Below are 72,089 nucleotides of genomic sequence, written 5' to 3'. Positions count from 1 at the left end.
GACGTATCGCTTCTCGCTTGGCAGTACGGCGCTCCTCCTGGTAAGCCGCTTCTTCTTCGCGCGTTCGGGCATTCTTCAGTCTGCCCAATGCAGCAGCACGTACGTACGGAGTAGAGGAGGCGAGAGGTGTGCCGCCGCGCCGGCTTGAGCTTTTACTCGCCTGTGACGTCACAACTCCAGCCTGCGCGTGGGGTGCGAGTAGTTTACGGGGCTCGGTGCTCTCGCAGATGGTTGCTTGGCAACGCGACGCGGCGAACAGCTGGGCTGAGTTTCCTGGTAAGGCTCCAGGGCGGAACGAAAGTTTAAACAGCTCCGCTGTTAAAAGCTGCACAGGGGCTAATATCACAGCCGGCGACTTTAGTTCCCACCACGCGCAGTGGGGCAGTGCTGCAATATACTGTCGCTGTAACCAGCTGCAAAATTTTATGGAAAACGAAAGTCTGGTCGTATTAAACGATGGTTCACCCACCTTTCTCCGCGGCGCATCCTATAGTAGCTGCAGTGTCCAGAAGTGTTTCACATAATGTGAGCTGGTGCACCAACGTTAAAACGCACTGAAGCAATCACATTATTACGTACATGCGTCTAAAATGGCTCGTACCTTATGCTCCATTAAATTGCCTACTTTCAAAACGTTCTTCGAGCAGAGTTGCGGAAAGCTCAGTTCGCTGTGCGAACCCGAAGATCTTATCGCTTGTTCAGCGTAGGACACGACTAAATTCCTCAGGACGCCTTTGTCAAAATCGCCAATTGACTATTCGCCGAAGCATGGAGAGGAAGCAAATAGGAACGAAATACTGTATGAGCACAACGACATGTCAAAAGCTGCCTACGAAAATTGGGACGGAAACGCTGGAGGGCATTTTGTTCGACTTCAGATCCGCGCAAGCCGCTTTTTAGGGTTCGGCAAGCCGTGCGCAGTCTTTGTTTTCCTGCGGTACAAAGCCATCCTTTTTAAGCTCTGGCCCTTCACCAATGCCGGCAAGCTTTGGAAGTTGGTGAATATCTTGTGGTTGTTACAGCTTCTTCTAGCTCTCGGCCCCTCGAATTAGATATGTACCTACATCTTAAGAAAAATTTTTATTTTCGACGTTTTTTACCCTGTGAGAGCTTGAAGCTGCTTTAGCTGTTTAAAAACGATCATTTACACCTGGCCCAGACTGTATCTCTGACGCAACGCTCTTTCAACTTGGCGCGGAAGATTCTAGTCTCACTTTATAATATTGCGTAAATCTCAGGCGCCGTTCCTGAACAGTTGAAAAGCAAGCCTTGTCGTCACCATTTTCTTCCGATAACTCATACTATCGGCCTTGGCGAGCCGCGTGAGAAATGTGATGGCGCAGATGGACTCTTAGGCATCGAAGGCGCGTATCATAATATTTTCCACGAAGCTATACTTAACGCCCTCGACGACTTGGACATCGGTGGCCATATTTATACGCGGCTTGCAAGTTATCCCAGTGGCCGTATGGTCTTTATGACTAGGAACGATAGTGATACTAGCCATCATCACGTGGTGCCTCTCAATGTGCGGGGCTCAGCCCTATGTTTTTTAACGTTGCTCTCATCAGCTCTCATCAGCGCACCATGGGTGTGCCCATGGTGCGCTGAATCTCATTCAGCAGATACCTGCCGCGCAACTGTGTTGAAGTGCCCTAACTGCCATGGTACTCATGAGGCCTCATCCAATGATTGCCCGCGGGTGAGGAACGAGCGAGCAGTGCTCAAACGTATGGTTCGGGACCATTCAACACACAGAGAGGCTGCCGCTACTCTCAGGCGACGACGACATCGCCATCGAAGAGCATCACGAAGAGTAACATCTACTGAAAGATATACACCATCGTCTTCCGGCGAAGCGGCTACCGTATCAACGCCGACTTCCACAAAGACAGACACTGCGAAAACGAAGAAAGGGGCAAGACTCGCACCTCCTGAAGAGTGGCCAACTCTTCCACGAGCACAACCTGCACCGGAGTCACATCAAATTGCGCCGTCCTCAATGACCTCACGAACCGAGGATGCGACGACGACTGGGGATTGCCAAGTCATAGTGATGCTGAAGTCACTTATGGACGCCATGCGCATTCTACTCAGCCGCATGAAAACCCCGTCGGCACAGAGCGCACTGCAGGTGCTGGACACCTTGAGTCCGGTGCTTGCGACTCTAGGGTAAAACCACGGCCCGAAAATTGCCGTCGTTTCAAGAGGAGGTCAAGAATGCATCTGTCTTTCAGTGGAACGCCAGAGGGCTTAAGTCACGCATGTCCGATTTCAGACAGTTTGTATTTACGCACCAATTCCCCATTATCGTGATTTGCGAGCCCAACCTGTCAGCTCCCATCACACTGTCCGGGTATGAGTGCTTTATGTCCTCTGCCCACGGAGAGTGCAGCAAGGTCGTTGTGTTTATACGCCGTGACTTGACTTATGTACATCACACAGTGCCTCCTGACGAAGCAAATCAATACGTTTGCTTAACAGTGAAGAAGAAAAAGCTGACGTTCAAAATTCTTGGAGCCTATTTATCTCCAACAAGTCGTCTAGATTGTGAGCGCTTACGGGGAATTTTGACATCGACTCCACAGCCGTGGGTGCTCACCGGGGACTTTAACGCCCACCATTACCTATGGGGAAGCTCCAAAGTGAACTCTAGAGGCAGAACGTTGGTGTCCTTTGCCTATGAACTGGAATTTTGCCTGTCAAACGATGGTAGCCCTACTTATCTGCGTGGATCAGCATATAGTAGTTGCTTGGACCTTACCTTCGTTTCACGTTCGCTTTCGAGAAGAGTGCACTGGTTTTCGGATTTAGAAACGCGGGGTAGCGACCACATCCCAACCTATTTGAAGATCGAAGGTTTGACTAGCTCCAAGTCCTCCAGAACCGTCCAGTGCACCGATTGGCCTAAATACAAAATAATAATGGAAGACTGTTGTCGTGACGGCACCTCCTGTAACCTACAGGGCGCGATAAAGGATGCCATACAAACAGCCACGCATTTCCTTTCGAAGAGTTCTTCCCGCACCGATTTCGACATCGAACTAGCTAAACTTAGAGCACTTCGCCGTCGTGCGGAGCGAAGATATAGACGCACGAAGTCCAATTATGATTTGAGATTGGCTAGACGAACACAAAAGAAAATACAGCGTCACATGAACAAGCTGGCTTCGCGACAATGGGTATCCTTTTGCGAGTCCCTGGATCCGCGAAAACCTTTGTCGCTTATATGGAGGACTGTTCGTGGCCTTCGCACAACCTTTGGTCAGCGCCACCCGTTTAAATCTCTGGAACTCCATCTACAATGTAGAGATATTGATGTCGCTGAATCTTTCTGCAGAAAGATTGCTGGCGAAGCAAATTCCGATGGAACGGGTACGGGAACGCTCGACCACCCACCGTTCTCACGTGATCCCCGCATGGAATGCCCTTTTTCTATGGAAGAACTAGAAGCTGCGCTGGCTTTGTGCAGGCGTTCTTCAGCGCCAGTACCTGACGGCATTACATACCGTGCCCTGTGTAACCTAGGAGACCAAGCTCGGAAGGCACTCTTTCTCCTGTACAACGACTCCTGGCAGACGGGTACGGTTCCGCAAGAATGAAAGTCAACTCGCCTCATTCCACTTCTGAAAGCTGGCAAGTCGCCTTTGGACATTTCCTCATACCGTCCGATAGCACTTGCCAGCTGTGTCGGAAAAACAATGGAAAGAATGATTTTAACACGTCTAGAATGGTACTTAGAGTACTATGAAATCTACCCAGATGCTATGGCCGGATTCAGACGTGGCCGTTCGTCAACAGACAACGTTGTTGACTTGATAACATTTGTGCAACACCAAAAGGCCTGTAAGCGACTATCTGCTGCTCTGTTTCTAGACGTTAAAGGGGCTTATGATAATGTCACCCATGAAGCCATCCTTAGCACGTTAGAAGCCGTCGGACTTGGTGGTAAGATGTATATGTGGGTGTGCAACTACTTACAGAGGAGACCATTCTATGTAGACACAGGAAATGGCCCGACATCCGAGCATTACGGTAGCCGAGGAGTCCCTCAAGGCGGAGTGCTTAGCCCGACTCTTTTCAATATCACCCTCTGTGGATTAGTTGACAACTTGCCAAGCACCGTACGACTTTCCATCTATGCGGACGACATCTGCATTTGGACATCAAGCGTGACACGACCTCAGCTTCGCGCTCGGCTTCAGAAGGCTGCCTCAATGACATCTTGCTACCTTCGTGAACAGGGACTTGAAATTTCATGCGGAAAGTGTGCAATGGTGGCATTCACGAGGAAGCCAATGTCTGGCTACGGCGTATCTATTAACGGACAACTTATACCATACAGCAGAAGTCACAGATTCTTGGGAGTCATAATTGACAGAGTCCTGTCTTGGACTCCGCACGTCAATTACGTGAAGAAGCGGCTGACTGCTATCTGCCACCTGTTCAGGTTCCTTGCTGGAAAAAGTTGGGGAGTATCTGTACACGCTATGTTACAGCTGTACATGGCGTTGTTCGTTGGATTCCTGCGATACAGCCTGCCAGCAATATCCAACACCTGCAAGTCTATCCTGCGTACGATACAGAGCATTCAAGCCCAAGCCCTTAAGATATGTCTTGGCTTACCACGCAGTGCATCAACGGCTGAAACCATTGCCCTTGCGCAGGATTACCCAATCAAGACGCACATTACCGTTGAGACAATGCGTATGCATCTCAGGCATTATGCTAGGACCGCTTCCGACCACTTGGCGAGCCTCACTGCTGCAAGGCCCTGCTCGACATTTAGCGGCATTGTCAGTGCACATCGTACGTCGTTTACTTCAGGGTACGCACCTGCGGCCAAGCCAACGTTTCCTCCGTGGTGTTTGAGCCGTCCACAAGTGCATTTAATGATTCCAGGACTACAGAAGAAGACAGATCTACCGGCCCCTGCTCTAAAACAGCTGAGCTTACTTCTTCTGCATGAAAAGTACAGAAACCACGTCCACATCTATACCGATGGATCAACTACGTCGTGCAGTTCCGGTGGTGCCGTGGTGGTACCAACACGAGGAATGACACTGCGCTTCAAGACATCGCATGTCACGACCTCAACGGCAGCAGAACTAACGGCCCTGCGTCGAGCACTGGAATTCATTGAATCTGAAAGAGCTAGACAATGGGCTGTGTTCTGTGATTCCAAACCGGCATTACAATGCACGCAGTCAGTTCTTCGACACGGATGCCATGACCAACTGACATACGAAATCGCGAAACTTTACCATGATGTCCAACAAAAAGGTCACGAGGTCATTTTTCAATGGGTACCTGGCCATTGTGGAATCAGTGGCAATGATTCCGCCGATAACGCTGCTCGTACAGCACATCATGAAGAGCAGAGCGTTCCGATTCCGCTTTCGAGGACAGATGCCGCTAGGCAGCTTTGACACTTGGCACGCAGTCTCACACTGACCGAGTGGAACTCGCCAAACTTACGACTTACACGACTGCATCGACTAAACCCCTCCCTGCAACTCCGGCCTCCACTCGGACTTCCTCGACGTGAAGCTACGCTTCTCTGTCGCCTTTGGTTAGGAGTTGCGTTCACAAAGGCATACTCTACATTGATTGGAGTGACTGACAGTGGAGCATGCGAGGTCTGTGGCACGGAAGAAAACATCGACCACCTGCTGTGCCACTGTCCACGATACACCCCTGAAAGACAAGAACTTGCCAAAGCTTTTCAAAAACTGGACAATCGGCCGCTTTCTGTGCAGGTGCTGCTGGAACACCGCCCCCATCGCCCGTCGGCCCAAAAAGCGGTGAAGGCACTTTTGTGCTTCTTAAGGACGACGGGCTTGTGCGACCATTTGTGACTCTAATTGCAATTTCTGTAAGGCCACACACGTCAGCGAACTCACTGCAATTTCCTTCTTTTCTTCCCTCCACTCTCTCCCTGTTATCTTTGTTTTCCCCCTTTCCCGTTCCCCCGGTGTAGGGTAGCCAACCGGACGTGATTCTGGTTAACCTCCCTACCTTCTTCTTATCTCTATCCCCCCCCCCCCCTCATCAGCTTCGCTATTGGCTTCCATATACTGCACAAATGACCGCGTACGCGGGCAACTACAGTGTTGTATTTTTTTTTGTTCGAACACATAAGAAAAGCTTAGAAAGGTGAGTGGAATTACGTCACTACGGATGAATTATCTGCCCAGGCGGATATCGTTTGCAAGAAAAACCAAAGCAATATTTTTACTAATTAAACTAATTAGAATTAATGAACTTCCTAGTTCCCAATTTTTCGGCATATGTTGAAATTGGAAAGTTGAATGGAATTGTCATAAAAGTCAAGTTGCATGTTTCTACATTTACATATAGCCGTACAGACCGAAATAACCGGCGCCAAGTTACTCGTTCAATTTACCTGATTACGCACGAGACACCGCTAAATGCGGCTCTGTGTCAAAACTCTGCGTGGCCTAAAAACTCGGAAAAAGTGGGTGCGGCGGCATCACAACGACAATGTCGTTTAGACACGTTTGGATTGCGTTACAGATGCTGCCGCAAATCGCCAGTGCCGTATCAACCAGCAACGACAGTCCACTTCAGCCCGATTCTCCATGGCTTCAAGCAGGTGATGGTGACATTCCCGGGATGAGCCAATGGAACCTTCCAGGCGGGAGCACGCCATCGACAGGCATCGAGCATATAAGGCACAGTCCGTAGCTGACCGCCTTCAGTAGGAGCGTCGGCATCACAACGACGATGTCGTTTAGACACGTTTGGATTGCCTTACAGGTTCGTTACTACTCCTAAGTTTCGCAGTTACGACCGAACTGTTTGTGCCTTGTTGTGCTGCCGCTCCCAGTGAAGTGCCGTGATGTTTTGCATGCACTATGGTCGCACCTAGAACTCCTTTTGGCCGGGGGCGTAGAAAGCAACCCGTGCCCTCCTATTGAAGAAATGCTTGAAAATATCTTGAAAAAACAAACGCTACTAGAAGCATGGCTGACGCATATTGAAGGGAAGCTTGATTTATTTGCCGAGCAAGGTGTGAAGTTGGCAAATATCGAGGCTATTGTCGAAAATCTCGAAAGCACTGTTCATCGTCAACAACAAAAAATACGAGATATTGAAGACAGAGCCCGGCGTAAGAATCTGATTGTGTTTGGTGTAAAGGAAAGTGTTAACGAGACGCGAGAAGACTTAGAAGATAAGGTCATCAGGAACATATTTTCCACACTGCTTGGTGTGAAACCGACGTCTGTCGAAAGAATTCACAGACTTGGTAAAAGAAGGGATGACCGTGATCGACCCGTTATTTTACGCTTGTACGACTACAATGGAAAAAAACAGCTATCTTCAAAAACTGCAAGAAAGTGAAAGGCACAAAGATAAGTATTGCTGACGACTACTCGTACGAAACGCTTCCAGAAAGAAAGTTACTCTGGCAATCGGCTAAAACTGATAGAAATGAAGGATCTAAGGTAAGGCATGTTCATGACAGGCTTTTCATTAACGACATCCCCTGTACATGGGACGCCCAGTCTAACTGTAGGGTGAGGATGCGCAGTAACGCCGAAGCCGGCCCCGGTGGCCAAGACTGACAATGAAAGGAGCATGAGCTCAGGCTGATAAACGTGAATGCCCGCAGTATTGTGAATAAGTTTGACGAATTTGAATGCGTGTCGCTATTACATGATCCACATATATTAGCAATAACTGAAACGTGGCAGCATAAGGGTATCGCGGACGATGACGTTTTTCCCGGCGCATATAACGTGCTGCGTACAGATAGGGCGTCGAGAGGTGGAGGCGTTGCACTGTTAGTTAAAAAATCACTTAGATATGAAGTTCTGCCGTCAATTTATGCCCATGAAAACGTATGGTGTAAGTTGTTTTTTCACCATTTTGCGTTGGTGCTCGCTGAAATTTATAGACCCCCGGGAAGCCTTATTGAGTTCTTTGAGAAGATTGCTCAGCATTTAACAACAATAACTACAGATAGAAGTAAATTTATTTTGGTGGGTGATTTCAACTTACCGGGAGTAAATTGGGATGCAAGAATCCCTGGGACACTTAAGAGGCCACATGCGGAACATGGCTTGGTTCAAGTGGTCGAGAAACCTACACAAATTCAAGGAAATTCCAGCGCCCTTTTAGACCTGATTCTTATCAGAGAGTACCTTTGAATATAATATTGAAGTGGGGGAAGGAATCTCGGACCATAAAATGGTCGTAGCCACTCTAGAAAATACAAAATGTTGAAATAAAAACCGGATGGCTCATGTCTATAATTTTAACCGAGGCGATGATACGGCCGTCCTAGATTATTTAGAATTGGCTTTAGACCGTATGCCGGAAGAAAATGATCTAGATGAATTATGGAGGTGTTTTACAGAGGTGGTGACCAGTTCATTATCTATGTTTGTGCCAAAAAGAGCTAAGCGTTTACAAAAAGCAATCCATGGGTTTCTCGTGAGTTAATACATTTAAAACGTCAGCTACGTCGTGCGCGGCAACGAAAACAGAAAAATCCCGAGAGAATATCGGCCCTTAGCGCTCAAGTTCGACAGAAATTAAGAGCGTCTAAAACGTGTTTTCTCGCTACAACACTGACTAATTACCTTAAAACATCACCTCAAAAATTTTGGCGATACGTTGCGCGATCAAAGCCTTCAATCAATGGAATAGTTGTAAATGATACCGTGTGCAACAATCCCCAAATTATTGCCCAAGAATTCAACACTTTTTTCGGTTCTGTATTCAGCCGAAGAGATCAGAGTGCTGCAATAGATTTAGAATGCGAGGACCATAGTAATGATAGTATTTTTATCTCTAAAGGAGGTATATAGTCGACATGTTGCTAAAATTGGACGTTAAAAAAGTTTCCTGGTCCTGACAAAATACCGAATGAGTATTTAAAGCGATACTGTGAATGGATTGCATGTTTCTTGGTTAAAATCTTTTCTTTGTCAATAATAAATGGTGCATTACCAAGTCAATGGTTATTAGCGATGATTGTGCCTGTTTATAAGGCTCGAGACAGGGTAGACATTGGGGACTACCGTCCGATATCCATAACTTGTACGGCTTGCAAAATAGATAATAAGTAAACAGTTAGTAGAATATATTGAAAACAATAACACAACAAACAACATGGTTTTCGAAGGCGTCTGTCAACTGTAACGCAATTATTTGAAACAATACACAGTTTTGCAGAAGCCCTTAATTGTCGCGAACAAGTTGATATTACTGCTCTGGATTTATCAAATGCATTTGATAGGGTTAGCCATAGCAAGCTAATTGAAAAGCTTTATGGGTATATGTAGATTAAAAAAATATTAAGTGGATTCAGGCTTACACAACAGACAACAGTTTGTTTAAATAAATGGCGAGTGCTCCTCTTTCCTTCCTTTATCATCAGGTGTACCTCCGGGGTCGGTTTTGGGTCCCATTTTGTAACTGTTGTATATCATGATATCGCAACTGATGTACTACATCCTATGATTGAAGTGCGGTTGCTTTGCCGATGACTGCCTCTTGTTTTGCCGCGTTGAGAGTGCTTCTGATCAAGAACGACTAAATGATGCTTTATGTCGTACTTATAACTGGTGTGAAAAACGGCATATGCAAATCAATTTTGATAAATCTGTTTGTATGACAGTTATGAATAAGAAAGCTCCATTGATGTTTTCGTACGCTGTAAATAATATTGTTATTAAGCGTTCCACGAAGCTGAAATATCTTGGCGTAACAATCAATAGTAATCTCAACTGAAATGAACACGTCGAAAACATATGTGGATCAGCCCAGCGCAATCTTGGTTTGTTATGGCGTAAATTAAGAGATGATGCACCAGACATTAAACTTAAGGTATATACTACCATCGTTAGACCAAATTTAGAGTATGCTTGTATAATTTAGGACCCTCATCAACAATACATAATAGATAAATTAGAGCGCATTCAGCGAATGGCGGTTAGGTTTATTTTTTCTGATTACGACAAAACGCACTCGGTAACCTCCATGCTCGTCAGGGCTGGTCTCACTTCATTGGCTGTGCGCAGGAAAATCGCACGCCTTAAGTTTTTATATCAACTCTATACCAATAAGCTGAACCCCAACTCCAGTTTGCATTTGAAGCCTCCTGGAAGAGTTTCACTGCGAACTAATCACAATTACGCTATAATGCCTTATGTGCCGAGAGTTGATGTCTTTAAACACTCTTTCATTGTCAAGACAATTGTTCAGTGGAATAACTTTAATTCTAGTGTGTTTCCAAGCAATAACATGGTTGACTCTTTTGAAGAAAACTTGACTGCGTTCTTTGCGTGAACTTTGTGCTCTGTATTCCCACCCTGTAACAGCCCGGCAGGGCTCACAGTATTGGAAATAAATAAATAAAATTTGGTGTTAAATGAAACTGCCTGCGCAAATGCCTTTTCTCACGACTTTATTTCGATTGGCACTGTGCGTGAGTTCCGGTTGGATGCACAGTCACTTCAGAGGCAGGGGCACGATAAACTACTTTATCGCGCCGTACAGCTAAGCTTCATTTTACGCCGCCTGCGTCACAGGACGGTTGCAATGCGAGCCGCGCTTCGCTATACTGCGTGCCCAATCAGGTAAATTGAACGAACCACTTGACGCCACCTATTAAGGTTTGCAAGCCTGTTCTGAAATCTAGAATCACGGAGGCAGACTATTATGACGATTTCTTTCAACTTTCCACTATGAACATGCGCCGTAAGGTGTGTAACTAAGAAGTCAATAAATGTAACTAGTTGAAGTAGCGAATGAATTGCTTTGGTTATTCTTGCAAATGATGTCCGCTTAGACAGATAATTAATGTGTAGTGACGTGCTGAAGTGCTTGATGTAAAACGCACACACGCACACACACGCACACACGCGCACACGCGCACGTACACACACACACACACACACACACACACACACACACACACACACACACACACACACACACGCACACGCACACGCACACGCGCACGCACACACGCACGCACACACGCACACACACACACGCACACACACACACACACACACACACACACACACACACACACACACACACACACACACAGACACTATATGAGATGTTAGTAGTGTCTTTGATGGTCAATATTTGCCTAAATAACTTGAAAAGTAGATTTACCAGTGAACTTGATGGAAGTGTTGCCATTAGTTGTGAGCTTTAAGGGTCTTGAAATACTCTAAAAACAGTTGCACTTTTTGGGGTGTATATTTACCATACAACAATAATCGTCATCTGCCTTGTCCGCCTTTCCTTTCTTTAACGTGGCGAGCCCTGTACTTTCCAGTAACGAACGGCATGCGCGTTATCAGCATGACATAGCATTGCCGACAGGAAAGTAGCGAGCGCAGTGTTTTCAAGAAAGGAAATGCGAGCAAGACAGATGACGATTATTGTTGTGTGGCAAATATACACTCCAAAGGGTGTACACTTTTCTTAGAGTATTAAAATTTTGCATGTATTTTTTTTGTCAATAATGCGTTGTAACTTGACAAAAAAGTTCGACTTGGATGGAAGGTGATGTAATGAAAAGCACACCGAGAATCATTACGAGAAATCATTGACAAGCACAGATCATCGACTTGGCGCTCTTTGGCCACATCTGGCCCTTGTGCCAATAAACTCTACAAATCAATCAATCATTACGAGAAACAACTGTTATAACAGGGCCGAAAGGAGCCTCTTAAAGAGAAGCGCGCCTCAGGCACACGAAAAAAAGCAATAAAAAAACGAAGGAGACTATAGCAGTGAACGTGTGAGAGAGACACGGCGTCGGGAGCTGACATTTTTATTTGGCTGACAGCTTGGTGAAGCACCTTGCCTCTCCACAAAGCGCCGCAGTTCGGCTTGTCCTTTCACACTGGCGGCGAAGGCGTGCATCTACACTGCCGTGGCGAATCCAACGCGGTTCTGGTTCCTGTCGAACACGGTGTAGTACTTGCGCATGAACACGGCACCCAGGACCCATAGTCGCGATCCCGAGCCATTCGACTCGGAGATGCGCGTGAGGCACCGAACAGTGCCGCCCTCGATCGGGATCTGGCAATGAGCAGAGCATGACAAGCATGATGCGTTGACAAGGCAAGCGGCTTTCGTGAGCATTGCGGTGTCGTATGTGAGTAGCACCGCTTCTTTCACTCGGAAGTGAGAACATTGTTATTTCAGTAACTGAAAAGTACGATTCGGGCTTACCTTTATGATGTATTCCTCTCCTTGCAGCGCAAAGGCTTTCTGGTTCAAACTGAAGATGATTGCTGGAAGATTAGGTACTCGGTTACAGTCGACTTCGTACTGTAAAGAGATAAGGAGTAGCCGGCGCCTTAAATTGCGCGCCAACATCTCCTTATATCATATCAATAAAAAAAGCGCATAGAAAGTTGAAGTGCTGAAATTGTGATATCCAGGGTTAAGAAGCATACGTTTCTTCATGTATGGTTGCAGATGACCTTTCATGGAATATAAACTTTAATAAACTAGCAACACAAACCTCTTGAGCTATAGGCTACCTCTTCGATGTAGCTCACTTCATACCTCTCCGGCTAAGTCAAAACGTATTTTTGTTATTGAAGACTATTACAGAAAATTAGTGCGGAGCACTGATAACACAAATAACGAACCCAATTTGAAAGAAACGAAACTATTGTGCACTTATGAAGATTACCAAGGACCAGCTTATAATCTATGCATGTATCCACTGCTTAGGAAATATGTGATGCTACAAGATAATAACGTTCATTATCGTAAGTACCACTTCAGCATATACGCAGAAAAAACAATCTTGATCAACGATAATCGCACTGAAGTTGCTGCGTCATATGTAACAACCGATGACAAATGCCATGGACAAGAAGAAACTATGGCTACAAGCAACCACATAGCAGGTAATTCATGTTTTAAGCAATACATAAATAAATGAGAACACAAACTCGATTTGAACAACAAGCGAGGGCCTTTAAAAATATCACGCTAAAGAAATCATACTAACTCACAAAATTCAATGCAACACTATATTCCGCAGTGTCATTGTGGCTATGCTGTCGAAGATGTACAGCACTTCCTTCTTGAGTGCTCGCGACACGATAATACGAGGCGACGACTGCAGGCTGATTTATTGTTTTCAGACAGTTAAATGTTCACTCTGAAAAAAAATGCTTAGCCCATGGACAACAATGTGGCTACGGAAAGGAGTACTTGCTTCTTTTAAAATCTTTTTAGAACATACAAAAATATTTCGATCATACTAAGTGTTCGTGGTAGAGCTCACTGTTTTTTTAAATACCACAGGTCGTATGCATCCATGTTACGCTTAATTTTGAGTTTGTTTAATTTGGAATGTGTTTTGTTATGTGTAGATAGGCCAGCCTCAGCTTATGAGCGTTTTCACTGTTTTGTGTACATTTACTTGTTTACAATACTGTGTTCATCTCTTAGTGTCGTTTTATTGTTTTCTGTGCATTCCCTTACTCGTATGCGAACTTAGGAAATGTTCGTGCTATTTGACTGTCTTCAGTGTCTTTTAGCGTTGTTTGTGATTTTAGTTTTGTTTTCCCTGCGTAAGGGTTCAGCCGGAGTGAATGAAGGTGCCAACATCTTCTTTAATTTTATATTAAAAGGAAAACTGCACCACCGGAAAATCTTTTGAGGCCATAGAAACGAGAAGTACTTCTCTCAGTTTTACGCATACTTAATGTGTTTGTGCAATCGTGTCTCTGATAACTTTGTGCGCTGAAATTAGAGTCCACGCAGGAGGAAGAGTACACACTGTGGTTTTTAGTGCGCAGATGGGTGTTCTCGTTTTTAAAATGCTTCTTGCGTCGTTGTGCATCTGCTTGTGAATAAGGGACATCACGTTTTGTATAACTATTATTCTGTATAACTTTTATATTACATGACTAGCATTTTATAAAGCCTAAATTTTGTCGAGTATTGCGTTTTGCCAACTTTAACTGCTGCATAACTATAACTGTGAAATGCGTTGAAATGCCAAATGTCCCGTTGTAGTGCAAAGTCATCTCTAACTTTAATCGAGAACTAGCTTCTGCTAGAAGGCGCAGATGTTGCAATGACATGTGACAGGCATAGGAGACCCTCTCACGCGTTGTCTAGCTTTTACTATGGTACCCCTTTTCAGCTCTATTACAAAAGAAAAGAATAAAGATAAACCAAAGATCCAGAGAGCATTGCGATTTAAAAGCCACTACGTGGGGATCAGTATGAAAAGGTAGAGATGAATAATAGGAGCATGGAGGGTTGGCAGACAAGGTGATGGCATACATCTGTATAGGTATTAAACAAATTTAAGGCATAAATTGCTCTTCATGGCCAGGTGACACCTTTCGCCACCCTTGTGCAAAGGCTTTAAATGTCTATCAGAAATTCTGGGTATGAAAATAAATAGAAGCATTAACATTCTCTAGGCCACACTTACAAAGTAGATGGGGGTTCGCAATGAGATCTCATGCTGTACGTACGTATCCGGAACCAAAGCGCGTAGCTCCAATAGCCCTGTGCAGATCTTGTACTTCTCCTCGGGGCCCGCTGAGAAAGGATGTTCCAGAATCGACTGCGGCGTTGCAGCCAGCGATACAGAGCCTAGTGCCTGCAACTTCGATGCTGTCAATGGCAACGAGAGTGCCAGTCAGTGTAATGAAATGTAAATAAATAAATATGGAGGGGTATTACATAACGCGATAATAAGTAGTGCTCAGTCCACAGCGCCGCTCTTTCAGATTCCACGGTTTGACGTGTTGACGGGTTGACGAGTAGCTTCGCCTTGCAGCAACATTCGCATGCAGACGCACTCGACCCTGTTAGTTCTTTCGGGATGATATTACCATTCTTAATTTTTTTACAACTATCATGAGGACTCTGCATTGCATACAGTGGCATGCAGCACTGATAGGCAACGGCAAGAAATTATCTTTTTAACCTTTGCCGACGTTATTGTTGTTGCTGTTTCGACGGCATCCACAGCCCGCATGTTCTACGGGCTGTGGGACATTTCGTCGGTCGTCGCAGGCTTTTGTCAAATTACACGTTAAATGTGAAGCATCCTTTTGCATAGCTCTGTTCTTCAGCGTGGCTTTATTTTCTTGAACAGAAAAAAGTCTCTGAGTAGTGGACATTGTACATTAAAAAAGCAACATCAAAAAAGAAGAGTTTATGGGTATTCAGGATGCTCGGATACTCAAGCAGTTCGCGGAGAGAAAAAAATTCTATGAAAGTCGAAGAAAAACCTTCAGCGACAACAAATGTGTTGCAAGGATAGGTTTGAAATTGGTGGCGTCACGGCATCTCCTCTGTTCTCGTAGTAAGGTTATGCCAAAAAGAAAAAAAAAGGGAGACGTTTACCAAGATAGTGCGCTTAGGTGTAGAGGTTCCGGCTCCCGCACAGAAGTCTTGTTCAGAAAACTTTCTAAACTAGGTTTGCGAACAAGATTTCCATATGGAAGCAGGGACGTCGAAACTCTTAAAGTGTCCCTCACCAGGCCACACAGCAAACTTCGGTTATACACTAGAAGTTGTTACGTGTCCTCTAGGGAGCGTTCTGCCGGAAAAAATTTTGAAATCGGCTCATTAATAGCCGAGATTGAAATATTTCAGTGCCGCGAGCCCATGATTTCAGGAGGCGAGCTCCACTGCGAAGCGAGGTACTTTCTATACTTGTCACGTCTAGCCTCCGCAAACGAAATTCCTTCCCTGCGTTCTCCCATGCCGGAGCTCGAGGATCGCGTGACGCATACGTCACGGGCCCCGCCTTCATATTTTTTCTCCTCGCTTTTTTGCGGCGCGGTGCACTTCCGCTGACGGCGTCGCGCGCGAGCAATTGTGAATGCCTCGTTTCCGCGCAGAGGACGATTTTGCGCTCTGTGCACGAAGACATCTGACTAGCGGTATAAGTCAGTGCTATACGAATACTGAGGCAAATACAAGCAGATCACGGAGCATGATCGCGCGCTGGAACACGGTAGAAAATGACATAGTTTAGATGTCTGCGTCTGACTGCACGACGTGTGAACGAGAAGACGAAACGGAAGTACATCTCTCTTGCTGCAGTGCGAAGTAAAACAAAAACATGCAGACATTCGGTTTGTGTGTTTTAGTATTTCTCTAAGCTTCAAGTCGTCTGTTCAAGCAACATATTACACAAATAACAGATGTTGCCTTGAATAGTTCTCGAAGTGACTTGTCACCACGAGCGACGTCACAGCACAAACACGTGTACGTAGGCGCACTGGCACGTGCACGTCGCCCTTCGGCTTGGAGCGCAGCGCCGCGAGGAGAAGGGAAAACGGCGTTCTGTTTGAAATTTCAGATCTTTCCGCGGCGCGTAGCGACGTAATACTTTGCAGACACAGGTCGTTATCTCTCATTGTATGCTCTGCGCTTGTCAGCTCAAAATGGCCAGACCTGGTGAGGCGCCCTTTAAACACACCTTTTTGGTAGGCGTCCTTTTTTTTTCGACATGCAGATAGGTTGGAAGGGACATATGCAAATCTGGGCGTGAACCTCCACTCTGGTAACCGGTGCTAGTGGTATTTTAGCTATTTTATTGAACATTGATTACATAATCTCGTCGTGAACAGAGAGACACAAAACAGAGGTGGGTGTTCACTTCAACATTGCGACTGTGCGACGCGGCAGTACGACTCCGCATAGGCTGAGAGAGGATATTTCATGTAACCACGCGTTATTTTATCTCACACATTCTGTAACTTCGATATCCTAGATATATCTAGCATTTCTTGAATAAAGTTCTGAAACCATTCAATTTCGACCACAGCTTTTTATGCCATTATTGTTTCCTGACACCTGATTATTTGAAGAAAAGTATAACTGAACCATTAGAGAAACTTAAGCATTTAAACAAAATATAGCATTAATCACTCACAGCATATACCACTAAATGAAAAGGCCACATGTTACACTAAGAACCTGCTTTCCCCGAAAATTGAACCTCCGCACCCTTTGGCGGGGATTTGTTTGGTGGGAGAAATTCATTTTCACACAGCCACCAACAAGTACAGTTCTTTCTTTCACCAAAATTCATGCTGGCCGTAAGAGAGCTGGATAACATATCGTGTATTGAACCTATAGTTCTTTCAAACCGGCAACCATTGTAAGAAAAACCGTGCAGCCGCATCGCTACCAGCAAACTTGCAGCAGCGCATGCACTTCTTCCCAGCCCCGCCTCCGCGCTCCGAGTTTCTAAAGTTGAATCCACAAGTGTCATTTTTAGAGATATCTGGCGAGAGTGCTCACCTGTCCATGGTGATCTGCCAGTAAGTCTGCTGGTTAACGTTCACGTAATGGAAGTCACCCGTGTAACGTTCCGCGTTGATGCCTCCAAAGTAGATCTCCCCGCCATTCTCCTCGCTGGGCTCCTTGCTCATGTAGATTGAGAAGACAGCCTGTCGAACGATGCCTTGCCTCACCATGGCGTCGAATAGTGGCAGCTGGTCGTTCTGCGAGATTCTGGGGTATGCTAGACCAAAGATGCCGTCATACTTTGCGGTCTTGAACAGCTTGCCGTCGGCGTGATCCATTTCGGCGAACTTGTACTGCGTCACGGTGGCCGGACCGACGCCCACGTTGTCGATGCTCGTCACGCCCCGCACTACACCGCCACTGTAGCGGATCCGGATGTACCGTCCGTTTTTGGTGTAGGTGCTGGACTTGCTGCTGTCATACTTTGAGCTGTGGCCTGCGACGGACCAGATGTTCTATAGCGAGCAGTATTGTGAGGATATTTTTCTCCAGCCCCACATAAACGAAATCTCAAAATTCAAAGTCTATAGATGTCTCTGTCACCTGCTTAAACGAATGTAACATCAGATCTGCTGATATAAGCGATGACCTACCAGTACCTTCCTGTGCTCACGCAATGATTGTATAAAATCAACCGCTCCACGAAGCTCGATGTTACTCAAGAATCCACAGTGAACGTTCTACAGTGTTGGCAGAAGCTGTGGATTCGCAAACTAGAGCCACAATTTTGTAGCAATGCCTTTTCCGATGCTATTCACTTTCATGCTTTCGCGCTTCGTCAGTAGTCAGAGCGACGCTCCACCCGCGTTGTCAATGACATTAGTTGGCAGTGACCAGGGGATGATAAAAGTGGCATATAATGTACATTAGGAAAAAATTATTATTATTATTATTATTATTATTATTATTATTATTATTATTATTATTAGATATGGAAACATACAATCACCCAAAGGAAACAGGGAAGGAGCAAGCTGACAACTGCCACTGAGAAGGGCACAATGCCTGCCTACTCTTTCGGGTGGAGGGAATTAAAAGAGAAGAAGCTGAGAAGATAAAAACAAGGAAAAAAAGAAGGAAAGTGAGCACAATGCACACAGTATAATATTTCTCCAGTTGTTGCTTAGCTGCTATATTCTGCAATTCTCGCTGCAACCCGCATTACAAAGAAAGAGAAAAAAATGCGAAAACTACAAACGGATAAATAATGCGATGTATCATTGTCTATAGCGACTCTATTGCATCCCGCGCTACTAAGGCACTTGTAACTTTTCTGCGAGACACTGGTCTTGATGGCATCCTTTAATACTGCATGTTGTAGGTTTCGTGCGTGCAATGTGTCTGTCGTAACTTGTCATCTGTACGTATCACTTCATTTATCACAATCACTTTGAGTAGTGGTATTTTCATTCATTCATTCATTTATTCATTTCTCATTGTTCCTTGAATCGTACAAAAAACTGTTGGGCCCGTAGCTAAAGGCTAGTGTGGGCCCATAGTGAATATGCATATATCAGCAGCTTCAAAATTTAGTACATGTCTACTTCCTAGTAATAAAATTTAAAACAATTAGGCGATCCCAAACACATGCAACTAACAAAAATACAGTAGATGATACAAAAAAGGAATCAAGTAATATTAGACTGGTACGGCTTTTTGACAGCGATTCCAAAACAAATGGAACTAACAAATACATACAGTAGATTATTAAAAATTGAATAAAGTAATTTTATATTGGTACAACTTTATGACAGCGATTACAAAATTATTTGCCATTTTTGCTTCATGAGAAATTGAATTCCAAATTTTGTCACCATAAAACTCTACAGTCGTTGACCGTACGTGTTACAAGAGACAGGCAAGTTAAAATTTATATTTGTTGCATTCCTTGTGTTATGATTAGGTATAATGAACAAGTCTGGCAGCAATGAGTGATTTCAGTGTATATAATGTTGTTTACCAGAATCGCAACTTTCATTTCGGATGCCTGGGGAAATGGTAGTATGCCAAGACGGCTGAATAGCATGGTGTTATTGTCACTTCACTTTCACTGGTCATTGTCATGTGGGCTTGTGCATGTTATAAAACGCAAGGCCCTTTTTTGTAGCCGAATAAGCGGATCTATGTAGGTTTTATATGTGCCAGCCAGTATATGGTGTGGCAATGGAAGATAGAAAAGTAGATAATCTTAAGCACGTTAAGATTAAAGTATGCTCTACATTTAATTAGTACATAGCAAGCGGATGCTAATTTCGAGCATATACTAGTTATATAACCTAACTTCGACTCTTTTGTGGTCAACGCACATTGCATACATATGCACCAATGCTTCAATATCATTAGGCTAGATAAGACGCAAGTTGCATAGTTCTACTAAAGACATTCGTAATCTAGCTTATCTAACTTTTGTTCGACCTCAGCTTGAATACGCCGCATGCGTCTGGTCTCCTCATCAGAAATACTTGATCGAAATACACGAATCTATCCAGAATAGGGCGGCGCGTTTTCTTTCACGTTGTTATGACTATAACAAAAGCAAAACACAAATTAAAACAAATTAAACTCGACCTCTCACTACAGCCCTTGCATGATCGTCGTGATATAGCCCTGCTATCATTATTTCATAAATATGTCCATAATACAGCACCATCAGTCCTGCCTCTTGAACCTCCTCATTACATTACAGGTCACGCCGGCTCTACAATCAGTTCAATTTCATGCGTATCTACGGAAAGACTAATTCATTTAACCACTCCGCTCTTCCAAGAGCCATTCGCCTTTGGAACAACCTTCCTAACGCCACAGCTTATGAGAGTGACCAGGAAAAATTCCGGCATCTTCTAGCAACGCATTTTTCAAACTCTACATAACCTAACGTGTTATTTTTTCTTGAGCTTCCTGTTATGATTGTGCTACTACCCTTTAAATACTGTTTTATCATAGCCAAATATTGTCCGCTTGCTCTGTAATTCTATTGTTTATATTTTACTTTGTAAAAATTTCTTGTTCACTGACCTCCCGCGTTCTAAAGCATTCGGTTTGTCTTTTGCACAATTTTTAACACTACATTACTGCATGTTAGCGCATTTCTTACACTGTATATTTTGTATATGTATTCACATATGTATTCTAATTGTTGCATAACCTTTGAGTGTACTCTCCCCCCTTACACAATGCCTCTAGCTAGGGGCCTGTAAGGTATCTTTAAATAAATAAATAAATATGTGTGGTCTCCAGTTTAAGTTGCGATCTAACAACACTCCTAAGAATTTTATGGTGTCTAATTGCTCAATAGTACCACCTTCGACATAAATCTGCATACCTGTTGTGTCACGTTGAGAATATCGGGAGTGGAATACCAAGTATTTCGGTTTATCTCTGTTTAATGTTAATTTATTTCGCGTAAACCAATTTGATATGTTTCATAATTCGAGATTTACACTCTTCTGTAATTCCTCAAGGTATTCACCTGAAAAGATCAGTGCGGCATCATCAGCGTAAATAACGTAAATAAATAAATGCAATGCCGTTTACGGCTATGTACGGGCGACCTGAGACAGCAGGCTGTTCCTGGCAACGATCCAATACTGCTCCTATCTGCAGGCCACATTGTTTGAAATAGACTGGTGTCTGTGTCCGAGCGTGGATGACATGTAACGAATGTTATTCGAGCATGACACATGCGTGGAGTATGTCATCGTGAACGCCTGCGCCAAGGTCGATCCAAAAAGATCGCGAAGCTTCGGGCGAAAAGCGGTTCAGCAAAAATTGTCACCGACATCAGCATGGGTGGTTATGGGAGCATCGATTGAAGCGCGACTATGTAAGGAGGAAAAAAAAATTGGGAAATAAAAAAAGCGTTTTTTGAAAACAATACACCGATTTATTCAAGGAAAATAAAATTCCTAATCAATTTTAAATGCACGTGACGATAAAAGACAGCTCTATTTTAGTTTATCATTATCAATAAATGCCTATATTCAGTGCCCACTATAAGAGTTGACGTCGCCATCACTTGCAATGCAATGCAGTTATTGAAGTGTGCAGAACGGCGCGCTCGTAAAGTTCACCTGTTACAATACGCCGCACTCACACGTTGTGCTGTTTTGCTTGTCGACGTTTGTCTGAATTTGGTCATGCTGGTAACTTCATTGTTTCTGACCCTGTTCAGTCAAAAGTAGTGAGTTACGACCGCCCGATAATCGTTTACTTTCGTTGTTTTCGTGTGACTGACTGCGCTGCCCGATGGGCTCGGCACTCTAAACCAACACTCTACACCCAAAGCTTTCGTCGGCCTCCAAAGAAAGGATGTTCTGTGCAGGGGTGCAATTTTGAAACCCTTACGGCTGACCTTTTACTGCATCGCTTTCTGCGCCGAAAGTTGGAAACGCCCACAAAGTCGAATGGCGGGGCATTTGAATATACAGCTGTAATGGCAGGCCAACCAAAACAAATTTCGTGCCTATGAGAAGAAAATGACGTTCTCTATTTAACGGATATGGCGTCACATCATTTTTTTCTTCCAGAGGAAGTGTTCCCTCCTCACACAGATGGCGCTAAGCCCCATGAACCGCCGATTAACCCCTATGTTTTGAACGCACGACCTTCTATGGAAGCTTCGCTACCAGGTTTATTTACCTTGCCTGCGCCCTGACGACCAGCTGCAGTGACACCTGACAACGGACTTGTCCATATAAACCACCGACGCACAAATCTACGCACCACTACTGCGCGGGCGATCTGAGACCGCAGGCTGTTCCTAACAACTATCTAATACTGATCCTATCTGCAGGAAATGTTTTGCTTTTTCTGTACTTTCCGCTCATCACGGTCTACCGATCGCCTGTGCAATGTGGGTCCAATGGTTGCTTCACTTGCAAAAGAACTAGAAATCTTGAATAGTACTTTTGAATCGAAAATTAAAGAGCTGTTCATGGCTATCACAAATTCGAAGAAAGAACAGGCGAAAGAAAATAGAGCAGAATTCAAGGCACTAAAGCAAGAACTTGACAGCCTCAAAAAAGATCATGTCAGTCATCAGCGATTCTTTCGATGACCTCATATCAGCTTGTCACAGAAAACATCCTTTGTCACAGAAAACAAAGAATTAAAGAAGGAAAATCAGATACTTTATTGCCAAGTACAAGAATTAGACCGGTATTCCCATCTGAACAGCCTTGAGATAAGAGGCATTCCTCAAACTCAAGGCGAAGACTGCTTTAAAATAGTTCAAAAGGTCGGTGACAGAATTGGTAGTTCTGTGAAACTGGACGACATAGATGTTGTTCACCGTGTTCCTACGCGAGATGCTGGAAAGAAAAACCCGGTCGTCCGCTTTTACTCTCGTGCTAAGCGAACAGACTATGTCCTAAGAGCGCGAAAGGCATGTTTGACGAAATGGAGGCTTGCCTTCTTGGCAGCACTGACACTGCAATATATGTCAACGAACATTTGACGCTATCAAACAAGAAACTGTTTGCTATGGCACTGGATAAAAAAAGGACAGGAAGGTTGGCTTTACCTGTGGACAGAAAACTTCGTAATGAAAGCTAGGAAAAATGCGGATGGCAGGGTCTTTCGAATTGTTTGCGAAGGTGACTTGCATATCTTTCATGACAATTGAACAACTGCATCATCGATTATTTCTCCCCGCAAGAGTTAACTCATTCTTCACGTGAACTCCCTTCTGCTACTCATGTTAATGCCCGAAGCATAAGAAAGCATTTTAATAATTTTAATGTATGACTACGTGGCATCAAGACGGCAAGTTGGGCCATTTGGTTAGGATTCATTGTAAGGTTTGTAACAGTGCAACACAAGACAAAGGCAAAAAAAAGGTAGAACGACGACACGGCATTGACTCTCAACTGATATTTTGTTAAAGATCCGTCACATATATGTAGGTACCAATTCAAAAACCATGACATGCACGATACAGAGGGATACATCAAGGCAACTGTCACCAACTGACGCATAACCAAAGGTGACAAAGGTAGCGCAGTTCCTTGCCATGAAGACCCATAGACGGTTCACTGATACATGCCTTGTCCCTATAGTCTTTATATTGTAAGCCTCAGCGATTTCTCTTGTCAATTGGCATGCGTGTTTTTAAATGACATCAGTTTTTTTTTAAATAGGGGCGACAACCGGACGACTTGCAATGCTCCGGGAGATGAAGTGGCGCAACCCCTTGAAGAGATTGCTCTTGCTCCCTAAGTGGAACATTCACGCAGCGCTTACGGAGCATGAGCTATCTCTTCAAGGGGTTGCGCCACTTATCGCCCGGAGCATTGAAAGTCGTGCTGTTGTCGCCCTTATTAAAAAAAAAAAAACTCGACGTTCCAGTCGTCGTCGCTCTCCGACGTCTCCGAGTAGCTGGACGCGGCCGCGCCGCCAGGTTTGGAGTCACGCATGGTCTCCGTGCTTCGACAACTTGTCGCGTTGATGCAGCACTGCATCGCGTTGCTGCAGTACTGTATCGGCAGGTCCCTTCTTCAATGGTAGCGCCGGGAGCTTCAGCAACGTGTAGGGAACCGCTCCGCGCCCGTGTACCATGCCAGACCCGATGACGGTGACAGAGGAGGAGCCGACGGAAACGCTCCTCAGCGATCGGCAGAGCTACAGCTAGCACTGTGGAGATGGTAGCGCAGCCGGCTAGGCAGGCGTCACTACTGGCCGTGGAACGAGTGCCGCCCACCTTCCCCACGATCATGGTCCCTCCCGGAACGTAGCAGGGCCCCCCAATGTGGGAACGGCACGGTCCCTCAGTCCACACCAGTAGGCTCCAAGTCGTGGCCAGCCGCGCCCAAGCGCGCCCAGCCAAGCCTCGAACCACCGCTCGCGCTCACGAGTCACTTTATCTTCCACTTCTTCGACTGCTGGCTGCAATGCCGGAGTTATATATATATATATATATATATATATATATATATATATATATATATATATATATATATATATATATATATATATATATATATATATATATATATATATATATATATATATATATATATATGTGTGTGTGTGTGTGTGTGTGTTGTAGGGACGCCGGCGGCATGGCTGCGCCGCTGTGCCGCCATCATCAGCATCTGGGCCTGTGCCATGCGCCCGTGACACGCGCAGCCAGCCTCGGGCCAGAGCACGAGGAACGGCGACCAGGAAGGTGTGAGTTGCTTAGGGGCTTCGGGCAGTAAAGGTTGTCTTTTGCATGACTCTTGCACCTTGTGTCGTCTCTGAGAGCCTCAGCTGGCCACTGGCTCTGAAGCCATGGCCCTGAGCCCACATTGTACGCCCGTAACGTGGGGCTAGCTGGTGGTTCTTAGAAGATAGGCATCAGGGCTTCTCGTTTGTTCGCTGCGGTTGTGGTGCCATTCGTGGCTGGGTTACCGCTTTTTGTGCAGCGTTATTTGTGTGCACATATCTTTTGCGTTTTGTATGTCTGGTTTGCCTTTTCTTTTTCCACGGAGACGCAGTCTTCGGCACGCAAGGCAACCGCGGTAGCCGACGAACAGCAACCAGGAGTCTCGACTGTGGCTGCAGCTGGAGCCGGTGAAGCCGGTGAAGCCGGTGAGCGACAAGAATGCGATGGCCTCGTCGCCATTGAACCAGACCGCCACGTCTTGCCAGTCTTTAACGGCTCGGCTCGCGTACACGGCCGTCGCCACACGCACGGGTCACGAGCGCGCGCAGCCCGTGACACTGACGAAGCTGACGTTGGAGGTGACATCGCTGAGCGGCCACGACGCCGAGAAATCGGTCACTGATTTTCTGGATGAATTGACCCTTTACATTACGGTTTCGGTGTCTCGGAGCTTCCTGCCGGTAGACTACGACTACCGCATCCGACGCGATCTGGACGCCCGAACGCAACACCTAGATGAGGGTCTGCGAGAATATGTTGGAGTCATGTGGCCGTGTTCCCGAGCATATATATATATATATATATATATATATATATATATATATATATATATATATATATATATATATATATATATATATATATATATATATATATATATGTATCCTCGACATTATGAGAGGGATGAGTCAGTGCTTTTTTTGTTTGCCTAGGAGAATATGAGCCATTGCTGATGATAATAGTTTTTGTTGACGCAAAACAAAAAGGCAGGAAGCCCAGGCATAAACAGCTTCGCTGTGAAAAGGTAACAGTTAGGTAGAAAAAGTATTTATTTCCATAGGTCAATATGAGAGATGAGATTGATGTATTGTTGCCAGTAAACCACATACATGTATAGTTTAATTCAGTGCTTAACTTTTAATATATATGAAAGTATACCGCAATATTCTTATCGTACTTTCTTGTTGAGCCAAATGTTGCGGTGTTTGAAATGTAGAAAGGTGTGTACATATGGGGGGGAGAGGGTGTTTATATCGTAGAGTATACGCATGCTGCTTGGTTGATATTGATATTCATGTAAATTTACCTTCCATTAGCAAAATAGCGTTAGAAGGATTTTGTAATTTTCCGATTATGTAGTTGTCTGAAGCGCACATTTTGTCTGTTACCTATGCCAAGCGCTAATAGGGGGCATGAATATTCGGCTATTAATGCCCTTTCTCTAGTTCCTCTCTACCGCAAAAGAAATCTATAAAAAACTGAAAATTTACTTTCAAATAAATGCTTGGTTTGTGATGCGTTCACATGGGATTACTCACGGCAGAGCATGCTTTCATCGCAGTTTATTGACGGCACCCAGAAGTTACTGGAGCCTGTGTCCATGATCAACTTGAAAGACTGGGGCGGGGTTCCAATGGTCAGGACGCCAAAGTATTGCATCTGTTTGAGAATATAGGTGATGAAACGTGAGGAATGGTAACAGCTCTGTTGCGCGTTGTTAGAATGGGGTTAGCGACGGCATTATTTATATTAATAATATCGCAGCATGTCACTGCTACCTCATGGCAGGAGATTAGTTTAACCGTTTGGTTCATCAGCTGTAAATTGAGAATTGATAATCTTAAGCCGGCAGAAATTCGACCCTAACACGCTCGGATGGTACTATACAGCTGCGTTACCAATGAAGTGGTCAAGGAGCCCCTTTCGGTTCTTAAAGTGCGAGGGCAAGGAAACGCTGGCTTCCTGGAGCCTCTCCACGTCTGCAATGTAATAATATGCTCCTTGTTGCTGCTCATAATGGATAGTCGTTGAGGATTTTGTTAACATCATATTCCCAGAAAGGCGGGGCACGGCAGTTACTCATGCCGTGACCCTGTAATTAACATGTTTAAAGAAAGCATAATATCGGACGCTTCGTTCGTCTCACGTTCTGGTAGTTCTCCAGGATTATAGAAATAGGGTCGCCAGGCGCACGTCCTTGAATTGCGGTTACATTGGGGTCCGTCCAATATAGCTGCATACTGAAACCACAAAGAGTAAACCGAATAATATGTTTAGAAAAGGAGTAGGATGACGGCGCGCATCACTTTTCATCTGAAAAAAAATATGCAGATCCAACGCACATATTGGAATGTATGTGAAGCGAAACGAAGTTTAGTGAAGATGTTAAATGCGATATAACTAAATGCGGTGCGTGAACTTGTGTTTACTTTGATCCTGCGCAACTCGAAATATAATGCAATGCTTATGTTAATTATGCACCGCACAGGTCACAACTTTAATTTCATGCGATTTCTGTGTTTATGCGGTACACTATTCACAAGCTATGTCAAATCGCAAAACACCAAAGCAGGCTAAGGCACAGTGTGAAACCTCAACACAGCTACGCTAATAGAACCAAGGCGGTGTAATATGCTTGTAGAGAAAAATAATGATGAGAGGTGTATGCACAAAGAATTACGATACATATCTAAATACATTTAAGGATTGTAAGCTCTTTGTGCCACAGTAGCACATACCCATTCTGGAGGATCGGCCAAGATTGGGCACATATCCAATGGCCCAAGATTGGGGTAGCCGAAATATAAGAAATTTAAGAAAATCCATTAAGCTGTTGAATATATGAAGCCGTTCTATTTGGATGCAAGGCCCACAGTCAGGCGTCATAGCGACGCATTTTGCCTCGTATTCCCCGGTAGAGAACTGCCTTGCGGTGTACTGTATATTGTTGTCTAGAAATTTTATTGTTTTGGCATAGCTATTTGGAGGATAGATCCTTCTTCGTGCTTACCGAGGATGGAATGACATCCCACTATCTAACGGACAAAGGTGTGCCGCTAGGCTGAGTGTTAAGCCCAACGTTATTCAACGTAGCACTGTTAAATCTTGTTAGATCATTGCCCAGGATGATCCAGATATCCATCTATGCAGATGAGTTCTGCATCTGGGCGTTCGGCGTGACACGGTCGCAGGTACGAGCGAGGCTGCAGAAGGGAGTCACACAAACGTCTTCCTGCCTGCATATGAACGGCCTAGAACTATCCTGATAAAAGTGCCCGATTAGTCGCATTTACACACAAAACAATAATTCCATACGTTATACGCATAAATATATTGTAATGACGAAGATCGCACGAACGTTACTGCGGCCGCATGGCTCCTGAAGTGAGGAAGATTAAGACAAAAGGGTCGGTGTAGCTGTTTTGGCTCGCTCTGTCGTTTGGCCGGGACTGCTCGGCTGCTCTCTGCGCTGGACCCGCTAACCTGCTAAGCGTCAATAAACCTCGTAGCATTTGGTGGAAGTGCGGGGTACCCTAACGCTTCGCCCTAGAACTCCGGAGCCGCACTCTGCCCACCGCTACCACCACGACCATGCCAGACGACGCCGGTGAGCGATCCACTTCAACTGGACCAGTCACCTGCGCTGTCACCAGTCACCGTTTAGTCACCAGTAACCGTTACTTGAGGATACCCAGCTGTTTTCAGTGGCACCGCCGATACTGACGTCGACGAATGACTTTTGTAGTATCGCGAACGGGTGAGCAACGACAACAAATGGGACGATCCAACGAAGCTCACCAACGTTATTTTTTATCTTACGGATGTCGCCAACCTCTGGTTCCGAACTCACGAGGCCACTATTGCGACATGAAATGACTTTAAAATTGCTTTCGTGGAGGTGCTTGGCCGTCCGGCCGTGCGAAGGCTTCGAGCCGACCAACGCCTCCACCAACGAGCGCTACAGCCGGGCGAGAATTTCACTAGTTATATCGAGGACGTCATCGATCTGTGCAACTGAGTGAGCCGAACGATGACTGAGGAAGAAAAGATTAAACAAATCCTCAAGGGCATTGAAGACAACGCTTTTCAAATGTTCCTACCACCGTTGCAGCAGTAGTCACCTACTGCCAAAACTTCGACGAATTACGCCGGCAACGAGCGCTTGGCCGCCAGACTGTTTCTCACGTGGACTCCCTTTCCAGTTTGGCGACTGCTCTTGGACAGACTAATGACAGGTCTCTGCTACCTCAAATAAAAGCCTTCATTCGTGAAGAGGTGGCCCGTCAGCTCTCGCTGCTCCCTCTCACCCAGGAGCCTGTTTAGCCTTTGTCCTTGGCCATGCAGCAGGCCAACCGCGAGCAGGTTGCAGAGGCTTTTCCGCCAGCCTACCAGCACGCTCCGGTTGCCGCACCGCTGACGTACGCTGAAGTCGTGTCGCGTCCTAGACCAACGACCCTTCCCTACCCGACGCCGCCACTGCGCCCAGCAGTTCTCCCTGTCATTCAAATGCCCCCTCAGTTCTTCCGGCCGCAATATCTATGGCGCAGGCGAGACAATCCGCAGATATGCTTCTTCTGCGGTCTCGCGGGACACGTGGCGCGCTTTTGTCGCCCCCGCCTGCCACGTCCGGACATCGTCGTTGATGGAAACGTACCCGCAGCCCACCAGGATGCTGATTCGAACCCGTCGACGAACTTCTAAACCGGTCGCCAGAACTTTAGCAGCCGTCGTTCACCATCACCGCGTCGTCTTTTGATATCGCCGATGCGTCGTCGCCCGCCTTTCAACGAGGGAAACTAAATGCTGCAGCTTCGGAGGCAAGAGCTGGCACTATTGTCGAAATGCCCAAGATCTCCGCTATCGCCGCAAAACATTATAGAAATACAAGTTGAAGGAGTCGCTACATTCGCACTTGTCGACACGGGCGCTGCCATTTCCGTCATACGTGAGGCTCTTTGCCGTAAGATCAGGAAGGTCACCACATCCTGACCTTGTACTTCGTACTGCCACCACGGAGCCCGTCCAACCTTCAGCCGCATGCACCGCTAGGATAGTTATTCAGGACGTACTTTACACGATTGAGTATTTGTTTACAAAACGAATCACCGTTTCCTGGTAGTCATCATCGACCGTGATTTGTCTTGGACGCCACATATTTCATATATAAAGAAGAATACTGCAATAGCCCATGTATTCAAATTTGTTGATGGAAAGTCTTGGTGCGAATCTGTGCAATCGATGCTACGGCTATGCCATGCATTTTTATGGGCTTCCTAAGATACAGCCTATCCATGCTGGGTAGCACCAGCAAAACGAACCTTCGCACACTCCAGAATGTACAAGGCCAAGTTCTACGGATGTGCCTCGGCCTCCCTAAGTATGCATCCACAGCAGCCACAATCGCCATAGCGCGTGACCACCCTATAACAACGTACATTGCAGACGACACTCTAAGAGTGCACATTCGACATGTCGCAAGGATACCCTTGCTTGCCTGCCAATAACTAGGCCGCATACGAGTTTTAGCCGTCTTCTGAGTACTAACGGAGCATCGCTACCATCGAATTACGTCCCAGCAGCATGGCCTTCGATGCCACTGTGATTTCTGCATTCATCTCGAGTATACCTTACTATTCCTGGCATCAAGAAGCAGGCGCAAGTGCTGTCAGCAGCATTGAAGCAGGCAGTTATTACACCACTTACCACTTACACTTACATGTTTACGCTGATGGGTCGGTCATGCACTCGAGTTCATCAGCTGCAGTATTTGTCCCAGCAAAATCTACAGTGATAATATTCAGGACATCGCACTTGACATCAACGACGGCTGTCGAACTTGGAGCTTTGCGTGCAGCATTTCAATTGATCCACCAGGAAACGCCCCAGAAATGGTCAATCTTCTGCGATTCCAATTAAGGTTGCCCTCCAGAGATTGTTCTCTGCATTCCGCCATGGACCGCACGAACGATTTGTCTCGGAAGCACGAGAAAATCACAATCGGGCAGTTGAGAAAGCACATGTCATCGTAGTTCAATGGTTTCCAAGTGATTGTGGTATTCTTGGGAACGAGCAGGCAGACACAGCAGATCGATCTTCACGTGCCAGTGGCGATGGCGTCGCTATCCCGATGTCAAGATCAGACGCAGCGGGAAAGCTCCGTGCGCTTGCTCGCGAACTTACGTTGGCCCAATGGAATTCGGCAGACTTTCAAAACCAGCGCCTTTGTTCCCTGGATCTTCATCTGAAGCTCCCCTTTCCACATGGCTTACCATGAGGGGAAATAACTCTCATGTCGTCTATGGCTCGGATGGAGTAGATTTTACTAATGCGTACTCCTACCTCGTCGAAATGACCATAAGTCCAAAATGTGAAGTTGGCAGGTGCAAAGAGACGATAGCACAACTTCTGTGTGATTGTCGTTGTTTCAATGCACAAAGAAAGGCCCTCAGCATCTCACTCGACGAAATTGACAACCGTCCCCTTACGGAAGACTAACTTCTTGGACCCTGGTCAAAGCCGACGTCGGCGTGAACTGCTTCAAAAACGCTAATGTGCTATTAAAGAAAATAGGACTCATCGAAAAACTATAGAGTGTATGAACTGATGCGTTCTTTTGTCTAATATTCTCATGTTTTCTTATTGTTTTCTGCCCTTACTCCATCCGTCTGTGCAGAGTAGCCATCCGGACACTTAACCTCTCTGCCTTTCACCTCTTGTTTTCCCACTTACTTTAGAGTTTGGAACATTTATAAATATATACTCTGCCTAAATAAATAAATAAATAAATAAATAAATAAATAAATAAATAAATAACGCTATTTAATTAAGAGGTCAGTGCGCTTTAGAAATACCTATGAGCCGAAATTATATGTGCATGTGTTAATTGGTGAATAATTATTTCATTACGTACTACAAAGGTGTGCTCACTGGCAATATATTGTGGGTCGGACTACGTGAAGTTTAAGATGGAGCATCCGGTGGCACATGTCCAGTTTCCCAAGGATGGGGTAGCCCAAATATAAACAATTTGAAAAATCAAGGAAGCTGTTGAATATTATGCGATATTCCATTAAGTGTTCTGTGTCCTTTAAAGACAATTATGAGCCGACATCATGTAACAGCAGTTAAACAACGGGGGAGGCAATAGGCCTATCATGTTCGTTCCTTTGGTCGTCATGCTTTGTTTTAGGTCCATCACTCATTACTAACCAGCATTGTGGCCAATATTCCACTGCCAGTTTGCGGAAACGAACTGCTTATATCGGTACCAGGCACTGACGAACGCCCACGGTTTGCCGCCGTGCTCATCTTGTGCACCGTACTGCAGCACCCTGCCGTGCCCATCGTTGATCGATACGTTGTGCTTGCGACGTGTCTGGGAGAAGCGTATCGTATTTTCCCGCATGCCTTCTACTGTTAACGCAGTCAACAAAACCAGCATGTGATACCTGAGCAACAGAAATACATTTCTTGAAAACCTGTCGAAACTCAAGGCTACGATATGAATATGCTTAGGAGTTGCAATAGTGCCATAGGGTCATATACATGGCAGCGTTGTAAATTTCTATTTTTCACTGTCGGAAGGTGCTGTTTTGAGCCCGTGGCCTGACGCTGGAACTTTATTGCAGACGACAATGGCTCTTAGAATTTTCGAAACTGTATTAAAACGGGACCCGCTTCTTTAATAGGGAGGCTAAGCAAAGTGCATACGCATCGCCTCCATTCCTGGTCGTCATTCACCTGTTCCTGTTCTTGCTTCTTTTTACCAGGGCGGAATAGCAGGCTAGAGCGCACCTACTGGGACTTACACTACTGTCTTTCCTGAAAATAAAGCCTATTGTCTTTTGTTTGTTTCAAGCGAGTGGTTTGGTGATCTCGTGGTTCTTGTACATACGCTCCTTGTTGACCATGGCACTAAGGTGACGCATGTATTTATTACAATCCGGGTCTCACTTTCACTTTCGTACATTAAGCAGTGCATGAGTGCTTTGGTAATAGTTTGTGCTATGAAGAAAAGTAATTACGCGTAAATTAAGGCACGCTTATGGTGTCGTGAAAAATTCTAACTGCTCTTGCATACTTAGCTGTCTCGCTTGATGCTCCAGCTGCCCATGATAGTCACGCTGAAGCGTGCTGATATTTCCAGAGCTTATGCAAAAATGTTCTCTCGTATGTTAGATCTCTTCCTTGACGGAGTGAGAGCAAGGCGTCCTATGGCGTCTTTATGGTCTCAAAAAAAAAAGTAGATACCAATGCATCGATGCGAGAGGCTCTTCGGCGAGTGACAGCATATTTCCCCCGACGTCGATTTTTTAAAAATAATTTTAAATTCACTCACCTAAACTGTCCAAGTGAACCACCAATCAAGATGAGAGCCAGAAGAATGGAAGTCTGGAGCGCCATGGTTGAAGTTCCTTCGGCAACCTGCCAACATGAGCCACTACGACTCCTAGATGGTGACTGCTATCTTCGTTGAAGTGCTCAGCTTATCTGAGTATACCACGGCAGCTCCGACAACAGCAGCGTTTGGGAGTCGCTGAGCCAGCAGCGTTGGACAAACTTTTGGCTTACGATAGGGAAGAATCTCTTCAAGTACGTTATTCTTGTTCCGCAGTGATGCAGCTCATAACCCGCTTACACTTTGCTAACATAAAAACGCCATTTGCGATAAGAGGCCTTTGTTAAATTGCTGATTTTGAACGCTTGTGTTTGCACAGGCTCAGCATCATAATCAACGCTAATTCTGAAGGCGCTGGTTCGTTTGTTGAAATGCACCAACCTGTAGGGCCACCTGTGACTGGCTCAGTGATGAACGCCTGTGTGTGTAACAGTGCAAACTGTGAACTTATTTTTTTTCTTCTCCTGTTTCAATATCATTTCCCCTTTCCCAGCGAACGGTAGCCTACGTGGCTCAGCCTGGTTAACCTCCCTGCTTTTTCCTTACGACTTCTCTCTCTATCTCTCAACACGCATATTCTTATAGCCTGCAACGTCGCATGTATGAAATGTTTTCTGTTCTGCCCCGGCTGTCAGTGACAAGTTGTAAGGGTGGTCCAGCGCTTTTTAGATGGTCTCTTTGGACACAAGCACTCATTGTAATGATGGAGACGTAGAGAAAAGAATTAGCAAGATGAAAACTGAATTTCTAAAGCGAAGCTTTCTATGTCTCAATGATTCGTGCGTGAGTGCCGAAAACGCACTGCAGCAAAGCCAACTTACACATCTGCATAGAAAACTACAGTTTACATTCGCAGTTGTACCGATAAGAACAATGGGAACAGCGTCATTCTCTCGACCAATGATAATGAAGCTACCCACATGAACTATATATATATATATATAAACATACACTGTGCAAGTGTAGAGTCGTCCACGAAAGTGTGAGTGTGTGCGTGTAATCAACGGCTACATGATCTCAAATAAAGGCTATGCAACTTAACGCAATGTGTCCTCATTGAACTTCACCGTTCAAAAAATACAATCCCAAACAAGCAGTCACACCACATATGCATAGCATCGGGTCGCTCAGCATTTCTTCGGTTCGTTGGTTGGTCGTTCGCTTTGGACTTTGATTCAGTTTGCATTGGAGAAACCTTCGCGTTCAACCATCTTTCCTTAAAGAAAAGACTACGATTTTTTTTCTATTACTGTGTGAATGGATGGATGGATGGATGGATGGATGTTATGAGAGTCCCCATTGGAACGGGGAGGTGGGTTGCGCGACCAAGCTCTTGCTATTATACTGCCTAATGTCCTACCTAGGTTAAACAATGAAAAAAAACACTATGAACTACCACGCCCAAATTTTCTGATCCCCTATTGCGAACTGTGTTTTGTACGGCACCGTCTTTTGTCGTTTCCCTACTTTTCTTCCACCAATCCTCCAATCACCTCTTACTAATGCCTATTACGAACATGTCTGCTTTACCACTGCTCCCGCTGAACCCAAGGGCTTCAAAGAGGACAGTGGTGCCAGTGGGCAGTGGGCCAGTGGTGCCTGGGTAGACGTCTTCACATTCTAATAAAACATGCTCCGTCGTTTCCCTAGCTTTACCGCAGCAAGCACATGATTTTTCTTCCTTCTTATATCTCGATTTATAGGTGCGTGTTCTAAGGCAGCCCGATTTCGCTTCGAAAAGTAATGAGCTTCCCTTTGAGTTATCATAAATGGTTTCTTTCCTGATTTCGTTTTTTCCTCTTAAGTAGTGACTCATGGCAGGTTTCTTTTACATTGCCGCCACCCATGAGATTATTTCAGCCTCTCTGACTTTCCGCTTGACCATCTTTGTTGCTGTGTTGCCCACCCTACAGGCCGCATACTTGCTGGTAAGCTTCCTAGTTCTTTTCCTCCACTGTGAATCAATGTTTTTCCTGTACGGATACCTGAGCACCCTCCCAGCCCATTTACTTTCTTCCATATTCCTCAGCCGTTCTTCATACTCAATTTTACTGCGAGCTTCCCTCACTTCAAAACTAGTCCAGCCCATATCACCCTGCACAGCTTCATTTGTAGTCTTCCCGTGAGCGCCCAAAGCGAGGCGACCCATTGACGTTTGGTTCCCGCCGAGCCCTGATTGTACCCCTGATTTAAAGCAAACAACCGCATTTCCAAAAGTCCTGGAACCATTACCCCTTTCCACATACCTCGGAGGACCTCGTACCTATTGTATCCCCATAGCGCTCTGTGCTTCATTATGGCTGCATTTCTCTTCCCCTTGACTGTTATGGTTCTTTCCTGTGTTGCCATATATCCATTGCCTTCGTTTATCCATATACCCAACGTATTTATATTCTGTTACCCGAGGTATTTCTTGGCCCTGTATCTCCACTGTCTGTTCACTGTTTTCATTGAATACCATAACACCTGATTTTCTAACACTAAATTTCAAACCTAAATTGTTACTTTCCTAACCACAGATATTAGCCAGACGTTGCAAATCACTTTGCATATTAGCTAGCAACACAATGTCGTCCACATAAAATAAACCTGGGAGTTGCTGCTCAACCACTGTACCCGCCTGTTCGTACGAGAGATTAAACCCGATATTACTTCCTTCTAGCGCCCTCTCCGTCCTCACCATGTACATCATAAACAGCAGCGGGGATAAAGGGCACCCCTGCCTCAGTCCCTTGTTGATATGAACTTTCTCCTCGCTCCTCATCCCTTCCCATTCAACGCAAAGAGTATTTTCTAGGTAAATCTCTCTCAAAAGCTATAGACAATCGTTACCTAAGCCTTCCCCTTCCAGAATATTCCACGAAATGTTGCGGTCTACGTTGTCGTAGGCACCTGTAATGTCTAAAAAGGCCACATACAATGGTCTGCTTTCTGCTTTTGATATTTCAATACACTGAGTAAGAACAGACAAGTTATCATCCAAACGCCTACCTATTCTGAAGCCATTCTGAAGCTCTCCCAAAATGCCATTATTCTCTGCCCATCCTTGAAGCTTTAATTTGATTGCCTGCATTGCTAGCCTGAACATTACCGATGTAATAGTCAACGGTCTATACCAATGAATTCTGTCTTTCTCCCTGTCTGTCTTTCTGTCTTTCTGTATATAAGTGTCCCTAATGCGACCTCTGGTGTATGCACACAAAAATGCTCACCGTGGACACTTGCGTTGATTGAAACGTTTTTTTAAAACGCCCTTATTTCTGCATTTAATAGGCAAAGCCTTGTGGCAGAAAAGGGGTGCTCTATGGGGGAGGGGGAGGGAGACCGGTGCTCTCTTCTTCCTCGAGGTGGAGTGGTCCCGAGGTCGGCTCTGCAAAGAGGCGGCCAGGCCCTTCGTTTTATTGCATTCATCATATCGACGAGCCTACAAACAAGTACAAACATAGGATATTTTCGCAGGATATTGGGTAGTTTCTTAACTACTTTTTCTAGTGCTTAGAGCAGAAACTCGAGAAAAAGCCTACAGAAGACGACAGAAGACGACAGAGACAGACGCTAAACACTAGAACATATGATGTCATACGAACAAGGCCGAAACTGAACGCTTGCATAATTTTTACACCTTTATTTCGACAGAGCGTTAAAGGGAAGGTGAGAGGTTTTCCAGAAAAAATGAGTGAACATCTGTACAAAATGGTTTTCAACCCTCCGAATTCGAATATCGTATCCAAATTGAGTGAAAGAAAGCGCAAATATATTTTATTTCGACGGAAAGTGCAGCAGCGGACACGCCCAGCTCGCGCGTCTTGTTTCCGCCTGTGATTGGTCGGTGCGCCTCCTGACGTCAACTCTAGTAACCGACCTCTGCCGGTACACATGAAGCGCGGTGCCAGGTAGTTTGGTGCTGTTTTTCTGAGGCGGTAATGGAAAATTTAGAGAGACTGCGTTTTTCTGAGGACTTCGGCGTTACTCCCTACATGTACGAGCCGATTGCGAAGAGCCGGCCTCTCGAAGAAGCAAACGATGCTGGTGCGAGCAGTGTTTTCGACGCGAACGAAAGCAAAGTCTTGGGATCTCCTCGTGTTGGAAATGCTCTTTGGTGAGTATGGTTTTTGCAATGCGATCTAGTGATCTCGCCGATCTTTCGCCGATCTAGTGAGCTCGTTTCCGGTCAAATAACTGTAGTGTTGTGTTCCTGCATGCCTCCTCGTGGAACGTAAGCGGGGATGCGATCGTCGGCATTTGTGCGCTGTCCAAAGCTGTCGGCAATCTACAAAGACGGTTTAAACGCGTGAAAAGCTTCCAGGTTCATGCAGTACGTGTAGTGACCTTCATCTGTTGACTGCCACTCACGTTGACTACCACTCACGTTGATTACCACTCACGTTGACTACCACGCACGTTGACTACCACTCTACATACACGCAGACGCACCAACAAAGGAATGCAGGGTCGATCGAAGCAGATTACGATGGCACGCACGCAGAAACATGCGCGGTCAGGCACGGTCGCGGAGGCTGCGAAGGAACGAAACACTAGAGTTGACGTCACAACACCGCGGTTTCTGGTCTCCGCTCCGCTCGCTCACTCAAAGGGGGCGGGGGCGGGGGGGGGGGCGGAGCTACAGCGCAATTTCAACCGACGGTTACGTCGCTCCTAATTGAAAAAAAAACCCCAAATATTACCTACGTGGTTTATAAGGTTCCCGCATCCGTATATGAGCGTCTTATTGAATTCGACAGTCTCTTCAGCTTCCCTTTAAAAAGAAGTGGACCAACAGTGCACTTTTAAGGCAAAGTTGAGGGCACCTATCTCCACACTGATGTCACTCTGGAATATCATTTCAAGTTGATGCACCTTGCAATCTCACCGGCTGCAATTCGTCATTCCAAAACCTGGTAAAAAGCTTGAGATCGTCAACCTCGGACCAATCTCCTTAGCATTCGCCGTCGCAAAATTAATGGAGCATGTAATTTTAAGCAGAGTAGATAACTTCTTACAGGATAATAACATATACCCAGATACAATGATAGGATTTCGCAAAAAGCTATCGACACAAGATGCGATGCTTCAACTTAAGCATCAGATAATCGATTATAAAACGCGCTCTACGAGGGCCATCTTGACCTTGATCTTAAAAAGGCCGTCGCTAATGCCAAGCATGCAAACATATTGAAAAACATCTAACGAATAGGATTAGTGTAACGGACGTATAACTACATCCAGGGGCCGTATTCTGTAGCGGTTCCTTTGGGAACCGGCAGTGGCGTAGCTAGGTCGTCTGGCACCCGGGGCCCATAGGTCTTCTGTCACCCCCCTCTCCGTGTGTAGCCGGCGGAAAGAGGGGTGCCTTCAGACGTATGACACCCCCCCCCCCCCTCACTGGCCCCTTGCACCCGGGGCCCACGGCCCCCCGGCCCCCCCTGTTGCTACGCCACTGGGAACCGGTTCCTTTTGGCTGTTGCCATTGGTCGGCGCTTCGATGTCGTCATCCCTGGTGGGCGGGACGATAAATTTTGATGACGTCACGCAGGTTGCCAATCATCTGGAAAGGAACCGGTTCCCTGCTAGGAGCGGAACCGCGGAGAAGTGGTTCGTTTGAGAGTCGCGCGCGGGGGCGAGCATGATGTCGAGGGTTGCTAGGGCAACCGCGGCTGCCGGCTAATATCGCGCCAGCTGACGAGCCGGCACCTAGACGAGACGAGACAGAGACGGCAATGGCGGCTCCCTTGGTTGTGCTGCTGGCGAGTGCCGAAAGACAACGACGCGACGCGTTCGGCATGGCCGAAGAAGAGTTTCAAAGGCATTTTAGTCTCTCCAAAGACATAGTGCGACGTCTTTGAAATGAGCTGGAAGGACATCTCGGACCTCAAAGATTGCGTGGTGTCGACACTACGATGAAAGTGCTCTGCGCGCTGCGGTTTTTTGCCACCGGGAGCTTTCAACAGTGCGTCGGGAATGAAGAAGCGATTGCACTGTCGTAGCCTTCGGTCAGCCGGATCATTACAGCCGTCGCCAAGGCCATTACGGTTGTGGGCAAGGAAAAAGGATGGGTTAGATTCCCATCCACGGCGCAACAGAAAGCCGCCGTCAAGGAAGGCTTTCTTAGCCGTGGAAAAATTCCAGGAGTTCTAGGATGTGTGGACGGGAGTCTGATAGCCATCGTTCGCCCTAAGAAGCTCGGCCCCGGCGAAACGGAATCGTACTGGAGCCGTAAAGGGTATTACACCCTCAACTGCATGATCGTGAGTATTGTTCATTGACAAATATTTTCGATATGTGTTTGCGCGAGTGCACGTTGTAAAAAACTTCGTTTCGTTATTTTTCATCAATTGCCGGTAATACTTGCGTTCCTATTAGAGAAAGTAGCGTTTGTGTTGTATGTGTAATGACGACTTTGATCTTTGCATAGAACACGGCCGCACTTTTTCAGTGCTCTCCAATCACAGTTGAATAGCCTTTTCGATGCTACAATGTAAACACATTACGCGCGACTTAAACCGGAATAGACGCCGTAGCAGTGAAGGGAGTCTTCGTCTGCGAGCGATCCTAACAGAAGACGAGCCCTTGTGATTCTTATTCGACGTAAAACTAAAGCATTGTGGCCAGCAGACTGTAAACGCGAAAAGGAGCATCCCATCAATGAAAATGGTGTGAGGGAGAATGAGAATGTGTGGACACCCATTTGCTCTAGCTGTCAATACGGCACATGCTGTTTCCGCGTTCTTTCGCTTGTAATAGGCACTTTGTCTGAAAAAAAAAACACAGGTGGCACTCTTTAGCAGAATCTTGTACAATATGGACGGAGGAAACCAAAGGAATTATTTTGCACATTGTGTTGTTACCGTATGCCATACATGAGCATGTGAACACATGCTAACATTGCACTTGTAGGTTAAGATGACGTTGTTATCATGCTGATCATTAGTTCAACTGCCTACTGCGTATGTTGATATCTCCTTTTCTGTAATTGTGTTCACTGACTGAACAGTAACTGTTTGGCAAGTAGTGTTGTAAGCAAAAGGTTGTGCCAGATATTTGTTGCAGTGGCACTGACACCTTCTCTTTGCTTTCCCTTATGAGGTGTGCGACGCGAAGCTGAATATCCTGGAAATTGACCCACGGTTTCCGGGATCGTGCCACGATTCTTTCGTCTGGAGGCATTCTGCATTTCGCCGCCGCCTCACTCGTGGCCTGTTACTTCATGGAGAAGTCTTGCTTGGTACGTGCACCTAAAGTAGCAGTGCTTCTTCCACATGTAAAACATACACAGTCAAATAGTTTTGCATCCTAGCAAGCTTTAAGAAAGCATGATTTGCTAGAAATGTGTTGTGAATGCAGCAGTACCTAATGAACCTGCAGCGACTATCGAGAGAAACAAGTCTCTCTTAAAAGGTAGATATTTATACCAGCATGTATCCAACAGCTGACATGTTATGCTGTTTATTTATTAATTTCAATACACTGAATGCCATGTGGAGCGCTACAGGCAGGGGTGGAATTCTACAGAACACGTCGAAATGGCAGTTTTCAAGTATAGTGGAAAAGGGTTGGTGACAATGGACTCGGGGACCTGGTCCCTGTCCTTGGAACAAAGGAATAAGCGTGTGCGTGAAACTTTCGGCATCGACGTTAGTGATCGGTGTAGTATATATTGTAGAATGGTGCAAGTTGCGCTATTTTGCTTTGCGTCGCAATGTGTGCGATTTTTTTTGTTACAGCGACATGTGGTGCTGGAGTGATTAGAAAGGATCAAACGGGTAGCTCGATTTTGGGTACCTTCATGAGAAGAGGTACGAAAGGTAGAGCAAGGATCCCAGATACTGGCAGCATATTCGAGAGTAGACCTTAGAAGTGTTTTATAAAATAACACTTCTGAAGAGAGAAGACCTAATAAGTTTTAGTGGAAGATGTACATTTAGGGAGGGGCAAATGGGATGAACGGAGCAGAAAACCACGAGTATGAAATAAATATTACATGTCCAACTTAACCTGAGAACGAGATTTGCAGCCAAGACAACAGGTGAAATTGGGCTTTCTTTAAAATGAGTTGAACTTTCTTTACAACTTTCCGGGAAGGTCAATGTTTGATAGATATTGCAACAATAAATCCAAGACCCGCTCCTGTTGTAAAAGGGCCCTGGCGTAGACTGTTTTCTTGCATTGTGCCTTAATGTATCCATTTCGTTCACTGACATGCAACACTTTACAGGGGACTCTGGGTACCCGCTAGAGCCATGGATCATGACTCCTGTGCCTGGTCACCCAAATCGCCTCACGGCAGAGGGGCGCTATAATGAGGCACACGCATCAATGCGAAATGCCGTTGAGCGGTGCATAGGAGTCGTCAAGAGCCGCTTCCGATGCCTGCAGAGGTATCGGGTGCTCCATTACTCGCCTCGGAAAGCAGCCACTATTGTTGCAGCTTGTGCAGCGCTGCATAACCTCTGCCTTGCAGCAGGCGTGCCTCTGCCAGATGACCCAGATGACGACGGTGCACATAACGACAGCGCACAGGGGCCAGCCCAGGCACAAGTGCCGCTTCAAGTACAGGTGCCGCCGCAGGCGCACCCTGTACAGCCTTCTCGAGCTTTGTTTCAAAGAGGCCGTGCGGTGCGCGAATCCATAGTTGGTGTGTTTCGGCTGCCCAGAAATTTGCGCATTGCCTACCTGCAAAGTGTGCGCCGGCGCATTCGCTGGCAAATGAGGCGGAGACATGTGCTGGTGTAACATGTTTTATTTTTCTTTTCATGAAGTAAATAGGCCGTGCACTTCAACATAACACATTGCGTGTGCTCACATGTGGCTAATCGTAGTATGCTGCATACTGCGGTAGTGAAAAGCACATGATTTGTCTATGTTGAGCATGACAGATACACATGCAGTGACAAATAACCATGTGCCATTATGTTACTCCTTTGCTTTGTTCACTGTGCTTTTGAATATTGTCTCGCCAGGGAATTTTCTTTAAATAAAGGTTATTTCCAAGGTGAATGGCAACCAATCTTGCATTGTTGAATATTGCTTTGCGATGCCTATTTTACTGTGCAGTATGCATTTTCCAAAGCTGAAGGTGTCTGTTCATGTGTGACACACAAGCACAGCACAAGTTACACAGCAACTGAAATGTCGTTCAGAGCAATCTGTATAGCACATATTGAAACGTATAGCAACAAGCGAGACATGCCAAGCACTTTTTGGAGCAGGATTTCTTTAAATAGCAGACACTCATGCTTCCTACTGCTTTGTTTAAACTCAAGAGTTGCTTCAACAATGCATTTCTTGCACGCATGATTTCACATAATGCTCGTAATTGCTGCTTAACAAGGTGCAACTACGCTATAACACAATATAAACAAAATCATGACAATGAAACATTTCTTTATTTTATTCATTGGGTACCTGCTTCGCCATTCAGGCATTACAACAGGGAGGGTACAACTCATACAAATGGACACTCAAAATTACATTCATAAAGCATGGAAGAAATCATCATTTGAACAAATACAGACAGTGTCAGGTGGTAGAGTATTTCAATCCCTTATAGTACGAACATAGAAAGAGTAGCGGAAAGCGTCGCTTTTAACCCTCTATTGCATGGCGTCCCATATTTGGCACATACCAGTTACCATTCTTTTTTGCGTGTGCGAGATTCCCGGTTGAGAATGTGATACCATCAGAGTAAATCTCATAGTTATGTGCACTTATTATGGGCAAATGCTGCCATCTCTTGAGCGATACGCAAAACAGAGGTGAAGTAGATTTTGGGATGCGACGTGAAACTCTGAGGGGGCAAACACGAGCAATTGTTTTTTTTTCTCTGAAAATTTCGACCGCAGAAACATAGAAAAATTATTTTGGCATATTTTTTGGTCTCGTAAATTCAAGGCAGTTACTAGTTTTCTCAAATTTGCCTGCAACTACAGCAGAGAAACCGAAATCGGTGTGTGCCATATTTGGCACAGTATGAACTTGAAATACAAAATGTGGTAACGTGCTGCCATCTGTTCAATAGCCCGAAGTTGCAGGTCACTCTATCACAAGATGGAATTTTGACGATCGGTACAGTAAGGGCGAATTGTCTACCAAACAGCCGCCTGAAAAGCGAAAAGGAACTGAAATGTAAAGGACGTGGTTCTTCAGAGGCACTCACAAGCGCGATAGATGACGTGGAGTTATCGTGTGTGCATTGATGCAATAACCGCGCCGTGACATTTCTGTCGAGCTTTGTTGGGAGAGATCCAGTCCAAAAGACTAAGCGCTGGTTTACCTCCGCCAAGGTGTTTCGCGAAATTGATTGCCCCAGCGTAGTAAAGGTCCATAACAGGCACATGGGTGGTGTTGACCTGCTGCACTCACTGTTTGGACTTTACTGCATACATATCAGAGGTCGAAGAAATGGCACTTTCGAATTTTTACGCCTATGCTAGACTTATCGGTAGTAACAGCATGGGTATTGTACAGGAGGGTGCAGGAGCAGCTTAGGAGGAGACAAGTACTACCGCTGGCTCATTTAAAAGCAGAAATTGCAGAATGCCTTACCTCGCATAACAAGTGCCTACCCAACTAACGACCAGGAAGGACTTCTAGTCAGCACATCGAATTCCAGGTTCAAGTCAAAAAAGCACAGGGACCAGCGGCCGCAATGCCACCCAAAGACGACCGATCTGACCAAGTCGGCCACTGGCCAGAATTTGACGAGAAGAAACAAAGATGTAAGCGGCCACCTTGCACAAAGAGGTCTTCGGTAAGATAGAGGAAGTGCAACATTCATCTGTGCCTGAACGCAGCAAACAACTGTTTCATTTCATTCCCCACATCGCACTAAAAAGACCACCGTCCGTGAAGCTTTGTTTTCCGCCCATGGCAGCAAGAGCGCTCAGCCATCTGCATGGTGTGCCATATTTGGCACAAAGCTTTATCTTTATTATTACAGTCGTGTTTGTTCATTCAATCAATAATGAAAGCTGAAAAAATGACTTTTCATAATTCATGCAATAGAGGGTCAAAAGGAATCTCACATATTTTTAATTTGTGATCTCGCCTTTTAGAAACGTGGGCGGCTGAAAATACAATTACCTGGCTATCCCCGTATTAGAGTGGTATATGTTATGAAGAAATTTTAATCTGAGGTTTCCGCGACGGTGTTCAAGAAGATGCCAATTTAATGCTTTTTTTGCTTTCTGTCATGCTAAGCATCCTGTCATAATGGCCAAGGACAAACCGAACTGCCCTGTTCTGCACTTTTTCTCGTTTATCTACAAGTTCTGTAGTATATGGATCCCAGCAAACACACGCATACTCTACTGTACTGCGCACATGTGTGAAATACAGTTGCTCCCTAAGTTTCTGTGGCAAGCTACTAAAGTTACGTTTCAAGAAACCTAATGCTCCGACAGCCTTGTTCCTAACATGAGTAACGTGTCTGTTCCACCTTAGATCAGCAGAAAAAAATACACCTAAGTATTTATATTCTGACACTTGTTCAAGAGTAGCATTATTTATAGTGTTACGATTGCTGTCATATGAGCGCTTCCCGGTAAGGTGGACACCTTACGTGGACACTATTTTGCTCATTCAGTGACATTTTCCATTTTTCACACCATGTGGCAATCAAATCCAAATCATGTTGTAGTGCTTGTTGGTCAGATTCGCTGTTGATGACCTTATATACTATACAGTCATCTGCAAACATTCTAAATATTTATTTATTTATTTACGTGTACCCTACATGCCTTCCAGAAGGCATAGTGTAAGGGGGAAACACGGTAACATATTAGTATGGAATCGGGAAAGAAATAAACATCAGCATAATGAAAGGAGTGCACACAGAACATGGAAAATTATTACATTAGCAAATACAATATGTAGAGCAATAACAATAAATGGTAAACAACAACATAATAGCATAATAACATTGTAAACATTTTTACATGTTATACAGTAGTAAGTATTGTAAAAAAATTGGGAGCGCTGAAATTCTTTAACTTGTAGAAAAAAATGCAAGTAAATTACAAAAGACATGACGTGTTTAGACGGTTGAAACGACATATTGATTGCTTAGCAGATTGCGAAATGCAGTGTGTTTAGATTGGCATGCAATGGTATCTGGTAGTGCGTTCCATAAACGGACCGCACGGGGCAAAGTTGAAAAATTAAAAGCGTGTGTGTTGCCATAAATTTGGGTGTAGCTGAACTGATTGTTCAGTCGTTGTGACGTCGAGGATGCTTCTTTCAGGTTTGATAAGGTTAGGCCAACTGTGTGAACAAATCTGTGAAATAATAATCGTATAGAAGATGATATATTGTTCGGCAAGTCGTTAATGTAAATTAAAAAGAGAAGAGGCCCAAGTACACTGCCTTGAGGTACACCAGAGGTGACGTCAGAGAGGCCGGAGGAAGAGTTAGCAACAACAGTGAACTGTTCGCGATTAGTAAGAAAATTACGAATCTATGATAGGGTTAGTGAGTTGAGTTTAATTGCTGAGAGCTTTGATATCAGGTGACTATGGGCTACACGATCGAATGCTTTCGAGAAATCCAAAAAGATGCAATCAATTTGTTTATTACTGTTCATATGAAAGTGTAAGTCTGACGTGAATTCTAGTAGTTAGGTTTCGCAAGAAAATCCTTTTTGGAAACCATGCTGTAAATGATGATGTAATGCCCGAAGTGGTACCATGAATGTGACTTCTGGGGTACCCCAGAAGTCACAGGTATTCAGAGGAACATCCGTTGAGAGCCACAGACATCTGTCTTGGGCGAAGATACTCGGCAATCCATGCGATAACCTTCTCAACCAATTTGTAAAGTCAAAGTTTAGCGATCAGTAGACTATGCGTAACGACGTCAAAAGCTTTTTTGAAATACAGAAATATACAATCAACAATTTGTTTCTTGTCGACTGCTGAGACTAGCTCATGAGTGAATGCAAGCAATTGTGCCGTACACGAAAAACCCTGCCGAAACCCATGCTGACTAGGATGAAGAAGGTTATTGTTATCAAGATGAGACATGATGCAGGTATACACATGTGCCATAACCTTACATACATAAAATGCTAGTTAAGGATACTGGTCCGTAATTCTCAACTCTGTTGCTCTGTCCACTCTTATGAATTGGCACCACTCGCGCTAGTTTCCAATCACCAGGAACAACGCTGTTATTTAAGAAATTTTGAAATAAGCGACAGAAGTACAAAGATGCTCGAGCAATTTATAAGGAATGATGTAGGGATATCATACGGACCACACACTTTTGTTCGTTTCAAACTCTGTAATAATCGCTCGATGCTCGTCACACTAAATACAACCTCAGACATTTCGCCGGCTCCGACCGGAAAATCAACTCTATTAACCGCACTAATGTTTGAATGAGTAGACTGAAATACTGATGAAAGGTATTTAACAAAAATGTCGACCTTACTTGACGCAAGCGATAGTAAATAGCTTGACGATTTCCGCTCAAGCTCGGGCCATCTTCTGAGCGGCAACACTAGCGCGCGACCACACATCAGCCATAACGGCGGTGACTGAGCGAATCGCGACAGCACGTCGACTTGGCGTTGACCTATTGAAACCCATGCGCCTGATGTTCACCTCTTCGTCGGGCTCAAAGAACGGCGGGCAGACTCCGATGGCGCTCGCCCGCCCTCGCGGTCCGGGCAGGCTGCCTCCTCCGGTTCCTCTGTGATTAACACGTTTGTTAGAATATGGTGCGCAAAAGCTCCGTCAGCGAGTGAGCTTACCTGGCTGCATCACGGCGGGCGTTATACACGTCTTTCTTCCACACGCCGCGCCATTGGGCTGCAGTTTTCACTGCCGGGCCCTCAGCGTTCAGCAAGGCAGTCACTTGCTGCCAGAGCTCCTCCTCGCGCGCCGCCGTCAGCTGTTGACCCAGCACACACGACGCCTTCGCAAGGTAGGGGTGCTCTTCAACAAATGACACGAGTATATCGCGTTGCCTCGCTGAAACATGAGGACCCAGCCACCTAACCATCTGCGAGGACATCGTTTTGGATCCGCGGCGCGCAAACTGGCAAGTCCAAAACGTAAACAAAGCGAGGCAACTTGTTTGCATAACGTATGGCACACCACCTAGCGACTAAATAAGAAAACAACACAAATAAACTTACAACTCCCAGTAGCGGTCTGCGCCGCAAGCTCACATTTATTACTGAAAATATATTTGCAAGTGTTTTGTACAAACCAATGTTTTTTTATCAAACCAGCAACATCCTTCAATTGCTATATCGTCCCCCAAGTACAAACAAAAATGATGACGTGATCGTCCGGCAGACCGCCGCTCAATGATTGGTTCCCCTCACGCCGCCCCGTTCCCCTCTTTCGCCGAGTTACGTAATCCAGACGTAACAGCCAAAAGGAACCGGTTCCCAAAGGAACCGCTACAGAATACGGCCCCAGAGGTTTCTATCAGATAGGAGAGCAATCATCTCCGTCGGAGAGCTCACATCGCCCGAGATCGACGTAGCGGGGGGGGGGGGGGGGGCGGTCGGCAGACCGCAAGGCCCTGTCATCTCCCCGATGCTGTTTAATCTCGCCTTGATGGGACTCTCCGAAAAATTAAATCACAAATAGCCCTTCAATGACACAATCTATGCGGACGATAGTAGTATCTGGACCTTTGATGGCAGCGACGGATCAATAGAACGACGACTCCAGACTGCAATTAACCCAGCAGAGGAACACCTCATAGGCACAGGCCTCACATGTTTTGTGGATAAATCTGAACTTCTCTTGTACCAAACCACACTTATGTGCAGGCCTCCCTACGGATACGACAGAAACCAGGCTCATGAGGAAATCAAGCTACACGGCAAAAACGCGCGGAATATCCCAATAGTAAACCAACTCAAGGTCGTAGGTCTAGTAATCGAGAACAAAGGCACAAATAAGAAACCATAAAGAAGTTAGACAGAAAGATAACAAACACCATGAGATTATACAAACCAATTACAAACAAGCACTAGGGTATAAAGGAAGAAAGTATCCTACGGCTGATACAATCATTCGTAATCAGTCGAATAACATACATAGCAGCCTTCCACAATTGGTTTGCAGCTAAAAAGACTAAAATTAACAACCTGATAAAAAAGGCATACAAACTAGCACTAGGGATTCCCATCAGTACGAGCACGCATCTCTTGCTAAAATGACTCCACAACACACTGGACGAACTCATAGAAGCACAAAAAACATCTCGGGCAGAACGACTAACGAAAACCAAACGGGACGCCATATACTTAACTAGGAATTAATTACCACAATCTTTACGGGGGAAAGAGGACGATAACAAGAGAAATTCGTGACAAACTCCTAGTACTATATATACCCAAGGACATGCATTCAGGTTACAACGATGGCAGACGCAAGAGTAGAGCAGAGAAAATCATCCGCAGCTTTGGGTCAGATGACAGAGCAACCTTCGTAGACGCGGCTGAACACCCACACAGAAAGAGCTACGTAGCAGTAATCGTAGATCACGCCCAGAAACCTCTTACAAGCGCATCAGTTAATACCAAACATTCCGAGACAGCAGAGGAGGTAGCCATTGCACTAGCATTGGTCTCCATGAATGCTCAGTACATTATTAACGATTCTCAAGCGACCATTAGAAATTATTCGGAAAGCAGGATCTCTCCTGAGGCATAACACATCATCAGAGTCAATGAAGCTAAATTCTCCAAAGCAGAGAAGAACGGCAGGATATTGCTCTGGTTCCCAATGCATACGACTCCAGGCATTCCCGCAATCAACCTCAACGAGGTAGCACACCGCGAAGCTCGAGGTCTTACTCGCCTAGCTGAGCAAAGAGTGACTTCCATCGGTCAGGAGAAAGCGGAGGAGGAGATCAGGAGAGAAAAAGATACAATAACAAGATTTAGTGGTATTAACAAATTCTATCAAAATCGGAGGCGAGTATTACCACCGCCTCACACTAAACTGAACAGAGCTGAGTCCATTACTTGGATGTGGTTACAAAGAGAACCTTATATAAGACCCGGGCAACAAAAAACTTTCTACCCCGATATATACGAGAGCGATATGTGCAAGCTATGCAAGTCTGTTAGAGCCACCCTTCAACACATTTTGTGGGGATGTGAAATATATCAAGATAAAATGGCAGTCTCCTCGGAAAATCTACGGGCGAGGTGGTCGACCGCGCTGCTCAGCTCAGAACTCCAAAACCACCTTTGGGCCGTCCAGCGAGCCATGGAGTCCGCTCGGGAGCAGCAGCTCCCAGTGGCCATCTAGGCGGCCCCCGGCCCGGTCCTCCCAATCGCCTGATTCCAAATAAAGTTATCACACACATTTGAGCAAGTGCACCGCCTTTGGTTGGCGTTCGCCAAGCGCGTGAGCGCAGCACCTGCCTCGTGCTGAGATATTTGCGTATTGTGCTTTGCTTTTCTCCTACACGCGCCACTTTTTATTTCTATTTTTAGCACATTTGCAGCTCCCGCTCGTCTCAAGTTTCTTTTTTGTCGTCGTTACTGAGGAAAGTCAATAATTCGATGCACAATGTAACTTTAAGGAAAGGTAGGCTATTCAAGAATTATCTCGTAAACTATACGCGGGAACAAGAACCTTCGGCCTTCCGCAGTAAATCACTACTTCTGTTGCATTCTGAAAGCAAGCTGGCAAGCTAAGTGCCAAAAAATCTAAGTGGATATATTTTTTCTAGACAACGCATACGAACACAATAGTGTTCACCATCAGTTTAAGAAACATCCAGCACCGAAAATGGCCACCAAAAGCTCACAAAATTCCACAACTCTAGGCATTAATTTCGTAATACCGGCAGGAGAAACTGGAGCAGTTATAGAAGCACGTGCTGCTCGCAAGTAGGGAAAGAAGAAGAAGGCTTTGATGCAAAGAACTCCATCATCTCGGAAGAAGAAGGCTGGTCGTTCGTTCGGCGTCGTTCGGATCGTAACAGTGAGCTTTCGGGGTTTTGGCTAAGTGTCGGGCGGACTTAGTCCAGCTTTGTAGATACCTAGCAGGGTTTTAACATAAATTTACATTGTCTGCTACGGAGATAGAGCCACAAATGTCCAAATGTTCTCCAGGGGGCGGCACGGGGCGATCTCCGCCCTGGTCGGCCTCGCTACCACCTGATCAAATGCCTCTTGAAGCTTTCTTTCGTAGTGGGGTGAGCAGCATTCCTGTGGCGCTGGTGCCTCTGCATGGAGGAGCCATCCGGCTCAACAACCCGAAGGCAGTGCAGGCGGAACTTCAGGCGGCAACGCATCACTACTTGCACATCACTGATGTGCGACAGTTTGGCAGAGGTGGGATTGTTTGCCGTTCGCCAGACCAGGCGTGTGTGTACGACTTACTTAAGTGCTCATCATTTGGATCGATGCAAGTAAGTGCCTTCATTCCCCCACATCTTGCCTGCACTAAGGGAATAGTTCGTGGTGTAGACTCCTCCTTAAGTCCGACAGAGACCTTAGAAAAGCTCTCCGCGGCTGGAGTAATTGCGGTTTACCGGTGCAACAGAATGGTGGACAATACACGCGTCCCTACTGAGTCAGTAATTGCCACGTTTGCAGGTACGTCTTGCCCTTCAGAGATAAAAGTCTGGCCTCTAATATTCAGAGTGGATCCGCTTGCCTCGCGTCCATTACAATGTCGAAATTGTTGGCGCTATGGTCACAGCATGGGTGGTTGCAAATCCAGCCTTCGTTGTTGCGTCTGCGGCGGGAGCCATTCCGCTAGTAATTGCTCGGCCGAGTCGGACTCTTGCTGCCTCTGTGGTGGAGACCACAAAGCTGATTGCTCAAACTGCCCTGCGAGAACTCAAGAAGTCCAAATAATGGAGGTTATGGACAAAAGGCGCTGCTCACGTCAAGAGGCAGTTGCGGCGGTAAAAGAAAGAGCCCATGGTTATGCGAGTGTGACAGCGCGAACCCAAGCTGTCGTTGATGGAAGCCTGTCAGAGGTAATCGCACAAGCTATTGAAAAGTCTATGGCTAAAATTATGGAGCGCATAGTAGAAAGCGTCACAGAATGCTTCAATGGACTGGTTACCTCAAAGTTAGAAAAATTATTACCGAGTGTTCCTGCCCTGCCATCATGCTCTGACATGAATGCTTGTTTAACCCACTCTCAGAAAAATGGAGCAATTGCGTCCGCAACCCATATAGAGCAAGTCAGGTCTGCCGCAGGTACCTCAACCAAGGCAACTAATAGCCCAGACAACCCTGATCATCCAGATACCTCAAACATGGAAATTGACGTGAGGGCACATAAAAGGAGGTGTTCTCCCCTTGAGGCTACCACTTCCCACTCAGTTAGTAAATCCAAGAAAATCCTCCCTGAAGTCAACCCGAAGGGTAACATATTGGAGGAGGCTGTGGCCTCTGCGGTGCTCTCATCACTGGAAAGTAGATGAGGGTATTGCAGTGGAACTGCAGATCAGTATTCGCTGCTTCTACAGATTTAAACGTTCTATCGTCTCAAATTTCTCCAGATGTAATTTTACTGCAAGAAACCTGGTTATCCCCTGAAAAACAATTTTCTCTGCGCAATTTTAGGTCCTTCCGCCTAGATCGCCCATCTAGAGGTGGGGGACTGTTAATTATGGTCTCAAGCAAGTTTTGCCACAGGGCAAATATATCATTCCAGCTGATGTCTCCAGAATGTGAAATTCTAGCAGTAGAAATTACTCTCCCTGGCAGTAGGCCTTTTTCATTAGTCAATATATACTTTCCCTCGGGTGTGCAGGATACACACCCACTAGACTCGGTTATGGCGAAATGCGGTAAAGATATAATTTTGGCAGGTGACTTCAACTCTCATCATGCATCATGGGGATCCAGGACAGACTCGTGCGGAAAGCGTCTATGGGACTGGGCAATCACAAATAACTTTTCGTGTCAAAATTCGGGATCAGTTACGTTTCTTCGCGGACAGTTCATATCTGTGCTGGATCTTACATTTTCAGGTCCAGGTATTCCCACATCCGCATGGGAAACGGTGAATGTCGGGACTACAAGCGATCATTTGCCTGTTGTGTTTGAAGTGGTAGTTCCGCAGTCCACCGTGCAGGCTCGCATCCACTCTTTTGTGGATTACCGTACATTTAAAAATTGCCTGCGGACTACTTTCAAATCAATGGAAAATTCTCCATTGCAAGCCGAGGATATTTGCTCCATCATTGATACTTCACGCAAAAGATCAGAGTTCCAGTTAAAGGCATGTAAAAACACTGCTTCTACAAATTGGTGGAATGACGATTGCTCGCGGGACTACAAGCGACGCAAGGCTGCATGGAAACAACTCATGCATAACCAATCTCCGAAAAACTGGAAAAACTATAAATTTATTGCTGGAACATTTAAAAGAACGGTAGGTAAGGCAAAAGACGCTTACAATGTCCGACATTTCGAATTCCTTTCGAAAGCAAATAATAAGCGTGCATTATTTCGGTTTTTAAGATCCCAAAAAATGATTCCACGCCCCTTCAACTGGGAGTCGGTAGTTTTAACCACAAGTGAGAAAGCTGACTCTCTAAATGTTATCGCGCAAGGGTTAGAGACCCGCTTCGCTACCTCTCTTCCCTTCTCTCCTTACGCGCAGGGCACTTCAGATGATTTCGAAGAGTTTTCCATGTCAGAATTGTCCCAAGCCGTTTCCTCTTTACCAGCTGCAGCCCCAGGTCACGATGGAGTCACTACCAAGATGATTAAACTTCTCTTTGAAGTCGCTCCTAACGGCTTGTTAGATACCATAAATTACTCAGTAAAATATGCATGGTTCCCTCCTGTGTGGAGAATTGCGAAGGTGATTCCTCTGCTGAAAGACCAAACCAAAGGGTTTGTCCTAGACAATATTCGGCCTATTTCTCTAACATCAAATTTCGTAAAATTAATAGAGAGATTATTAAACGCACGTATGGTTCAGTTTGTAACCACAAGAGAATTATTGAGCCCCTGCCAAATTGGCTTTCGACCAGGGATGTCCATTTGGTGCGCACATATCGACCTAGAAAGCCGAATTCAGTTGGCCCGTTACCAAAAACAATATGCTGCCCTAGTCACGTTAGACATTTCTAAAGCATACGATAGTGTGGAATATCCTTTATTAATAAAAAGGATGCAGGATATTGGATTGCCAGACTACTTCGTGACGTGGACTGCAGAGTTCTTGCAGGGCAGGGAGTTTTACTGTGCACAAAGCGGAATTTCATCGGGAAAATTCAGACAAACACGCGGGGTTCCTCAAGGGGCAGTTTTGTCACCGCTGCTGTTTAACATCCTACTCAGCTCCATTCCTCATCATCAAAATGTAAGCACGTACGTTTACGCTGATGATATAGCGTTTTTTGCATCAGCAAGTGATATTCAGTCACTGTACGAATGCTTGCAGAAATACTTATGCGAGCTAGAAGCATGGCTGGACAGTATTCGCTTGTCCCTTAATGTAAATAAGAGTGCCGTTCTTGTCTTTCCCCTACAAGACCCAGTTACTATATCCCTTTCATACCGTCACTCCACTATCCCACAAGTGGAAAAGGTCAAGTACCTTGGAATTATTTATAATGGTAATCTTGATTGGCGTCCGCATATTGAACATATAACTTCAAAAGCTTCTCGTGCAATGGGGATATTACGAGGGATAAGTAATTATCGATGGGGCATGCGCAGAGACACACTCATAATGATTTACCGCATGTACATTCGACCTATACTAGAGTTCGGTTGTGTATTATTCTCCGGCGCCGCGGCTTACAAGCTACGCCCACTAGTTTTGCTACAACGGGAAGCGCTTCGCTTATGTCTGGGGCTTCCAAAGTTTGTAGCCAACGCTGTACTCTACAAGGAAGCACGATTACCTTCCCTTGAAATGAGATTTAAAATACTCACCGTTCAAGCGTTTATAAGGCTCTATGAATCCCCACTAAGAAGGTCTCAGTCCATCTTCATCAAACAACGAGTCCAATTTTTTGGAGTCAGATGGCCACGGTTTCACACGCCACAAGTCATTGTATCGCAATCATTATTGAATCCGTTAGACGTAAATATAAATGATATAATCACGGAAAACAGCACCTCAAATTCACTAGTTATTACTTATGATGACCTATACCCAAATAATGCAAAGCAGCTTCCCTCGCATATTCTTAACGGCTTACTCCAGGATCACTTAAATCAACTCCACACTAACGTTATTATAGCAACGGATGCTTCGCAGATTGATGAAAAGGCAGGAGTTGGAATCTTCTCATCATCATTGGACTGGTCTTTTTCTATTCGGCTTCCCGACTTCACTCCAATATACCTAGCGGAATTCCTAGCTGTTGTCCTAGCTTTACGAAAGCTACAGTCTTCCAGGTCAACGGCGGTAATAATCACAGATTCTTTGTCGCTGTGCACCTCACTTACTGCTCCCGGCGAGACACACATATTGAAAACTTTGAACTCACTGGCTCCAAGTCATTTGAGAAGTTTACGATTAATATGGGTACCTGGCCACAAAGGCATATTTATGAATGAGGTGGCAGACAGCTTGGCCAAGGCTTCTATCAGCGGCCCAGTGCTTCCCCTTCTTCCAACAACGGGCTTTATCACGTCCGCCAGGTTCAGAAGATACATCCTTTTAACATCTCAATCGAACCTCAAATCATCATTGGAACTACGCCACTTACAATTCCCTTGGAGCAGGAAGTTTTGCAAAACAAGACAAACGGAGGTTACATTAACGAGACTACGTTGTCGAGTCCCATCTCTAAATTTTTACATGCACCGATCTGGTCTGGCAATATCCCCATTGTGCCATTTTTGCAATGCATTAGAGACGATTGAGCACTACCTACTGGAATGCCGGCGTTTCTCCTCCATGAGGAAAATGACATTAGAAATTACAGTGCGACAGCTTGGTCTGCCATTGAACACTCCGGTACTGCTGTCTTTCGGAGCGTCTGTGCTTGGGTACTCACACAGGAATGTGTGCTTCGCCTTAGAAAAATTTCTTATTGAATCAAACCGATTTCATTGATGACCATATTATTCTATTCATTCCTCCTCTATTGCCTCACTGATATATTAAAGATAATTATTTTTTTTCTCCTCTACGTAGCATGACAATCTACTGAACCGTTTCGATTTTCCCTCGCCTAAATTCATGTAACAAAATTTTAGATTTTTACCTCCTTTTCTGAACACATAAGCAAAGTCTGCCCGACTCTTGGCCAATCCCCGCGAGTGGGTAAGCGCCAAACTCATCAAGGACATCATCATCATCATCACACTTGGTCATGGCTGACTTTCGGAGCAGTTTCACGGCCGGTTTCTCGGGACTAAGCTGTGGGCACGGAGGCAACCTTGGATTGGAAGCAGCAACCACCCGGCGGCCTTGTGGTAAGTAGTCAGGCAACAGATGGGCCTCTATTACCATCACAATTTCCGGTGTCTCTTGTTGAGCTGCTGTGCGGATGGCTGCTCTGACAACGGCGACTATAAAGGCGCAGGTTGGGGCACCGTGGGATTTACCTGGCGCAAGGAGCTTCCCACCGGAAGCGCCTTGGTGGCTGGAGCGGTCTGCTTGCGTGAGGCAAAGCCACCGAAGGGGGAGCTCCCTACCATCTACGGGGACGTCGGCCATAGGGAGCGTGGCCTATCAGCGAGAAGCACCACCGGCCGAACAGACCAGTGCAGCCAAGAAGGCCACATGAGCCGAGACTGCCCAACTGCTCACTGTGGAGGACGACGCGGAGGCCTCAGGTGTGGCGAGGAAGGCCACATGAGCAGAGACTGAATGCAGACACGTGGGCCCGACACAGCGAGATGTGGGTCGCTACGCTTCGCGTACTGCCAGATTATGGGTTTTGTGTGTATTTTTTGGTTTATTAGATCGTTAAATATAAAGAAATCTTAAGATTTCTACTTTTTTGATAATTAGAATAATAAATATATTGTTCCGCCTTCTACTAACTTCTATTCCTTGTGCGCATAAGCCTTCGTACTTTTATTATTCTCTTGTGTCGATGTGCGGTACATATAATACTTCGCATCGTTCCGCGCGACATCAAATGGGTATTTTACATTGCACGACAGGCAATCAGAAGAAATAGAATTACATGGGAACCAAGAAGAAATCTCATGCTTGTCAAGCGTCAGAGCCCACAAATGCGGATTTACAAGAAAGGGTGTGTGTTGTTCGCAGAATTATTGCTCGTTAACAATGGGGCACTGGGCGTCAAGAGCAACGCAAAAAAAGGTAGGATGACGTCACTTTTTGTTGTCAATTGCGCGATATAGGCCTGCGATTAACGCAGTATAATTATTATGTCTTGGAACTCGAAGCGTTTTGGCTTTCCACTAGGCAGTGAAACGTAACTGCATACTCATTATGATGTACTGTTGAGCAGAGATCACATGTTCAACAGGAAAATTGATGCATCGAAACACCTACCCTACGGTTGTCGCGTCCTATCGCGTCCTTCTACAAATCACCGCTTCTTTCCGTATGGACGAGAGTATTCGGTCTTCGGCTTTGGCCGCATCGTCGCAAGGGCCGTTCAGTCCGTCTACCACCACTGCCGCACGAAGGAGGCGAAAGCGGACACTTGTTCAGCCTCCACACCTCGTTAGCCTTAAGAAAACACGTGAAGAGCAATAAAAGCAACCTCGCAAACGCCACCTCAAATTTTGCACTTATCAATCGGTACACAGGAACAACCGGAATGGACAGAACACATGGAGGACCAAAACACGAAAACATGGGAGGCGGAATATTGTAGTAGACGAAGTTTGGCAGCGTGCCTTTGCGAACACCACAAGAGTGCACAGCATTGCTATTCATGCAACGCAAACCCGTTTTATCCAGGACGCACTAAAGAATAGGTGCATCTTATAAATGATAAATTGAGCACCTGATCTAAGAAAACTGTTTACGAAACACATTTTGCTTGAATGAAATCAACATTGCTTTCTTTTAATTAAAACACGCCTTTTTATGACAGTGTTTGGTCTCGCCTCAGTCATGCTTTAATCAAAACGCTGACCACCCTCCTTGTGGATGTCGATGATAATTGGTTCTGGACCGCTTTCGTCTCGACCCATGTGATTCTATTTTGCATGTCGCGCTTGCCAGAAGCAAATGATGGCTCGCTGCGTAAACTGCGCTTGCTTGCAAAAACCCTGACCTGCACTCTGCAAATGGCGCTTGGGTAGCAACGTACTTTTTTTTAATTATGGGATTTTACGTGCTAAAACCACTTTCTGATTATGAGGCACGCCGTAGTGGAGGACTCTGTAAATTTCGACCACCTGGGGTACTTTAACGTGCACCTAAATCTAAGTACGCGGGTGTTTTCGCATTCCGCCCCCATCGAAATGTGGCTGCCGTGGCCGGGATTCGATCCCGCGGCCTCGTGCTCAGCAGCCCAACACCATAGCCCATGAGCAACGACGGCGGGTAATTTGGTGTTTACCCTAAGTAGCCTATGTCTACGTTTATCTAGTTCCACGGAATTTTTAAAAATCACCTGTGGCAAGTAGCACAATTCTTCTCCTTGAGTTGGATTTCTAGAAAAGGTGGGCATAACTACTATGGGAAATCGAAACACATATTCAAATTATTAACAAAAAATTGCTAATTATTTTCTTAATTCTTACTTTACCGAACATATTGCAGTTTCCGGATTTTTGCTAGTGGTATTGCAAGACGCATCAATTGGAAACACGTTTCCACGACACCAGTTTGGAGATATTATGTCCCAAAGTGTGAGACAACATACATGAGCGTTAAGTTACTTCCCAGATATTGCGCATTAAAGAGCAGTTTGTTAAAAAGAAGTGGACCAACAGTGCAGTTTTAAAGCGAATTGCTGCTGACAGCTGTGGTTCCTTAACGGATGACTTCGCGAAAATGATTGCAGCTCACCTCGCCTCTGCGCAGGCCACGGACATGCGACTCCTGCTTGAATCGTACAGTGACATCTTTGATTTCGGCGACAGGTCTATAGGCCAAACATCTTTTGTTCACCACCGTATAAACACTGGAGATACGTATCCCTATTCGTCGGCGTCCCAATTGTGTATCGCATGCTGAACGTCGAGTCATCCAATTAGAAGTGGACAAAATGCTCTGCAAAGGCGTCATCTAGCCATCAGGCAGTTCTTGGCCTTTGCCTGTCATCCTTGTGAAAAATTAAGATCGTACCTGGCGTTTTTGCTGCGATTATCGCTACTTAAACAAGATCACGCGAAAAGACGTCTACCCACCACCACGCATCGATGACGCGTTGGACTGCTTGCACGGAGCTAAATACTTCTCGTCCATCGATCTTCCATCCGGCTATTGGCAAATTTCAGTTGATGAAATGCACCGGGAGAAGATAGCCTCCATCACGGCGGATGGCTTATATCAGTGTAAAGTCATGCCCTTTGGACTATCTGAACGTATGATGGACACTCTTCTGCGGGGCTACAATGGACCACCTGTCTTTGTTACCTTGACGACGTTATTGTTTTTTTCTCCCACGTTCGGCAGCCACCTTACCCGACTTGCTGTAATTCTTGCGGTATTCCGAAAAGCCGGCCTTCAACTGAACTCCACGAAGTGTCACTTCGGTCGCCGTCAGATCAGCGTGTTGGGACACCTCGCTAACGCAGCTGGTGTCCCACCAGATCCGGAAAAATTTCTCGCCGTACGCACTTTCCCAGTGCCACGTTCTGCCTCTGGAATACGCTGTTTCGTCGGCCTGTGTTCTTGCTTTCGCCGTTTCGTCAAAAACTTCGCCGACGTTGCTCGGCCTTTGACAGATCTTCTAAAGAAGAACACGCCATTCTCATGGGGCCCGGAGCGGGCTCACACGTTCGCCGCTCTTATCGGGTTGCTCACCATCCCTCCCATACTTGCCCGCTTTGATCCGTCTGCACCTACCGAAGTCCACACTGACGCAAGAAGCTATGGCATCGGCGCTGTTCTCGCGCAACACTAGAACGGTACCGAGTGCGTGATAGCTTACGCCAACCGCGCGCTGTCAGCTACCGAGAGAAATTACTCCATCACTGAGCCGGAGCGCTTGGCTTTAGTTTGGGCTGTCGCCAAGTTGCGGCCATATTTGTACGGCCGGACGTTTTCCGTTGTCCCAGACCACCACGCAATCTGCTGGCTGTCTTCCCTCCGGGAACCGACTGGACGGTTTGGTCGCTGGACTTTGCGCCTCCAGGAATTTTCATTTAGTGTCCATTACAAGACTGGACGCCTCCACAAGCACGCTGACTGCCTCTCGCATCACCCCGTGGATCCTCCCGATCCTGTCGCGCATGATCCAGTGACATGCGTGATGGCGTTGACTGACGTGACCGACATGCGCGCTGAACAACAACGCGGCGCATCCTTACAGTCCATCATCGCCGCAGTGAAATCTGGCCGCACCGACGGGACGTGCCGCATGTTCGTGCTGCATGACGGCATCCTCTACTGCCGCAATATCAACCCTGACGGCCCTGAGTTGCTGCTTGTCCTCCCTCTTCATCTGCGACCTGACGTTCTCGAACAAGTTCACGATGCACCGACGGCGGCACACCTTGGAGTTTTGCGTACATACCACCGCGTACGACGCCAGTTCTTCTGGCCGGGTCTCTACCACTCTTTGCGTCATGTCGCAACTTGCGAAATGTGTCAGCGCTGGAAGAAACCTCCCCTGGCACCTGTCGGACGTCTCCATCCCATTGAAGCTCCCTCTGAACCGTTCTTTCGCGTAGGCCTTGACTTGCTAGGCCCTTTTCCGACAACGACTAGAGGGAACAAGTGGATCGCCGTCGCTACTGATTACGCGACACGCTACGCGATAACAAAGGCGTTGCCGAGTAGTTGCGCAACTGACGTCGCCCATTTTCTCCTTCACGACTTCATCCTCCAACACGGTGCACCTCGACAGTTACTTACAGACCGCGGCCGCTCGTGCTTGTCTCGAGTTGTGGACGACCTCCTCCACTCTTGTTCCGCTGAGCACAAGCTGTCCACCGCCTACCACCCACAAAGGAACCGTTTCAACCAAACAATCACAGAGATGCTGTAGATGTACGTCTCCAACGAGCACCGCGACCGGGACGCCACGCTGGCTTTCGTGACGTTCGCGTATAACTCGTCCCGACATGACTCCCCAGGATGTTCACTCTTTTATCTCTTGTGTGGTCGCGACCCCACACTGCCGTTTGACACCATCCTCCCTTCTGTGCCATGTGTTGCAACTGAGTACACTCGTGAAATCATCGATCGTGCTCGCATGGCGCGTCAAGTCGCCCAATCTCATTTGTTCGCCCCACAGAATTTACAGAAAGAGCATTACGACCGCTGCCACGCGATGTTAAGTTCGCACCAGGTGCTTGGGTGCTCCTCTGGTCACCATATCGTAGGGTTGGCCTCTCCCAGAAGCTTCTCTCTCGCTACACAGGGCCTTATGAAGTCCTACGCCAAATTAACGACGTCAATGACGAGATTTCGCCACTACGCTTTGAACCATCCTCAAGTCAGACGCCTGTGGACGTCATGTACGTTTCGCGGCTGAAGCCATACTTCGCTGGCAATTCTTCGCCTGTCATGCGCCGACACGGTGCTTCGCCACTCGGGGGTCCTGTTAAGCAAGGATGAGAGAAGAGAGAGGAAGAAGATTGGCGACGCTCGCTGTTGCGTGTTGTTGATGGTCAGCCATCTTAGCTATTCTGACTCATCCTGTATATATGTTGTAACAGGCACCCAACGGGGGTCCGGGCTCCCCCTCGAAATTAAGACGCATGCCTCGCCCCTCCCTCCCCGCCTAGGCCACCGCTTCTCACACACATTCATAAAGCATGGCCAAATCGATGTTGAAACTTGACAGCCATTCGGCGGTCAACATTTTGCTGCCTTTTTTCACTCCTTTTAGATGGCGGTAGTTATATCGGCATCTCCTGGGGTGTGAAGGCCAGTTTTCTCATCGATTCAGTGCCCGCGCGATTAACTCGAGATGCATTCAGTAGTCACCGTCTTTTCGACGCGCACCGCCGTTGGTTTGTTAGTTCAACCTGGTTTGTTTAGATTGACCCAGGGACCAGGAAAGTGACTCGGTTCCTTGACAGCTGGTCTGTATCCGTGTGGAACGAGTTGCGGCCAAAGGAAACGCCAATTGCGTTAAACGTTTCCTTTTGCTTCATTATTTCCTCGAATTACCGGCTTGCCGCGAGCCGTCTAACGTAACCGTTTCTACGCTGTGCTTATGTACGTGTTTTTTTAACCTTCCGCGGTGGGCGTAGTAGGTCTAGAATCACAGCGTCCTACGCCCTACGTGGTTGTACGGTACTGGAAGCCACGCATCGTTATATAACTTCCCAAATAGCAATACGAGTAGGTTGTGGCACTTGGTAGAGCATAAACGAGGGATCCAAAAGAACTGTGATATTCCGCAAATATATCTTTCTGTATAATTCTTCCAGAGCGAATTCAATAAACGCTGCTATAGTCGGATACAAATTAAGTCTGCAGTGAAGCCTCACCCACGCACTCATAACCGCCAGCCACTGTTCCTCCGCGAGGCTGCAAGTAATTGGTGCTTCAAATTTTTCCTGTTACCTAAACGAGGCGGAAACCAATCACAAAAAAAAACACTTATTAGCGCGTTATTTTATACCTTTTCCCTCGCCTACTATTGTGGAATGGCCAAAGCCTAATTCTTTATTGAACTGAAATAACATGCTTGCTTTGCTGCAACTATTTATTGCCAAGTTTCACTTCAGTTCGCACTGAAGTTTCATGAGTAAAACGGGTTCAGCAGTGAAATGAACGGCACCGCAGACTTTTGAAGAGTGAAATGCTCAGACTCCATACACTTTGTCCATGTCTGTTGAACACCTCATTGTTTCCGCCGATGAAATGACTCTTCAAGAACACCAGACGCTCCGGAGGTATCAAGTACGAAGCCATATTGAAAAGGCCGAATGACGAAGATTTTGTTTGCTTCTGTGATTGGCTGGGGAAGTAACACCATTCCGCGCACTTTGTGTGCCTCGGTTGCCAACTGCTGTTCTCTTTAAGTTGTATTCAACTAAAGTATTCTATATTTTACACATTGGCTGCTTTACTTGTTCTTGGAGTGTCCTTCGTGTTCTTCCTGCGCAAGTCCATTTGGCGTAGTTCCTTGTTTTCCAAGTAAAGGAGAGATGTATCGCACATGCGTACCTGTAAAATGCACCTTATTTCATTTCTCTTTTGTGGGTTTACCCGTTTTCATGGCGAATGATGGACGTTATTCACATTTGTACTAGTAAAGGTACCGCCCCCTCAATTGCAGAGAAGTTACCTTGGGTTGCCCCGCCCCCTCCCCCCCCCCCCCCAAGAAAAAGAAAAATCCTTGGTACGTGCCTGGGTAGCAAATATAGATTTTGTATACTCGCAACATCCCCGTAAGAATGTCATGTCCCAAAGTGTGAAACAACATACATGGGCGCTCAGTTACTTCCGAGATTTTGCGCATAAGAGAGCAGTTTGTTAAACAGAAGTGGACCAACCATGCACTTTTAAGGCGAACTTTAGGGCACCTATCTCCACACTGGTGTCACTCTGGAATATCATGTAAAGTTGAAGCGCCTTGCAGTCTGACCGGCTGCAATACGTAGACTGCACCATGTCCAATAAAGGAATTAATTAGGTAGTTGATTGATGAAATTTTGTTAATTAGTTGTATATGTGCTTTGATTTCTCTTGCAAGCAATGTCCGCCTCAGAATAATCCAGATGAACGACTACATTTATGCTTGAATTACATTTAAATCACGTTGTTTTCTGCAAGAGGTAATTTTTTCGAAAATTCCGTAAAATATGAAAATGATTACCCTGTATATTTCTTCATGTGGCGTCGCGTTTCTGCAAAATGCGCCTTCTAACCAGTGACAGTGCCTATTAGCATTCTGAAGTGGTTTCTCGGAATTCATGTAGAGTTGGAGTTCCCTGAACGCTTTTTACAATAATCGAGGCTTCCTCTCTTTGTAGATAGCGCATCATATTCGACGGACCCATACGGAAGTCGGGGCTTAAACTGTTACTCGCAGTAATTCATTGAAGTAAATGAAGGATTCACTGAAGCCTGGCAATTTCGTTACGAGAAGTCGCGCATTCGCCATCATGGTTTTATAACAGCATCACAGCGGTATTGATCACAGGCAACTTTGTTTGCTAATCAAATTAAGTGCGCGGTATGCCACGCAGATTCCACCGCGTGCATTAATGTTTTCGTCTAATTTGAGCAAGTGCACCGCCTTTGGTTGGCGTTCGCCAAGCGCGTGAGGGCAGCACCTGCCTCGTGCTGGGATATTTGCGTAATGCGCTTTGCTTCTCTCCTGCACGCGCAGCTTTTTCTTTCCATTTTCAACACATTTGCAGCTCACTCTCGTCTCAAGGTTCTTTTTCGTCGTCGTTGCCGAGGGAAGTCAATAATTTGATGCGCAATGTAACTTTCGCCTAAGGAAGGGTTGGTTATTCAAGAATTATCTCGTATATTATACGCGGTAACAAGAACCTTCAGCCTTCAGCAGTAAATCACTACCTTTGTTGCATTCTGAAAGCAAGCTGGCAAGCTAAGTGCCAAAAATATAAGTAAATATATTTGTTATAGAGACCACATACGAACAGAATAGCGTTCAGCATCAGCTTCAGAAACTTCCAACACGGAAAATGGCCACTAAAGCTCACAAAATTCCACAACTCTAGGCGTTAATTTCGTAATACCTGCAGGAGAAACTAGAACAGTTATAGAAGCACGTGGTGCTCGCAAGTAGAGAAAGAAGAAGAAGAGGGCTCCGACGTGAAGAACACATACCCGGTTTTCATCTGATTATTTCCTTTTTTCTCCAAACACAAAACGTTTACTTTTAAACTCACACGCCCAAATTGTTAACTCCCTTGTTTCCATTATTATTTTTAGGCACCTAATTAAACCGCCCGATTCTTGGCCAATCCCCCACTGTGGGTATGTGCCACGGCCACTAAGGACAACAACAACAACAACAACAACTTGGTCATGGCTGACATTCGGATCAATTTCACGGCCGGTTTCTCGGGGCTAAGCTCTGGGCGTGGAGCCAACATTGGAATGGAAGCAGCAACCGCACGGCCGCCTTCTGGTAAGTAGTCAGGCAACAGATGGGCCTCTATCACCGTCACAATTTCCGGTGTCTCTTGCTGGGCTTCTGTGCGGATGGCTCCTCTGACAATGGCGATTATAAAGGCGCAGGTTGGGGCGCCATGGGATTTGCCTGGCGCCAGGAGCTTCCCAACGGAGGCGCCTTGGAAGCTGGAGCGGTCTGCTTGCGTGAGGCAAAGCCACAGAAGGAGGAGCTCCCTACCATCTACGGGGACGTCGGCCATAGGGAGCGTGGCAAATCAGCGAGAAGCACCACCGGCCGAACAGACCAGTGCAACCAAGAAGGCCACATGAGCCGAGACTGCCCAACTGCTCACTGTGGAGGACGACGCGGAGGCCTCAGGTGTGGCGAGGAAGGCCACATGAGCAGAGCTTGAATGCAGACACGTGGGCCCGACACAGCGAGATGTGGGTCGCTACGCTTCGCGTACTGCCAGATTATGGGTTTTGTGTGTATTTTTTGGTTTATTAGATCGTTAAATATAAAGAAATCTTAAAATTTCTACTTTTTTGATAATTAGAATAATAAATATATTGTTCCGCCTTCTACTAACTTCTATTCCTTGTGCGCATTAGCCTTCGTAGTTTTATTATTCTCGTGTGTCGATGTGCCGTACATATAATACTTCGCATCGTTCCGCGCGACATCAAATGGGTATTTTACATTGCACGACACGCAGTCAGTACAAATGAGAGTACTTGGGATCCAATAAGAAATCTTATGCTCGTCAAGCGTCAGAGCCCACAAATGCGAAGTTACAAGAAAGGGTGTGTGTTCGCTGAATTATTGCGCGTTAACAATGGGGCACTGGGCGTCGAGAGCAACGCAAAAAAAAAGGTAGGAAAATGTGACGTCACTTTTTGTTGTCAACAGCGCGATATAGGCCTGCGATTAAGGCAGTATAACTAATATTTCTTGGAACTCGACGTGATTTGGCTTTCCACTAGGCAGTGCATGGTAACTGCATACTCATTGTGATGAATGGTTGAGTGGAGATCACCTGGTGAACAGAAAAATCGATGCATCGAAACACCGATATTACGGGTGTCGCATCCTATCGCGTCATTCTACAAAGCACCACTTCTTTCCATATCGACGAAAATCGACGAAAGCATTCGGTGCTTGGGTTTGGCCGCATCGCCGCAAGGGCCGCTCAGTCCGTCTATTACCGCTGCCGCACGAAGGAAGCGAAAGCGCACCCTTGTTCAGCCTTCACACATCATTAGCCTTAACACAACACATGAAGAGCAATAAAGGCAACCTCGCAAACACCACCTCAAATATTGCACTTATCAATCGGTAAACTGGCACAAAGAGAATTCACAGAACACATGGATGACCAGAGCACGAAAACATGGGAGGTGGCATATTGTAGTAGACGAAGTTTGCGAGCGTGCCTTTGCGAACACCACAAGAGTGCACAGCATTGCTACTCATGCAACGCAAACCCGTTTTAGGACGCACTTAAGAATAGGAACATTTTATAAGTGATAAATTGAGCACCTGACCTAAGAGAACTGATTACGAAACACATTTTGTTTGCGTGAAATCAACATTGCATTCTTTCAAATAAAGAATGTCTTTTTATTGACAGCGTTTGTTCTCGCCTTGGTCATGCTTTAATCAAGGCGCCGACCACCCTGCTTGTGGATGTCGCTTACAGTTGGTTCTGGACCGCTTTCTTCATGACCCACGTGAAACTATTTTGAATGTCGCGATCGCCAGAAGCAAATGATGCCTCGCGGCGTAAGCTGCGCTTGCTTGCCAAAACTCTCTCCTGCACTCTGCAAATGGCGCTTGGGTGGCAGCGTTGCCTTTTTATGTGCGTGCGTTTGCGTTCTCAATTCTGGCGTTGGTTTGCATGAAGACAAATCTGCTGTGCATGCGCAAGACGAAAAGCGCAATAAAAACTTCGAAATCGAGCGGTTTTGCGTGTATGTGTGTATAGCATGGCAACAGCTACAATTCAGTGTTTACCGTAGGTAGCGTATATGTCCACCTATATCTAGTTTCATGGAATTTTTAAAAATCACCTGTGGCAAGTAGCACAATTTTTCTTCTTGCGTTGGATTTCTCGAAGAGGAGGACAAAACTAGTACACGAAATCGAAACACATTTTTAGATTAATAAGAAAGAAATCGCAAATTATTTTCTTATTTTTACTTTACCACACATACTGCAATTTGCGAATTGTAGCCGGCGGCATTGCAAGACGAATCGATTGGAAACAAGTTTCCGGGACACCAGTTTTGAGATATCATGTCCCATTGTGTGAGACAACAAACATGAGCGTTCAGTTACTTCCGAGATTTTGCGCATAAAAGAGATGTTTGTTAAAGGGAAGCTGAAAGGTTTTCCAGAAAGAATGAGTGAACATCTGTACATAATGGTTTTCAAGCCTCCGAATTCGAATATCGTATCGAAATTGAGCGAAAGAAAGCGCAAATATATTTTATTTCGACGAAAAGTGCAGCAGCGGACACGCCCAGCTCGCGCGTCTTGTTTCCGCCTGTGAATGGGTGGTGCCCCTCGTGACGTCAACTCTAGTAACCGACCGCTGCCGCTACACATGAAGCGCGGTGCCAGGTAGTTTGGTGCTGTTTTTCTGAGACGGTAATGGAAAATTTAGAGAGACTGCGTTTTTCAGAGGAGTTTGGCGTTACTCCCTACATGTACGAGCCGATTGCGAAGAGCCGGCCTCTCGAAGAAGCAAACGATGCTGGTGCGAGCAGTGCTTTCGACGCGAACAAAAGCAAAGTCTTGGGATCTCCTCGTGTTGGAAATGCTCTTTGGTGAGTATGTTTTTTGCAAAGCGTTCTAGTGATCTCGCCGATCTTTCGCCGATCTAGTGAGCTGGTTTCCGGTCAAATAACTGTAGTGTTGTGTTCCTGCATGCCTCCTCGTGGAACGTAAGCGGGGATGCGATCGTCGGCATTTGTGCGCTGTCCAAAGCTGTCGGCAATCTACAAAGACGGTTTAAACGCGTGAAAAGCTTCCCGGTTTATGCAGTACGTGTAGTGACCTTCATCTGTTGACTGCCACTCACGTTGACTACCACTCACGTTGATTACCACTCACGTTGACTACCACGCACGTTGACTACCACTCTACATACACGCAGACGCACCAACAAAGGAATGCAGGGTCAATCGAAGCAGATTACGATGGCACGCACGCAGAAACATGCGCGGTCAGGCACGGTCGCGGAGGCTGCGAAGGAACGAAACACTAGAGTTGACGTCACAACACCGCGGTTTCCGGTCTCCGCTCCACTCGCTCACTCAACGGGGAAGGGGGGGGGGGGCGGAGCTACAGCGCAATTTCAACCGACGATTACGTCGCTCCTAATTGAAAAAAAAAACCCAAATATTGTCTACATGGTTTATAAGGTTCCCGCATCCGTATATGAGCGTCTTATTGAATTCGACAGAGTCTTCAGCTTCCCTTTAAGAAAATCGAATCATTTAACAGAAAAGGGATTTGCTGGTGCTTTGCATTTACGCAGTTCAGGCAGAGCAAGCGCCAACTTTTGCGAATTTATGTGGCGTCGATACTAGCAGGCTGCACTGTCGAGTGGCGCATGACCCCACCACAGGAGTCGAGAGGAAAGCGCTGAGGCTAAATCGAAAGCAAAACGAGAACAAGAAGGCGTTTCTTCGAAACCGGGAGGACGTGAATCGCGATAGCTTACATACACGTCGTCGTTTCGTTGCTGCTTTATTTCGTACTGTTTTGTCTTTCTGTGTTTTTATTTCATTTCTTTTCTGAGCGTGCTCATTTTTAGTGTTTGTTCTTCCAACTCCACGCGCACTTTTTAGCGATGAGCGTCACTCGCTCTTGTTTCTGTATGGATCGCAACTTCCCGTACGTTCTGCTTGTATGTCTTCAGCGCGGTTCCTTAGCGTTTACTCCATATTTTACAAACACCCTCGGGCCCTAGGTCTTATTATGGAAAGCGTTCCTACAAAGAAAAAAAAAAGGAAAGAGAAACTTTGGTTGGACGGAGCTACGGTAATGATGGCAGCGAACGACGTGGTAACGAAGGTACTGGCCATATACATGCAGTTGTTAGCAATACAAAGTATTACCATTCAGAAATCACATGGACAATAATAATACAAATAACTATTCAACGCAAAGCCTGAATGCAACCGAATTTAACTAGAAGCGAAGTAGTCACTCGTGCACCATGTCATGAGATAGAAGTCTACATAAGAATAACAGCTGGTTGAAGCGCAATTGCAAGTCAGTCCCAGATCATTAACGGCTGCTTAACAATATAATTGAATAGAATATACAAGGCGTGTGACGAGATATTCTACTTCTGATTTTAATGCTAGCGTACTCAGGGTCCAATTCGATTATGAATAATTTCAAACAGAAGGGCCTTCGATTCAAGCAAAAAATTTTTATGCGAAGCATACTAACCGCACAACCACGCTCTTGCTTGCTGCGCCGCGCGCGGCCGCGTAGCTACCATATGACGTCATAACAGCTGCAAAAGCGGAGGCTCAACTCGTGCGCTCGCTTGCGGCCGCGTAGCTGCATAGCCGGCTCTCAGCTCGTGCGCTCGCCAGCGGTCGCACAGATGGTACTGCGGCCTAACTCCCGCTCCTCCCGCTAGGGCACTGACGACATAGCAGCTGCAAGCCGGGCTCAACTCTTGCGCTCGCCTGCGGTCGCACAGCCGGTGCTGTTGCCTAACTCCCGTTCCTCCCGCTAACGCATGAGTTGTTTCTTCGTCTAGCCGAACCAAATATAGCCAAGCAACAGCAGTTCACCAGGCTAAACAGTTGTTCAACAACTAAAATAAAGGCTAGTATGCTTCGCATCCTGGGCTTAACCTTCTTTTCTCGAATACAGTCGTCTTCTATATTTAATAAAAACACATACGATAATCTTGGAATGAAAAAAAGTGAAAATTATTTGGCAGCTATGTATTTTCTTGTTACTTACGTTAGCTAATTATCTAATATGTTAATGTTCACACGTAGGATGCGCTGAAATTGAATATTCCGCTAGCAACGACAGCGAAGTGCTCGCTCGCAACCCCGACAATTCTGCGATCTTTCAGTGCAGCAGTGAGCACATAGCACCTTTCCCAGCTGCAGATGACAAGCTGACACACTTCCCTGACACGCGCTTCGCGTGTTAGCCGGGGCATTAGTTGGACGCACCAAATGCATTTCGAGATATGCCAATCGGCGCTGTTGTGTACAGTGCTGGTCTCGCTTGCGCTGCTGAAACAACAGGCAAGGCTCTTCATGATAATGATGTCGAGACTGAAGCCGACTTCGAATGGCAGATGCGGAGTGGCCCACAAGCTCTGCCAGAGAGCACCGTCCTCCCGCGGAGAGCACTGTGTCGCCTTTTGGAACACTACGTATAGCGTTCCAACCAGAGTAAACAGGGGCCATGCTAAATTAGTGACACTTTTCGGTTTTTGCGAACGACAAAAAAGTCTGCTGCACTCTCGCGGCATGTTGGCGTGCGGAACTTATTTCGGTGCATAAAAACTCAAATGCGAACTCTGAGAACGTTTTCGCTGTCTCTCTTACCTTTTCACCTAAGCGGCGGTCTCCGTGTGAGGTTCACTGTAGGCTAGACTTGGTTTCGCGAACGGAGCAGGTCGTCTAACGCGTTCACTGGGAAGCTGCTTTGCGAGCCGCAATTTTGTCAGGATGGAAAATTATGTCAATAGCACCGTGGGAAGGCTTGCTTTTTCCCGAGCAGCTTAATTGTCTTTCGATCCGTTGCTACGGAAAAACAAGAAATCGCTCGCGTGCTCTCTAGTATCGTCTGCGCTGTCTTCTTTACGTCGTATGCTACTCAGACGGTCCAGTAAACGACTTCTGGAGGAACTAGGTCACGCAAACTTCCGGTCGAATCCACTGATTTCGGCGTAGTGGTCTATAGCCTGTTCCGCGGGGGGACCTCGGATCCATATCAGCTCTCGATCTGCCATTGGAACAGACTTGCTGCAAAAAGAGAAGAAACTTTTGATAGTGGCGCGTTCCAGATCTTCCATTGAAATTCAGCATTAATGACCAGAAATCGCCTCCACCTTATCACACTCTTAGCGGAAGCGCCCTGGGTGAAGAGTGCTGTTCGTTCGCATGCACACAGCACGTTTGAACGCTGCGTTCGAGGTGCACCAGTGGGCAATCACTTAGGCCTTCTGAATATCTCGCGGGCTTTCTTTAAAAAGGGGAAAATATTGCGTCATAAAAGGAAAATATTCGGAATCGGGCGTTCCCTAGAACGCCTAACATCTTTCTGATTGGAAGTTAAGCCCTAAATTTAAGTTGCTTAAGTAATCTTGACTAACAGCACGATGAGACAGATTACAAAAACAATACCACTTTTTCTATTGTCGGGTGTCAGCAACGTGCTTTCAGCCACGTGTTCCTATAGCGCCTGGGTATATCTTTTAAAACATTAGCTTCAGTTATCAGTGATGCTGTGTATATAAAACACCATTGAATGCCGTTGGTCGGTTAGTTGGTTCACTTGTAACCGACAAGACTTATGGCGCCCCCGCAGTAATAACTCGACTCACTTATCACGCGTTCAGTACAGAAGACACAACATGTATATATCAACAATTTCTCAAATTCGTAGATTTCCTTTTTTTCGTTTCATCCCCTTTCAGCCATCGGGATACTTGTATGGTTGGTCTTCCTATCTTTGTGTTCAAGGCACCTCTCTGCCTTCATGTCATTAGGGTAACTATTTCTGCAGCATATATGATAAAAGTTGACGGTCACTTTCGCACAGTTAAAGAGGATAAAGGCGAAAGCTTGTGCGCTCGCAAGACATTAATTAAATTATTTGACATTCTCAATGAAATGCGTTCTCACTTCCTATTACTTGTTTTCTCCCACCAAAAGGGTCCGAGGGCTTTAATTGACTATATCCTAGTTAGCTGTGACCTAATTAACTTCGAATTAATTAAGACAAATTTCGTGGGTTTGAGCATCAATAGTGGCACCATTAATTTGGTGCCATTTGATTCTCGTCTTTCCAAAGGTCAAAGGATCAACTCCCACCAACTGCGGTTGGCGTATCTTAACCTCAGTTGCTTTTGCGTCATAAAACCCTTCGTAACTCCCACCAAGAGTCGTGGGTTCGAGTGTCTTAATTACAACCAATGGTTGTGATTTCGAATGTCTTAATAACTATGTCTTAATTACCGGAACACTAATTAACTTTGCCTTAATTAACACCAAATGTCGCGGATTCGACGCCCGCCAATGGTCGTGGGTTCGACCATGAATGGTTGACGAGCAATCTTGTGCATTGAATTTTGGTCCCACCAAAAGTCGAAGGTTCGGCTGCCAGCAAAGGTCGTGCTTTCAAGCGACTTAACTAGCTCTATCTTAATTAACGATACCCTAATTAAGCTTGCCTTAATTAACACTATATGTCGTAGGCTTGGCCATCAATGGTGGTACCATCAATCTTGTGCCATCGAATTTTGGTCCCATCTAATGTCAGGGGTTCGACTGCCAGCAAAGGTCGTGTGTTCAAGCGACTTAATTAACTCTATCCTAATTAACGGTATCTTAATTAAGGTTGCCTTAATTGGCCATCAATGGTGGTACCATACATCTTGGTGGCATTGAATTTTGGTCCCACCAAAAGTCGAAGGTTCGCCTGCCAGCAAAGGTCATGCGTTCAAGCGACTTAATTAACTATATCCTAATTAACGGTATCTTAATTAAGGTTGCCTTAATTGGCCATCAATGGTGGCACCATACACCTTGGTGGCATGGAATTTTGGTCCCACCAAAAGTCGAAGGCTCGGCTGCCAGCAAAGGTCGTGCGTTCAAGCGACTTAATTAACTCCATCCTAATTACCGGAATCTTAATTAAGGTTGCCTTAACTGGCCATCAATGGTGGTACCATACATCTTGTGCCATTGAATTTTGGTCGTATCTAATGTCAGGGGTTCGACTGCCAGCAAAGGCCGTGCGTTCAAGCGACTTAATTAACTCTATTCTAATTAACGGTATCTTAATTAGGGTTGCCTTAATTGGCCATCAATGGTGGTACCATACATCTTGGTGGCATTGAATTTTGGTCCCACG

The 72,089-nt window shown here is 45.8% G+C and overlaps 1 protein-coding gene and 3 long non-coding RNA genes across 7 annotated transcripts; 3 read left to right on the top strand and 1 right to left on the bottom strand.

Annotated features, from left to right (window-relative positions):
- Window positions 1-11,813: 11,813 nt before the first annotated feature.
- LOC135903036 (lysosomal aspartic protease-like) lies at window positions 11,814-69,884 on the bottom strand. Of its 4 annotated transcripts, none has more exons than XM_070533743.1 (9): window positions 69,557-69,884; window positions 36,062-36,219; window positions 32,790-32,891; window positions 26,598-26,691; window positions 25,990-26,110; window positions 17,302-17,743; window positions 14,511-14,652; window positions 12,232-12,330; window positions 11,814-12,078 (listed from the first exon to the last, which is right to left on the bottom strand). In XM_070533743.1, the coding sequence occupies exons 3-9, from the start codon at window positions 32,852-32,854 to the stop codon at window positions 11,920-11,922; spliced, it is 1,122 nt and encodes a 373-aa protein (XP_070389844.1). In that variant the 5' UTR covers window positions 32,855-32,891; window positions 36,062-36,219; window positions 69,557-69,884; the 3' UTR covers window positions 11,814-11,919. The 4 variants fall into 4 exon arrangements, with proteins under 4 accessions (XP_070389844.1, XP_065289478.1, XP_065289479.1 ...); XM_065433406.1 differs by having other exon boundaries at window positions 32,790-32,875; XM_065433407.1 differs by lacking the exon at window positions 32,790-32,891.
- LOC135902985 (uncharacterized) lies at window positions 38,774-41,205 on the top strand. Its single transcript, XR_010564677.2, has 3 exons — window positions 38,774-39,094; window positions 39,933-40,071; window positions 41,062-41,205. It is a non-coding gene; the product is annotated as an uncharacterized lncRNA (long non-coding RNA).
- Window positions 49,761-55,799, top strand: LOC135903034 (uncharacterized). Its single transcript, XR_010564688.2, has 2 exons — window positions 49,761-55,230; window positions 55,335-55,799. It is a non-coding gene; the product is annotated as an uncharacterized lncRNA (long non-coding RNA).
- LOC135903035 (uncharacterized) lies at window positions 63,859-64,546 on the top strand. Its single transcript, XR_010564689.1, has 2 exons — window positions 63,859-63,977; window positions 64,082-64,546. It is a non-coding gene; the product is annotated as an uncharacterized lncRNA (long non-coding RNA).
- Window positions 69,885-72,089: the final 2,205 nt, after the last annotated feature.

Source organism: Dermacentor albipictus, chromosome 1 (assembly GCF_038994185.2).
Source record: "Dermacentor albipictus isolate Rhodes 1998 colony chromosome 1, USDA_Dalb.pri_finalv2, whole genome shotgun sequence".
Lineage (NCBI taxonomy): Eukaryota > Metazoa > Arthropoda > Arachnida > Ixodida > Ixodidae > Dermacentor > Dermacentor albipictus.
This window is presented reverse-complemented; position numbering and strand designations above follow the sequence as displayed.

Coding starts and splice junctions, on each gene's coding strand:
- LOC135903036 (XM_070533743.1), bottom strand. CDS start 32,854: ATGGCGCTCCAGACTTCCATTCTTCTGGCTCTCATCTTGATTGGTGGT. Junction 17,744..25,989: donor CGATGAAAGCATGCTCTGCC/GTGAGTAATCCC, acceptor GGTCCGTCGCAG/GCCACAGCTCAAAGTATGAC. Junction 12,079..12,231: donor GAGAGGAATACATCATAAAG/GTAAGCCCGAAT, acceptor GCTCATTGCCAG/ATCCCGATCGAGGGCGGCAC.